The sequence below is a fragment of the Bolinopsis microptera genome, chromosome 10 (assembly GCF_026151205.1).
Source record: "Bolinopsis microptera isolate Bmic1 chromosome 10, MBARI_Bmic_1.0, whole genome shotgun sequence".
Classification (NCBI taxonomy): Eukaryota; Metazoa; Ctenophora; class Tentaculata; order Lobata; family Bolinopsidae; genus Bolinopsis; species Bolinopsis microptera.
In genome coordinates this window covers 1,317,815-1,389,903 of record NC_087081.1, presented here as the reverse complement: position 1 = coordinate 1,389,903, position 72,089 = coordinate 1,317,815, and the positions used below count along the sequence as shown (strand labels likewise).

The 72,089-nt window shown below is 38.6% G+C and overlaps 2 protein-coding genes and 1 long non-coding RNA gene across 3 annotated transcripts; 1 reads left to right on the top strand and 2 right to left on the bottom strand.

Annotated features, from left to right (window-relative positions):
- Positions 1-21,569: 21,569 nt before the first annotated feature.
- On the bottom strand, positions 21,570-26,830 carry LOC134821721 (uncharacterized). The gene is made up of 3 exons (XR_010161038.1): positions 26,762-26,830; positions 23,870-24,135; positions 21,570-21,655 (listed from the first exon to the last, which is right to left on the bottom strand). It is a non-coding gene; the product is annotated as an uncharacterized LOC134821721 (long non-coding RNA).
- A 5,177-nt stretch (positions 26,831-32,007) lies between these two features.
- On the bottom strand, positions 32,008-32,724 carry LOC134822202 (uncharacterized). The gene has a single exon (XM_063833113.1). It carries the CDS (start codon positions 32,722-32,724, stop codon positions 32,008-32,010), a length of 717 nt encoding a protein of 238 aa, XP_063689183.1.
- Positions 32,725-46,575: 13,851 nt separating this feature from the next.
- Positions 46,576-47,644, top strand: LOC134822201 (uncharacterized). The gene is made up of 2 exons (XM_063833112.1): positions 46,576-46,651; positions 46,875-47,644. Exons 1-2 carry the CDS (start codon positions 46,576-46,578, stop codon positions 47,642-47,644), a joined length of 846 nt encoding a protein of 281 aa, XP_063689182.1.
- The last annotated feature ends 24,445 nt before the right edge of the window (positions 47,645-72,089 follow it).

Here is a 72,089-nt window from a genome sequence, read left to right as displayed (position 1 = left end):
CAATCCAATTATAGGCATTTTCACATTGATGAACTTATTTATTAAATGGCTAATACTCAACTACACCAGGACCATAAATTCGACGTAGGCGATCTTGTTTACAAAGAATGGGGGAGACAGTGGGAGCCGGCTCGAGTACTGAAGATTTATAGAGGAGGATCAGGAGGGATCAAGATTCAGTTTGTGGAATGTAAGAGAATGCTAGATGTCCACAAACAAACCCTAAAGCTCCCAGAAGCTTTTCACAACTTAAAGAATACCGAAACTGGTGAGAATGAGAAGGGAGTAGCAGAAGCTGAGAGAGTTCTAGAGGAACAGAAGAGAGTGGCAGAAGCTGAGAGAGTTCTAGAGGAACAGAAGAGAGTAGCAGAAGCTGAGAGAGTTCTAGAGGAACAGAAGAGAGTAGCAGAAGCTGAGAGAGCTCTAGAGGAACAGAACAGAGTAGCAGAAGCTGATAGAGTTCTAGAGGAACAGAAAAGAGTAGCAGAAGCTGAGAGAGTTCTAGAGGAACAGAAGAGAGTAGCAGAAGCTGAGAGAATTCTAGAGGAACAGAAGAGAGTAGCAGAAGCTGAGAGAGTTCTAGAGGAACAGAAGAGAGTAGCAGAGGTTGAGACAATTCTAGAGGAGCAGAAGAGATTTGCAGAAGCTGAGCGAGTTCTAGAGGAACAGAAGAGAGTAGCAGAGGCTGAGACAATTCTAGAGGAACAGAAGAGAGTAGCAGAGGCTGAGACAATTCTAGAGGAGCAGAACAACGCAGCTGAGGAAATGCATAGACTACAAGAGGAAAGGAATCTTACGTTGGAACAGCAGATTGCTGATGGCAGCCAATCATGTCAGTATTCAATAGTAAACATACATCGGAAACCAGTTACAAGATCTAGGATTGTAAACATTAAGAAAGAGTACATTGAAGTAGAGGCCGCTCTGGAAGACGTGGAACAACCGGGTGAAAAAGTGGATCCTTCAAGATCGACTAAATCCCCAAAATCAAAGAAGATGGCTGAAGTTAAGAGAGAAATTCTAGAAAAAGATGTGAAGGAGTTAACAGGATCCAGACAATCAGCTCGAAGCAACACGAAGACCAAAAATAAAGCGAAGAAACAGAAAAATGTCCGTATTAATGTTCGAGAAGAACAAACTTCTTTGCATAATAACTTGAGAACGCTGGACGAAGCTCTAGAGCTGGCAACCACAGTGTCTTCGAATGAGATAGATGTTGTCATCCTTCCTCCGGACGGTGTTGAGAGTGATACGGAAATGATCGATGACAATGATGGTGACAATCTCCCCTTGTCTGCGGTAAAAGATACTGCTGGAACCTATGAGCTACATTTTGTAGGAGAAGAGTCAGATAATGAATTGGACACAGAACAATTGACGAACCCTGCCCCTATTACACGAAGTTCAACTGATGCTATTAATAATAAGTATCCAGACATAGTCGCTTTTCGATCAGAAGTTCAAAATATTGTCGAAGACACATCAACAGATACATTTGAGAAGATCAATAAACTTTTAGGACTCTGCCCGAAGATTAATAACTCGTGTAAGTGGGTTGCTGACTCTGCTCAAGCTCCAAATCTTTCACCTCGCCAATCATATAGTGAGAAGGTTATTGCTAATAGATCAAAACTGATCCAAGATTTCGGTGGTTTGCTACCTCATGAAATTTTCGAGATACTTGTAGATGACCCCGAAAACAGTTTGTTAACCCAAATTATCACAGAGTCGGAGCGTTATGCTCATAGCCGATTTGGCGATTTAACCTTCAAGACAAACAAAGATGAAATTAAAACGTTTATCGGGGTTTTGCTTTTGTCGGGCTATCACAAGTTACCTCAAGCACACCTCTATTGGGATTCAAATGTTGATACTAATGTGAGTGTGGTTACTGATGCCATATCAAGGAACCGATATAATTTGCTGAAGAAGTACATTCATTGCGTGGACAATCGAGATGTGGACACCACAGATAAGTATTGGAAGGTAAGACCTCTCTACGATATCATGAATCAAAGTCTGGCTAAGTTCAAGAACCTTGATAATACGTATAGTATTGACGAGCAGATGGTCCCTTACACCGGGATGCATAGCGCTAAACAACGCATGAAGGATAAGAGTATCCGATTTGGCTATAAAAACTTTTGGCTGGTTGGCTCATCGGGATTCCCGTACCACTGCCTCCCTTACTGTGGTAAGAAAGGAATTGGCGGAGATCCCGGAAAGAACCTCACCAGTCGGGTTACCTTACAACTGGCCATGGAGATTCTTGAACCCAAAGAAAGTAACGTCTTTTATGACAATTGGTTTGCCAGCTATAAGCTGTTGGCCATATTCTCTGCCATGGAGCTTGGAGCATCTTGTACTATTCAAAGTCAGAGAACAAATAGCTGCCCCACCAAGACTGATTCTGCACTTAAGAAAGAAGGGCGTGGGAGCTTTTCAAAGGGAATTGACGAGTTTAAACTACAGGGGTGACCATTGTCAAATGGCATGACAATAGCGTCGTGAATGTTGGTTCCAACATCTTTACTGTTAATCCTATCACAGATGTGGAACGGTACAGTCAAGCAGAAAAGAAGAAGATTCAAATCAAACGGCCATCTCTTGTCAAGGAGTATAACAAGGGAATGGGTAACGTTGATGTGTTTGATGGCCATGTTGCTAGCTACAGAATCTCTCTAAGGGGAAAAAAGTGGTGGTGGCCACACCTAATAAATACGCTTGATTGCCTGAAAGCTGCATCATATTCTTTGTATGAGATATGTCATTCGAATGAAAAGACGAAACTGACATATCTGAACTTCATTCGACGAATAACAATAGCCTACCTGAAGAAGAGATTGCAGCCCCCATCATCGCTATGCCAAAGAGTTGCAGTGTGGAAGGGTGACAACAGAGTTACCCCAGAGGTCCGCCTGGAGAGTAGAACTAACACTCACTGGCCAGTAAAAACAAAGCAGAGACGATGTGCTTTGAATGGCTGCAAAGATCGCAGCAACTATAAGTGCGAAGTGTGTGACGTTGCACTTTGTGTGCTTTGTTTTAAGCCTTATCATCAGTTAGAGTAAAAAGCACAAAACCTGACAATTTTAGTAAAATTGATAGTTAACTGGTAAATGGAATTGTGATAGTAGTTTATAAGTATAGCTGTTCCCACCATCATGATTTATTCAGTGTACCACTTAAATTTTGTATGGTATTGTTTAAATTTTATTCAGCCATTCTGACAAAGGCTTTTAGTTTTATTATCTGACCCTGAGTTTCTATTTAATTAACTAATGTACCTCCAAAAGTACACTATTCATTAAACCCGTACTTTTAAAAGTACATTATTTATTAAACCCGTACTTTCAAAAGTACATCATTCAAATATGATGTACTTTTAAAAGTACGATACAATTTTCCAAAAAAGTAAGCTCCAACAATGACCTTTTAAAAGTACGGGTCGAAAAAGCTATTAAAAATATAAATTTTTTCAAAATTATTATTGCATCGTCGAAGTTGGTGTCTTAGTGCTTCGGAAACAAAATTTCGTCAAAAAATTCGAACGTTTAGAGTTGTTGGTATTATATGGGTTAAGCGCGCGCAATTTATTTTAATTCTGTAAAACGTGGTCCGAGCTGAGACGAATCTTAATGTTTTCGATACGCAAACGATTTGAACATTGAACAAGGAGGAATGTTATATATTGATATATGATTTTATATTGTTAACTAATCATACTAATAGCCTTTAGGTTTTAGGAAGTGATCGTTTCAATTGTTCATTACTGATAAGAACCCCGGTACACAACAACATGACATATCATCACGACGATTATTGGTCACTCGAAATCGACCGGTTAAGAATGCAATGTAGGTGTGATGGTTGTGTCTGCGTATTTGTTAGGTACCTGTTACTAATTAATCAACAGGATCATAATGTTGATTGTATCGATAAAACATGGATTTTAAGGCATAAGGAAGGATATCACGACAGGCCCTAGTTTGATTGTAAAATAAAATATCAGATACAAAAGCCATCTCATTTTAGTACTAATAAAAACCAAGTGACCTAGCCTATCATATTCAACCTTTATAAATTCAAGGTAGCATGTCGTATGATATTATTTGTATAGTACTAGTAATATTAGTCTCTTGAGAGGAGGTCGCTAGGAGCAAAAGGATATTATAAAGGAGCAAAAGGATATTATCAACAAGACTCAGGGAGGTGCATATTAATCAGGCGACCTGGCTATACCACAGCCACAGAGACGTGCACCACCGTCCACCACTCTGCTATATCAAAGGGGAAGTCTCTAAGAAAGTTGGTTGACTTGTACCATAATCTCATGACTTTATGAAGGCACCACCACTCTGCTATATCAAAGGGGAAGTCTCTAAGAAAGTTGGTTGACTTGTACCATAATCTCATGCACCACCACTCTGCTATATCAAAGGGGAAGTCTCTAAGAAAGTTGGTTGACTTGTACCATAATCTCATGACTTTATGAAGGCACCACCACTCTGCTATATCAAAGGGGAAGTCTCTAAGAAAGTTGGTTGACTTGTACCATAATCTCATGACTTTATGAAGGCACCACCACTCTGCTATATCAAAGGGGAAGTCTCTAAGAAAGTTGGTTGACTTGTACCATAATCTCATGACAAAGGGGAAGTCTCTAAGAAAGTTGGTTGACTTGTACCATAATCTCATGACAAAGGGGAAGTCTCTAAGAAAGTTGGTTGACTTGTACCATAATCTCATGACAAAGGGGAAGTCTCTAAGAAAGTTGGTTGACTTGTACCATAATCTCATGACAAAGGGGAAGTCTCTAAGAAAGTTGGTTGACTTGTACCATAATCTCATGACAAAGGGGAAGTCTCTAAGAACGTTGGTTGACTTGTACCATAATCTCATGACAAAGGGAAGTCTCTAAGAAAGTTGGTTGACTTGTACCATAATCTCATGACAAAGGGGAAGTCTCTAAGAAAGTTGGTTGACTTGTACCGTAATCTCATGACAAAGGGGAAGTCTCTAAGAAAGTTGGTTGACTTGTACCATAATCTCATGACAAAGGGGAAGTCTCTAAGAAAGTTGGTTGACTTGTACCATAATCTCATGACAAAGGGGAAGTCTCTAAGAACGTTGGTTGACTTGTACCATAATCTCATGACAAAGGGGAAGTCTCTAAGAAAGTTGGTTGACTTGTACCATAATCTCATGACAAAGGGGAAGCCTCTAAGAAAGTTGGTTGACTTGTACCATAATCTCATGACAAAGGGGAAGTCTCTAAGAACGTTGGTTGACTTGTACCATAATCTCATGAAAAAGGGGAAGTCTCTAAGAAAGTTGGTTGACTTGTACCATAATCTCATGACAAAGGGGAAGTCTCTAAGAAAGTTGGTTGACTTGTACCATAATCTCATGACAAAGGGGAAGTCTCTAAGAAAGTTGGTTGACTTGTACCATAATCTCATGACAAAGGGGAAGTCTCTAAGAAAGTTGGTTGACTTGTACCATAATCTCATGACAAAGGGGAAGTCTCTAAGAAAGTTGGTTGACTTGTACCATAATCTCATGACAAAGGGGAAGTCTCTAAGAACGTTGGTTGACTTGTACCATAATCTCATGACAAAGGGGAAGTCTCTAAGAAAGTTGGTTGACTTGTACCATAATCTCATGACAAAGGGGAAGTCTCTAAGAAAGTTGGTTGACTTGTACCATAATCTCATGACAAAGGGGAAGTCTCTAAGAAAGTTGGTTGACTTGTACCATAATCTCATGACAAAGGGGAAGTCTATAAGAAAGTTGGTTGACTTGTACCATAATCTCATGACAAAGGGGAAGTCTCTAAGAACGTTGGTTGACTTGTACCATAATCTCATGACAAAGGGGAAGTCTCTAAGAAAGTTGGTTGACTTGTACCATAATCTCATGACAAAGGGGAAGTCTCTAAGAACGTTGGTTGACTTGTACCATAATCTCATGACAAAGGGGAAGTCTCTAAGAAAGTTGGTTGACTTGTACCATAATCTCATGACAAAGGGGAAGTCTCTAAGAAAGTTGGTTGACTTGTACCATAATCTCATGACAAAGGGGAAGTCTCTAAGAAAGTTGGTTGACTTGTACCATAATCTCATGACAAAGGGGAAGTCTCTAAGAACGTTGGTTGACTTGTACCATAATCTCATGACAAAGGGGAAGTCTCTAAGAAAGTTGGTTGACTTGTACCATAATCTCATGACAAAGGGGAAGTCTCTAAGAAAGTTGGTTGACTTGTACCATAATCTCATGACAAAGGGGAAGTCTCTAAGAACGTTGGTTGACTTGTACCATAATCTCATGACAAAGGGGAAGTCTCTAAGAACGTTGGTTGACTTGTACCATAATCTCATGACAAAGGGGAAGTCTCTAAGAAAGTTGGTTGACTTGTACCATAATCTCATGACAAAGGGGAAGTCTCTAAGAAAGTTGGTTGACTTGTACCATAATCTCATGACAAAGGGGAAGTCTCTAAGAACGTTGGTTGACTTGTACCATAATCTCATGACAAAGGGGAAGTCTCTAAGAAAGTTGGTTGACTTGTACCATAATCTCATGACAAAGGGGAAGCCTCTAAGAAAGTTGGTTGACTTGTACCATAATCTCATGACAAAGGGGAAGTCTCTAAGAACGTTGGTTGACTTGTACCATAATCTCATGAAAAAGGGGAAGTCTCTAAGAAAGTTGGTTGACTTGTACCATAATCTCATGACAAAGGGGAAGTCTCTAAGAAAGTTGGTTGACTTGTACCATAATCTCATGACAAAGGGGAAGTCTCTAAGAAAGTTGGTTGACTTGTACCATAATCTCATGACAAAGGGGAAGTCTCTAAGAAAGTTGGTTGACTTGTACCATAATCTCATGACAAAGGGGAAGTCTCTAAGAAAGTTGGTTGACTTGTACCATAATCTCATGACAAAGGGGAAGTCTCTAAGAACGTTGGTTGACTTGTACCATAATCTCATGACAAAGGGGAAGTCTCTAAGAAAGTTGGTTGACTTGTACCATAATCTCATGACAAAGGGGAAGTCTCTAAGAAAGTTGGTTGACTTGTACCATAATCTCATGACAAAGGGGAAGTCTCTAAGAAAGTTGGTTGACTTGTACCATAATCTCATGACAAAGGGGAAGTCTATAAGAAAGTTGGTTGACTTGTACCATAATCTCATGACAAAGGGGAAGTCTCTAAGAACGTTGGTTGACTTGTACCATAATCTCATGACAAAGGGGAAGTCTCTAAGAAAGTTGGTTGACTTGTACCATAATCTCATGACAAAGGGGAAGTCTCTAAGAACGTTGGTTGACTTGTACCATAATCTCATGACAAAGGGGAAGTCTCTAAGAAAGTTGGTTGACTTGTACCATAATCTCATGACAAAGGGGAAGTCTCTAAGAAAGTTGGTTGACTTGTACCATAATCTCATGACAAAGGGGAAGTCTCTAAGAAAGTTGGTTGACTTGTACCATAATCTCATGACAAAGGGGAAGTCTCTAAGAACGTTGGTTGACTTGTACCATAATCTCATGACAAAGGGGAAGTCTCTAAGAAAGTTGGTTGACTTGTACCATAATCTCATGACAAAGGGGAAGTCTCTAAGAAAGTTGGTTGACTTGTACCATAATCTCATGACAAAGGGGAAGTCTCTAAGAACGTTGGTTGACTTGTACCATAATCTCATGACAAAGGGGAAGTCTCTAAGAACGTTGGTTGACTTGTACCATAATCTCATGACAAAGGGGAAGTCTCTAAGAAAGTTGGTTGACTTGTACCATAATCTCATGACAAAGGGGAAGTCTCTAAGAAAGTTGGTTGACTTGTACCATAATCTCATGACAAAGGGGAAGTCTCTAAGAAAGTTGGTTGACTTGTACCATAATCTCATGACAAAGGGGAAGTCTCTAAGAAAGTTGGTTGACTTGTACCATAATCTCATGACAAAGGGGAAGTCTCTAAGAAAGTTGGTTGACTTGTACCATAATCTCATGACAAAGGGGAAGTCTCTAAGAAAGTTGGTTGACTTGTACCATAATCTCATGACAAAGGGGAAGTCTCTAAGAAAGTTGGTTGACTTGTACCATAATCTCATGACAAAGGGGAAGTCTCTAAGAAAGTTGGTTGACTTGTACCATAATCTCATGACAAAGGGGAAGTCTCTAAGAAAGTTGGTTGACTTGTACCATAATCTCATGACAAAGGGGAAGTCTCTAAGAACGTTGGTTGACTTGTACCATAATCTCATGACAAAGGGGAAGTCTCTAAGAAAGTTGGTTGACTTGTACCATAATCTCATGACAAAGGGGAAGTCTCTAAGAAAGTTGGTTGACTTGTACCATAATCTCATGACAAAGGGGAAGTCTCTAAGAAAGTTGGTTGACTTGTACCATAATCTCATGACAAAGGGGAAGTCTCTAAGAAAGTTGGTTGACTTGTACCATAATCTCATGACAAAGGGGAAGTCTCTAAGAAAGTTGGTTGACTTGTACCATAATCTCATGACAAAGGGGAAGTCTCTAAGAAAGTTGGTTGACTTGTACCATAATCTCATGACAAAGGGGAAGTCTCTAAGAAAGTTGGTTGACTTGTACCATAATCTCATGACAAAGGGGAAGTCTCTAAGAACGTTGGTTGACTTGTACCATAATCTCATGACAAAGGGGAAGTCTCTAAGAAAGTTGATTGACTTGTACCATAATCTCATGACAAAGGGGAAGTCTCTAAGAAAGTTGGTTGACTTGTACCATAATCTCATGACAAAGGGGAAGTCTCTAAGAAAGTTGGTTGACTTGTACCATAATCTCATGACAAAGGGGAAGTCTATAAGAAAGTTGGTTGACTTGTACCATAATCTCATGACAAAGGGGAAGTCTCTAAGAACGTTGGTTGACTTGTACCATAATCTCATGACAAAGGGGAAGTCTCTAAGAAAGTTGGTTGACTTGTACCATAATCTCATGACAAAGGGGAAGTCTCTAAGAAAGTTGGTTGACTTGTACCATAATCTCATGACAAAGGGGAAGTCTCTAAGAAAGTTGGTTGACTTGTACCATAATCTCATGACAAAGGGGAAGTCTCTAAGAAAGTTGGTTGACTTGTACCATAATCTCATGACAAAGGGGAAGTCTCTAAGAACGTTGGTTGACTTGTACCATAATCTCATGACAAAGGGGAAGTCTCTAAGAAAGTTGGTTGACTTGTACCATAATCTCATGACAAAGGGGAAGTCTCTAAGAAAGTTGGTTGACTTGTACCATAATCTCATGACAAAGGGGAAGTCTCTAAGAACGTTGGTTGACTTGTACCATAATCTCATGACAAAGGGGAAGTCTCTAAGAAAGTTGGTTGACTTGTACCATAATCTCATGACAAAGGGGAAGTCTCCTAAGAAAGTTGGTTGACTTGTACCATAATCTCATGACAAAGGGGAAGTCTCTAAGAAAGTTGGTTTGACTTTGTACCATAATCTCATGACAAAGGGGAAGTCTCTAAGAAAGTTGGTTGACTTGTACCATAATCTCATGACAAAGGGGAAGTCTCTAAGAAAAGTTGGTTGACTAGCTACCATAATCTCATGACAAAGGGGAAGTATCTAAGAAAGTTGGTTGACTGTACCATAATCTCTGACAAAAGGGGAAGTCTCTAAGAAAGTTGGTTGACTTGTACCAATATCTCATGACAAAGGGGAAGTCTCTAAGAAAGTTGGTTGAATTGTACCATAATCTCATGACAAAGGGGAAGTCTCTAAGAAAGTTGGTTGACTTGTACCATAATCTCATGACAAAGGGGAGGTCTCTAAGAAAGTTGGTTGACTTGTACCATAATCTCATGACAAAGGGGAAGTCTCTAAGAACGTTGGTTGACTTGTACCATAATCTCATGACAAAGGGGAAGTCTCTAAGAAAGTTGGTTGACTTGTACCATAATCTCATGACAAAGGGGAAGTCTCTAAGAAAGTTGGTTGACTTGTACCATAATCTCATGACAAAGGGGAAGTCTCTAAGAAAGTTGGTTGACTTGTACCATAATCTCATGACAAAGGGGAAGTCTCTAAGAAAGTTGGTTGACTTGTACCATAATCTCATGACAAAGGGGAAGTCTCTAAGAAAGTTGGTTGACTTGTACCATAATCTCATGACAAAGGGGAAGTCTCTAAGAAAGTTGGTTGACTTGTACCATAATCTCATGACAAAGGGGAAGTCTCTGAGAAAGTTGGTTGACTTGTACCATAATCTCATGACAATGGGGAAGTCTCTAAGAAAGTTGGTTGACTTGTACCATAATCTCATGACAAAGGGGAAGTCTCTAAGAAAGTTGGTTGACTTGTACCAGTTCAGTATTACACTTCAGTTCAGTATTACACTTTCAGTTCAGTATTACACTTCAGTTCAGTATTACACTAATTGCATACGTTGCTCTTTTCTTACTCTCTTATCTTAGTGCTTATCTCTGTTGATTGTAACGTGCAGCTACAGTGGTTTGTGTATCACCGTGTTACACGACCATGACCATCCCGCCCAGCGATTATGGTGAAAAGGAGATCAACATGTTAAGGGGTGACTCAGTTGAACTTCTCAGCAAGGCTATGTACGAGATGGAGATCACAGCAATGAAGCAACTATCCCCTTCGTGCGTGAAGAAGATGACCAAGAACACTGCGTGTGACTTGTTGCACGATGCATTAAGATATTTAGAGGAGTTCACTGGTGTCGTATCCACGGACTACAAGATGGCCTCAAACTCAGTTAAACATCTTATGTTCGAGACACAGGAGACCATCATTAAGCTGCAGTCAGAACTACTAGCCTGCAAAAATGAACAGTTGGAATCGTTGCAGACGTCAGTTAAATCGTCAGTCGGAGAGTCTGTCAAGGCTGAATTCAAATCCTTCAGCTCGGTATTACAGGCGAATTGTCCAGAATCTCAGAAGCCTGTCAGTTCTGAAATGATCAAGAAAGCTGTGAAAACTGTGGTACAGGAGGAAGACCGAAACAAAAATCTGATGATTTTTGGTTTATCGGAGCAGGACAATGAGGAGCTCAGCACCGTGGTCAGTGAAGTGTTCTCAGCAATCGGAGAGAAACCCAGAATCGAAGCTAGTAGAGTCGGAAAGCTCAAACCTGGCAAGGCTGTGAGACCAGTTAAAGTGACTGCGGCAAGTGCAACAATTGTTAATCAGATTCTCGCTAAATCGAGAAACCTGCGAGCAACGGAAAAGTTTAAAACTGTTTTTATCATTATTATTATTATTATTATTATTATAAGCTACACTTTATCAGAAACGGTGCTATAAAGAGTACTGATAAGACTAATAAGACTGCAGAATGAGCTTGTGTGTTTTTAATAATTGATTATTATTAGTGTATTCAAGTTTTTGTTGTGTGGAGGATGTTTTAACTCACTCTTGTGTGCCCAGTCTTGCACTGTCAGTATTTCTCGACACTTTGAGCACACAAAACTGTCAGTTTTCGCGACAATTGTCAGATTTCGTTTTCAGTTCTGTCAATTTCAAGCGCTACTAGCTCTACTACTAGTAGTCTACTTCAGCTCACATTAAAGGGAGTTTTCGTCGTGCGTGTAGCGCCCTTCAAGTTTAACTTGGACGGATAGGATTTATAAAACTTCTGATTATAATATTTATACTATATAGTATTTTGTATCTATGTATTTTAGTAAATGGTCATTAGAACCACCGGCACCGTCCGGGCCCAAACAAACCATAATCTCATGACAAAGGGGAAGTCTATAAGAAAGTTGGCTGACTTGTACCATAATCTCATGACAAAGGGGAAGTCTCTAAGAAAGACTTGTACCATAATCTCATGACAAAGGGGAAGTCTCTAAGAAAGACTTGTACCATAATCTCATGACTTTATGAATGCCATGAGTACTGGAACAGCTTAGGTAAAAGTTATGTTGATTGTTTGGTTTAGGACGAAGGATTTTTAAGCAAAACTCCAATATACTCGGTATACCGGGTGTGATTATTTGCATAAATCTAGTGTTTATATCTAGTGTATATCTAGTGTATATCTAGTGTATATCTAGTGTATATCGAGTGTATATCTAGTGGAAAACAAAGCGCCCATTTATCAGGCTACCCTAATTTTACCGTAATTTTGTTCCCCCGACAACCCCGGTAAATCTGGGCTTCGTCCAAAATCTAAATCACCGTAACGAAATCCCAAAATTGTTGCAAAACTGAGGTACGAGGTCGTCAGCCGGTGGTCGAATTAAAAAAGTCATTTATATAATATATTTCAGTTGGAGCAGAAACGAAACAGCAAGTGGTCATGTATATTAAAGCTGTAAATCAGAGATTATTTCAGATCGGAGACATTCGAAGGAATTACCACCAGTGGCAGTACCGCCGAGCGGGCCACTAACTAATGTTATATTGATTACCACCGCCATCCTCAACAGCTGTTACTACAGTGCTAGTTAAGCCAAGTTCCATCAGATTATAAATCCTTGTAACTTCCACAGCTGTTCAGGTGTCCGCTCATTATCCTGAACCTTAACTCGGCCACGGTGCTCAAATATCACATACTTGCCACTTGGCCACCTCACAATGCAGTACAGAATGCCGGTGCAAATTGTGAATTATATTTAGTTATACGACCACAAGTCCCGTAGTGAAATTATCGCCTTTTAGAAATAGCCATATTAGCAGTGGCGCTAACTATAAGGTCGTGACTATAGCGTTTGGGATAGTGGAAATAAATACCGGACAAATATTTAAACTTTTTTGCGCCAAAATGTTATTCAAATGCTTCACGATATATCCTTGTGTTTAAAATGCGATAGCAAAAAAACTGAAGAACTAGACACAAATTTATACGTTTGACGGGCTTAACATGATTAAAAGTAATTTCTAGATTGCAACAACTTCACATCAAAGACTGTAATATCATAAAATATATTATACCGAGTTTCAAGAAGAAGATTGAGGGTTCCACTCCAAGTCCAAGTTCCATACTCGAAACATTGGGACCAGTCATACTCTATAATGCAGCATATTTTTCACAACTCCTTTATTGTCTAGCTGCTCGATTGTCGATGGTAATCTTATATAAACTTAGGTTAGATCTTGATAACTTTACACTTACTTTAATTTTCATTGTTTAAGTTGCTCAGATCTTCCAACAATAAAGTGTAATTTTGCTTCTATAATAGTATAATGTCCAATTATGCGACATGGATTCCTCTTAGTGTGGTAAGCTGGTACGATAGTCTGGTTGGCCGACCCTATTTTACACTACAATGATTCTCAGTAAAATATGAACTTGGAAGCAAACACCCCGATGGATCCCTTTGGGAACACTCAAGAAAACACTCTCAGGAACATTTATATGATTTCTTTCGTCAAACTAAAAGGAGGAATAGAACCAAAAGAGTACTATCTAGATTATATTTACTAGCAGGAACCCGTCAGGAACCCGTCTAACCCTAAAGTGGTGTCAAGACTCAAGAGACTAAAATAAATTTTAACTATTTAATTCGCGTTTTTGACACTGCACTTGGGGGTTCAAATTTTGGGCACCAAAATTTTTATTCCTTGGCCAAATTTTTATTTTTTCATGCTGATTTGAAGGCCATTAAAGCATTTGAAACAGTCAAAAAAAGTTCCGGTTTGTTCGGAAAGTCGTGTTTAAGTTAATGCCGTGGTGTCAATAAAATGGTACGGATATATAAATAAATATATAACGGTACAAAATAAACGATGTTATCGTCAAACTAAAAGTTTCATGGATGTGTGAACAGCAATCTTCAGACCTGTTATTTAATGCTCCTAGCAACAGCTTATAGTAGAGCCTTTTGCTAAAAGAGAAAAAACACAGTTGTTGTTAAATAAATATATATATAATATATTATATATGTCGTCTCGCTTTATATATAGTAACATTTAAAAAAAGATGGAAGACACACCCAACAAAATGACGACCCCCAAATAATATAGCAGCATGACCACCGACATCCCAGATTAATTAAAAGAATAGAAATCTAACTATTTCAAGTGTTACTCATATTTACTGGAATAGTCAAGTATACTATATCTCGCTTACGCTACGATGATGAAATAAGATTAAATGAAATACAAACAGTATATCACTACCCCGCCCAATATGTTGACAATTCTCGTCATTAAAAGTGTAGAGCAGCTCTGATCATTTATATGACCTCAGCTCTCGGCTATAAACCCTTTCATTGGTCGAATGATCAGATAATAAAAAGGCGGTATAGTGCACAGCTCTCGCCCCAACAAATTAACCAATAGTTTATCAATATTTAACCAATAATGTTAAACTATGTATTATAGTAACATATTACATAACGAAATAAATATATTTAACAAGATATCTTAACAATATATTTTATATACTAATACTATTACTACTACTTCTATGACAAAAACTACAAAATATTTCATATCAATGATATCTTGATATAAAGGAAATGTATTATAACTTTATAATGATTCTGCATGCTAACCCTCTAGTTCCATGGCTTATTAATACAGCGAAAAAAATATGAAATTTTATTTGTGAAATAAAATTAATACGGGTGACCTGTTCCATGACCGTATTTATTTGCACGCAGTAATCGATACGCGTATTACTATTGGTGGTGTCGGGCAAGATCAGGACTGCGGCCACACGAGTTTTAAAAGGATACACAAACTTAGTGTAACAACCAATGTCCTGCAATTATATTTTCTAGTTGAGCTCTCAGCTCTGCACTAGTTGCGTCCTTGGCAGCTCCATCATGGCTCCCCTCCCAGCCCCTGCCCCTGGTCGGAGTGATCAGTTCTCTGCATTGGGGGAAATAATAGTGCAGAGGTTGAGACTTGATAGCAATGAAGGAAGACAACGCTCTTGGTGCAATGGTGCAAATTTCGGCCATCGTATTTGCCCCTAGGGCCACCAGCAGCTATCATAGCATGTAGCTACTAACTTATTATGTAAATTAACTTATTTTATCATTTCTATTTATCTATTTTAATCATAAACTTTTGTTTGTTTCACTTGTTGGACTGGAGAAAAGTGCCGGAACCAGGGTTAAGCCGGGACCGGGATTAAGACCCGGACTTTTTTTCCCGACCTCCGGTCGGCATCCAACTTTTGAGTGCGCAATGTTGCAGCTTCTCTGAATCTCCATGCTGCCTCCACATGGCAAAATATTAAGCCTAAATATTTAAAGCCGTCAAAAACCAAGGCAGTGAAATAAATATCTGATAAAGAATAGTTCTTAAAATCGGAACCCGAACATGACTCAACTGCAGCTCCTCAAAAAAATTGTTAATAATTGTGCAGCGTAATCATGTTATAAATATCTCCGGGATTTCGACGCGGGATCATATTATCACTCAGCCCGGCCCGCTGTTAGATAAACATCTCAAGGTGATATCATCCCGCCCTGGAAATTTGTATAAACCCGGCCCGCTTTTTAGTCGTAACTGATGTTTATCATTCAATTCTCAGACTTACAATAATCGATGATACTGCTGATTAGAACTCGATAATAGTAGAACAGTTAGACGCGCGATCACGTGGGCGCGTCACGTGCGTACCACGTGCCACCAATAGCATACGCCGAGTCTATACCACGTGACACGAAAGCGCACCACGTGATATGAAACATCGTAACCGTCCACTTCTTTTACACGCAAATTCCTGGGAACGTTGCCAAAGCAGCTAATTCTTAGAATTTCTCCAACGCGTGGCGTAAGAAGTTGGCGACTAGCCAGCTACCCTTGTCCGTGCCCTAAAAATAGTATTGTTTTGCTTGCTCTCCTTCCAGCTCTTGTTCCTGCTAACGTTCAAGCTATTGCTCCACTATGACAGATCGGTTTGACATTCAGATTGATGAACTGCTTTCCAATCTCTCTTCTAAAGTATAAATCCCTTGTCGAAATCGCCGGAGATAATTATAATCCATAAACACTTCACGCTCAGGGCTAAATAAATGTAATCCCTCAGCTGGCGCTTCGGGATTACATATTAACACGAAACTCGTGCGCTGCGCGCACTCGTATGTGTTTATCAGATCATCCCGCTAGCGCGGGATGATCTGTTATATAAACCCTTTGCGTGGCGGGTTTATGTTATTGTAATTATCAGTGTAATTATGTTAATGTTATGAGTAAATGCATTCAACAACGGAATATATAGTTGATCCCAGAAACTTGCGGGACAACAAAATGCAATTATAATATCGATTAGTATTATTGATACAGTGAGAAAAATTTAATCGTAAACATGTTCACGATTTTTTAAAGCTGTATTAATTCAGTGAATCGAAAGAGAGAGCCAAAAAATCAGGTATATTTTTTTAGTCGAAGATTCGGTGCCCGGTATTTTCAATGCCAGAAGGAAAAAGTTGACAGATCGCCGATCAGTGATCCAATATCCCAAGAAATCTCGCGCATTAGATTCAGTCTGGAATAATGCACAATTCTTTTGTACCCAACAACATGTAAGCAGACTCTCACTCAACCATTGGTTCACATTGACGTGCAAGTTGATAATACTATGGCACGTACAACATTACAACAACTGACGTGCAAGATGATAATTCACTTACTAGGACACGTGCTTATGTGCACGTGCTAATGTGCACGTGCTAATGTGCACGTGCTAATGTGCAACAACTTATCGCGTCGGTATGAACACTCCTAGATGAAACTAGGACTACAATATACGGTATATTATACCTTGCTTATTAATATTATTTGTGTTCTGACATATATTATGTTTATAGTGAATGTCTTAATTATTAAATTATTGTTAATTATAATTTGATAACTTACTTTTCTTTAAAGTTCGCATTCGGCCAGACCTTCACTCCTTCACTGTGTGTGCCACACACTGTGTAAGATACGTAATATTAGACTGCTTAAAATACATTTGAACTTTAAAATGAGTGGAATTGAGATCTCTGATAATGATAATAGAGGGCTGTTAAATTACGCTAGATACTTTAAATATACTTCTCTTAGCATATTTTTGACTGTAGAATCGATTAAAAGTATAGTCTGGTAACGATTGGATCCTGGCACTATCCAGTACCAGGATTTGGGACGCCATTATACGTGCTTTTCTAAATTTCATAATCATTTCGCAATACATTGCTCAAGATTATGTTTTGTTGCCTTTTTTGTTACCAGGGACTGGGGAGTTTGATATAAAAAATAAGCAATTATCAGCGCTTTTCCGGACTTATTTATTTGGTTTTGCAATGCACTGCTCTTGAGCTCACGAAAATATTGCGGACAAAGAAGGCAGCGATAAGACGTAACAAATATAAAGGCAGCAATACGTGAGCTTGAGCTGTGTAATTGTATTGCTAAATGGTTTATGAACGTTATATTATAAGGGTTCCGTTCATCAGGCTCTTCACACTTTGTTTCTGTCTGGTTCTAATATAACGTTACAATAATGACTTTGATATGATGACTTATAAAGCTATAAGCTAAAGCAGCGGGTCCCAATTGCTGGCACCCATCCAAACCGGCCGAAGGTTGGTATAGAAATGTGGACACTACTTGTGGTAACTTACCGAAATACCACCGAAATAAAATCAAAGGTGGATGTCATTAAAAAGGGGCAATGAAAGAGCTGGACGCAGTTTCTAGAACTACCCGGGTCTAGGAACAAATAATTATCTAGTTACAACAATTCTATTTAACCCTAAAACTTTGGTTAAAAATTAAAAACTCAATTTTCCTCCTCTCTATTTAAATCTTAGGGGGCCACTTTCCTCACAATCTCTAATTTAAAAATCCTTATGTTAAAGTCATTCTTATTTTTTTATAAACAGCGCATAGAAAGAGCCGACTGCTCAATTTTAAGCCTCTCATCAATAATCAATTTATCCCTATGGCCATTCATCCGTATGTGCATGGGTGTAATTATTGTCTGGCCAAAGTATGAGTCCTCTTTCAGAATACTGTTCCCCGCTACACAAACCTGACATTGAGCTAAATAAAAATACCCCTATATTAATTACAATTAAGCCAAAAATCAAAATTAACTATCTGCCCATTAACAATGATAACATCTGTAGGATCAAATAACAAAGGACATGTCAAACACCCTTTGGCCTCACATCTATGCGTTTTTGGTCCTAACGAGTCCTCTCTTGATGAATTGAAGAGCTTTCACTAAGGTCACGGTTCCTGATGACAGTGTTGCTGGATGCTTCCTCAAGGCGAAGGTGACTCTGGTATCACCACAAAGTTGTGCAATGTCATCCTTTAGAGCCTACCAACTTTTTTAGCTGATCCACTTCCTTGGAAAATTTCACCGAGTAGATTAACTTCCCTGCAGATGTCTAAAGTAAATCTCTCCACGCTTAGTATTGTCTGGTACTGTCAGATACGCGAGGGCACCCTGTATTTCATAATTTTCAAACAAATTTAAACAATATTCCATTGAGCTTGGTTCCTACGATCTACGCTACGATATTTTAGTTCTTCCTAAGTTCGCTTCAGCATAAACAACTGAATGGGACTGTACCTACACGTTGAGCTGCTTCAACTGAATGGGACTCATGTACCTACACGTTGAGCAGCTTCTACTTAATTCCACAACTGACAACTGCACTGAAGGGGTCAAGGAGAAATTTTGAAATTTCTCAGTTTCAAAAGTTCATGGATACAAAATTAAATCTTTACTTCCAAGCACTTTCTTTTTTGGAAAATATGTCAAAATTTCTCGGCGTCCCAGTCTTCGTATTTTGTATTTGCTCACAATACTTTCTATCAATAAACTTTCAAATCATTTGTTATATAGTTGTGTTGAAAGTATTAAAAAATATACCGGAATATGTTTAGTAGTTTAATTAAATCAGCTCATAACTCCAGCAGTGTAACATTCCAAAGCTTGCTGATCCTCTTCAAGAGATTACGAAATCTATGGCGGCCGAGATGGCTCACCTAAATTTTCACTGAAAATTTTTAATTTAAAAATTAATTATACAATTAATCACAAAATAAAAACGATTTTGAATTTGATTTCTAAAATTATTTTAAAATTTAAATAAAAAACGATTTTCATATTGAAATTAAAAACAATTCTCATTTTGAAAACGGTTTTGATTTCGATTTTGATTTTGATTTTGATTTCAATTTTGATTTTCATTTTGAAAACGATATTGATTTTGACTTTGAAAACGATATCGATTTTGATTTTAAAAACGATATTGGTTTTGATTTTAAAAACAATATTGATTTTGATTTTGAAAACGATATTGATTTTGATTTTGAAAACGGTATCTATTTTGATTTTGAAAACGTTTTTGATTTTGAAAACGGTTTTGATTTTGAAAACGATTTGCACGTACGTTTATATAGGTGAGCCATCTCGGCCACGCGCAAAAAAAAACCATTTTCAAATTTGAAAATGAAAATGATTTTGTTTTGCGCGTGGCCGAGATGGCTCACCTATATGTACGTACGTGCTGCGCCACGTTATTGATTTTAAAACGTATGCGCGTTCCATATTGACCGCTTTTACATATTCTGCATCAGAAATTGCCAAATAACACGAGGGAATATGGCTATAAATAGATTTTGCACTATAGATTTTGGAAAGTGCTTATTAACCCGATAAACTCAGTGAATGTCCTTGCTGAACGGTCTGTTAAACAAGGAATTGAAACTGAGGGGTCCCGTGCAGTCCAACCTATAGTGCAAATTACATTTATAAATGTCAAATTCCTTATATGTTGCAGTCACGAGTCATCTCCGCTCTTAATTTACCGTGCCTCCCGATTTATCATACGCAGTGTTCTTTCACCGCATGCCACGTTTTACTTTTTTTGTTAAATACACTTTAAAACTCACATTAGACCATGCATGCATCTCCCTTTCCCCGACAAGCACGGTAAATCGGGAGATAACTATAACACTAGTTACCACCAGCCATACTCTATAGTATGATCCCAGTAGATTTCATGAGCGTTATCGTTCATTCACTACCCGAGTACATCGGCGCAACGCTATTTATACGGATTGTAATTGGTAACTGTTTTAGAGCCTAAATTTTATTTAATTTGACCAATTTGACTTATTAATATAGCAGCACCTTTAAACTTAGATTAAAATTAACAACACCTTCATTATTAGGTTAAAATAAATCATAAATAGTATTTAAAATAATATCAAAACATACACACTTCTCCGTGCATTTTGGGTGCGCTGCAGACTATGATGACCCATCTTCAAGGGTTTTGTCAAAAAGTACATAATTGGTACAATCGCGGCTCTAGGCAACTCTGTTGAAAGGATAAGTGAAACGATACAAATTTGGATTAAAACTAGATCAAAACCGACGTTTCGGCAGGCATTGGCCTTTAACAGAGGTATAATGAGACCTGAAGTGAGGTCCCAGTGTTAAATAAAATAGGGTAATTAGATACAACACAAACATATCTGCTAAAACGTGCAGAGCTAAACGGTTAGGCTTGACAGGGCCAGATTGGCAGCAGGTCATGAGGCTGGGACACTGGGACCTCACTTCAGGTCTCATTATATCTCTGTTAAAGGCCAATACCTGCCGAAATGTCGGTTTTGATCTAGTTTTAATCCAAATTTGTATCGTTTCACTTATCCTTTCAACAGAGCTGCCTAGAGCCGCGATGCTCCCAAATTGTACCAATTATGAATCTCGGCCCTCCATGCCATCTGTCAAAAAGCACAACAATTAAACATTACACATATATTTCAAAATCAAACCCTGCCAAAGGAATTTAGTTTGCATTAACAGTGGATTGATTTTTTAGGAGTATCAATTTTAAATTAATTAATAGCAGATTTAAATGAGTTTTGGTCAAGATAAACAAACCACAATTTTGATCGGTGATTTGAACGGAGAGTACCATAATGACTTAAATTAAAACGAATAATTAAAATAGTTAAATAGTTACACAGCCGCTTGCTCTTTATTGTGGTGCTACATTTGAGTAGCTCGGTGTCAAAATTGAGTAAAAATCATTACAAAACTGGCTTCTCAAAATGTTTTTTAAAAACACTGTCTGCGAAGTGCTACTACTGTCTTCGACTTCTGACGTCGCTTCGCACCAGGGTATAATGGCGTCTTAAATCTGCTATCTTAAGATCCTGAAAATATTAACCATACGTAATTATATTGAAACTATATTTTTTATAATTGACCTGGCCCACAGACGCAACAATCAGCAATTATTAACTCGAAAATATATGTCAAGTTATTAATAGAAATCGGCTAAATGTGGATTAAACGATTATCGCATGGTTACCTCTTTGTAATGCTGAATCAATGATGCCTCAACAACCTCGGATTGAAACGTAAGATACGAGCTGGCGTCTTCAAGTTCCGAATGTGCGGTCGCCAAGTCAATATCCTCCTGGCTTAAATGGATGCCACACTCCTGCGAAAAAAGATAATATTAAAACCATATTTCCGTTAAAGTCCCCTCTATGATATATATATTATGTGCACTATAACTGTAATGTTACTTCTCAAACTAAGCTGAATCTCAAACCAGGAACCCACCTCTGCTTCTATCCCAGGAGCGTAATCTTCAGGGCACTCATACATATGTTCAGGTATTGCTCCGGTCGGTAGCAGTACGTTAGATTGAGACTTAATCCTGAAACGGAATGTGTATCAACATTCAACAACCAACATTCAATATACAGTACATTGTAAACTATTATGGAGGAAACAAGGAAACTTTAACCAGTTTCTTTAAGGTGAGAGTTTGACTACGTTTGCGGCAATTATGATCTTTCGGTTTGGTTTACTCTACATGGGGCTGGATCTGGCAGTATTGGATATCTACCATAAATGAGATTGTTGACGTTGTAATGCTAGTATAACTATTACATAGTCACAAAATCGCAAGGGTTGTAAATCTGCTCCTTTTGGGCGCAAACAAGCATCTGTGTAATGTGTATAACGACTTTAAAGTCGAGCAAGTGATGTTTACGGGATTATTATAGTCGAGGGCAGAGCCCGAGACACAGATGTAAGTATCAACAGATGTAAGTATCAAAAACAAATAGAGAATTGTCTGACTGACATGGTTATGACATGGTCATGACATGGTTATGACATGGTCATGACATGGTTATGACATGGTTATGACATGGTTGTGACATGGTTGTGACATGTTTATGACATGGTTATGACATGGTTGTGACATGGTTATGCCGTCGGGATTATGATCTATGACCGAAACTAGTCCAAAGGGTTTGAGTTAAGATCTCTCTTCCCTCACATTCATTCCTCCAAATATGTATTATATATATTATATATATATATAGAGAGAGAGTGAGTGAGAGAGAGAGAGAGAGAGAGAGAGAGAGAGAGAGAGAGAGAGAGAGAGAGAGAGAGAAAGAGATAGAGAGAGAGAGAGAGAGAGAGAGAGAGAGAGAGAGAGAGAGAGAGAGAGAGAGAGAGAGAGAGAGAGAGAGAGAGAGAGAGAGAGAGAGAGAGAGACAGAGAGAGAGACAGAGAGACAGAGAGAGAGAGAGAGAGAGAGAGAGAGAGAGAGAGAGAGAGAGAGAGAGAGAGAGGAGAGAGAGAGAGAGAGAGAGAGAGAGAGAGAGAGAGAGAGAGAGAGAGAGAGAGAGAGAGAGAGAGAGAGAGAGAGAGAGAGAGAGAGAGAGAGAGAGAGAGAGAGAGAGAGAGAGAGAGAGAGAGAGAGAGAGAGAGAGAGAGAGAGAGAGAGAGAGAGAGAGAGAGAGAGAGAGAGAGAGAGAGAGAGAGAGAGAGCCAGAGAGAGAGAGAGACAGAGAGCCAGAGACAGAGACAGAGACAGAGACAGAGACAGAGACAGAGACAGAGACAGAGACAGAGACAGAGACAGAGACAGAGACAGAGACAGAGACAGAGACAGAGACAGAGACAGAGACAGAGACAGAGACAGAGACAGAGACAGAGACAGAGACAGAGACAGAGAAAATTAATGTTAGCAAATATATACGCATGTACCTAGTTGGGTGGGTCTCATGAGCAAAGAGCAAAGAGCAGGCCCTTTTCCTCCTCTCCGTGCAAGCCCAGAGGGAATCCCTCTGATTCCTTCGGGGTCCCATCGACGCGAGCCTGTGCTGATGGTTCATGGAGTGCGGGACACTCCACCTCAGTAGTAGCTCCCTCTACCAGCCCCAAATATGCGGGATCAAGGCTAATATACTCGGGACAAGAGCATACACTTATACTGCTATACACAATACATGTATATTATACACACATACTGTAGAAAACACTGGGATAAGTCCCCAGCGGGAGCGCTGCGCCCACATTTTTACTTGAACACTCGTTTTCTGACTATTTTTCCAGGTCCAAAATTTTCAAAATCGAATAAAAACTTTTCTGAGGCCTATCTTAAAATTCTGATCGACCAGAATTTCCTAAATGATCCCTTGAACATATCCTGAAAGTTTCAGGCTGAGTGCTCAAAAAATGTCAGAGGAGATAGATTTTTAGACTCGATTTTCAGGGCACGCAATCAAAAATCGCTCGCGCAATACAATTACACACACGAGCTGACCTTTGACCGGCAATAATTTCGGCTAGGAACGATATTTTTCCACAGGAACAAAAGCTTCGATAGATATCACTCCCATCTATCAGAAACAACTAAAAAGTCGAATTTGAGAAGAATTTCACGAAGACCCCCCCCCTGTCCCCTTAACAGTATCTTTAACCCAGGTCCACCCTCTCGGAGGGCCGATTTTTTTCCAACTAGCCAACTAACTGCCAGGGTCCATATGGCAAATAAGTTCGGAATTAATTCAAGAAAATGTTTATGTATTATATTGTATAAATATACAATAATATACATTATACATGTGCCTACCTGCTTGTGTTGTGATAACGTACGAATTTGTTCAAGTCTTTCTCGATAACAGGAACAAACACACCAGCCAGAATTTCCCTATCGTCTTGACACGTTGGATCGTACAGCCCATCGTCTGATAGTCGATTTAGAATCAATTTGTAGGGGTCGCCCACTTTCTCACGCACGTCTCTCCACAACCTCTCTATTTTGTTGTCAGTAGAAGGACCAAGAAGGACACTTTCTACGTCTTCTTGGGAAATGCCATGTCGCTCCATGAGAAACATCTGAAAAAATATTGTACCATTCCTGTCTCATATCTACTGTATCAGGCCAAAATTGCACTGCCCTAAAGTGCACCGTCGGGAAAGGTTCAGGTGACAAACCGCACACATTCTTGTTACTTTTTAAAATTTAAAACGTTTTACAAATCAATCTACACAGAATACACAATCGGGCCATACTATATATCATCATATTTTAAGAAGGTTTCTATGTGATACATATTATATTTCTTATTCAAGTATATTCTATAAGTTAGTAGATCATTACTGAGTTGGTTATAATATTAGTATTTATGTAACTAAATACGAGGACATTTGAGCTAGGGAAGAGATCGAGAATAACTATCTCGGAAGTATGTAATACATACTATGTATTCTTGAGAAATCGATGTAAAGGCAGAGTGAAAACATTATCTTAGAATAAGGCACAATCCAGGGAGTGGCCACACTCCAAGCAACTTTGACATCACCTCCATCTAGACTTTACAGCAACACGATCAATAGCACGCAATAATACATAAAATAAGCTATTTGAAAAAATCGTCAATTAGGTTTCAGTGCGGTTCAAAAATTTACAATAAATTTCTCTGCACAATTACAGAGAAACGTGGGCGTTACAATTTTGAATTGTAGATCACATGATGAAAAAATCAGCATACTATTGAAAGCTCTTATTGGGCGAATCTCATACAGTATAAATCTAGCATATTAGAGTTCTAGAATTTGTAGACTCAAATTGTTCACTTTTCGAAAGTCAGTATGGTTTCAGCCGTGCTGCGATAAATGATATAGGTACCACAAAACTCGTTAATGGAACTTCAGTTTTAACTATTATTGAATTTATTGTATTATTGAACTGCCAAATTACACGTATATCTATATATCTGACAGTTATCTTATTAATTGGAGTTTTACATGGTCTAAACACATTTTAAAAACTCGGAACTTCTACCAATGAACATAATTAAAATACACGTTTGTTCTACCGATAAAAGCTCTATAATATTTTTATTTACCGTAAACATATTTACTGGTTTTATATTTGACTTTTCTTTCGTTTAAGAAAATTGTGAGTGTGACCAATACCTACCAATAAAGAAATATTTATTATATAATATATATATGCCAAATATCAACAGTATGATAAAGTTTATACTCTACGCTGATGATGCGAATATCATAATAAAAGGCAAAAATGCACACGATGTTATACAAAAATGCAACCAATTCTCCCACGAGTTTGTACGCTGGGTTGACTGTAATGGACTTGCACTTAATCTAAAAAAGACCTGCTATATGCTTTTCGGTGTTAGAAATACTGATAATACTCCAAATATTCATATTGCAGACACACAATTAGAACGTAAAAGGGAAGCACGGTTCCTTGGCGTTATAATGAATGATAAACTAACATGGTCTAAGCATATAGCAGCTGTTAGATAAAAAATGATGCGGTATGTAGGAATTATGTATAAAATAAAACGTCACCTATCGATTCAAATAAGGCTACAGATATATCAAAGTTTTGTTCAATTGCATTTAAACTTCTGTTCAATTGTATGGGGGTTTGCAGCAAAAAATCACATTGAATCACTCTTCTCACGACAAAAACAGGGTATCAGGGCAGTAATGCCAGGTCACATTAATTACTTTTACAAAGACGGTCGACTGCCAGAACACACAAAACAATTTTTCAATAACAATGGTATACTCACGGTGCACAGTGTTATTGTAAAAAACACACTAATTCTCATGCACCGAATCAAACATTTCCGTAGCTCAGTCCCTCAACAAATCTGTATGACTATCCCAGAAAATGCACTCAGATCACGTGACTGCAGCTTCCTGGTTAGCCGAGTACAACACCACACATTTCAGATCTGCGATGTTCTTCAAAGGACCTCTACTCTCAATTTATGCTGTAAATGCAAATGTAAGCACCCTACCCACACTTTTTTCCATTAACCTTTTTAAAGCGGCTACAAAACGCATGCTCTTGAACCTGCAGAGTTAAAATGACGATGACACGTGGCCCAGTTTCTTATTACATAATATTCCAGGTCTAAGAAGGTCACAACGTGTCTGAAAGTTACTGGACACAACGGTCATATTAGTTTAGTGAATTAGTTAATTAGTTTATTAGTAAATCAGTTATTAGTCATATGGTTATTACTAAGTACTATTATATATTAAATGATATTACAAAAATAAACTATGATATATACATGATATATAAATTTGCACACAAAAAAAAACCAGAACAAACTGAGCACAGACTAGCGGCAACTAATATTAATGGATAAGCCACACATCCTAAATTCCAGGTCCATATTTACACTGCCACATTCCCCACTATCACTACTTTCCTATCAGCACAAACCGTAATTGATTTTAACAATCACAACACTGCATATCCAAACTAATGGCATGGCATAGCAATATCTACGATATCCTAAATCAGTCCCTAACAAACTTAGCGCGAGTCTGAAAGGCTATTGGAAGCACAGAGTGCTCCATATTTTGTTTTATCAATAAACCTTTCTTTTTTATTTTCTTTTTTTTAATTTATTAAATGCGTGCAAATTTCGGTTTCAGATTTGATCTATTTATGATATATATTTAATCTCACATGAATAGCAGCTAAGTATCCAGTCTCTGTGCCTTTATCAAGTCTTATGCGGCGAGGCAGCATTCTGCTTCCATCCAAATAGTCCAAGTACACTTTCCCAATAACTTTGGGGTCTTTATTGGTTTGTCCGATCCACATAAAGAGCACTTTCCGGCTAAACGTGTCAAGGGCCCTGAGTTAAATATTATCATAATATGAATACAATACAAGAATACAGTATAAACTATAGACGGATGCTATTAAATACCTAAAGGGGCACTAAATAGTAAATATTTACTGACTACTAAGTACTAAGCTTGTTCAAATCCAAATCGTCATTTCAGTATTTAGTCGCATTACTCAATACACGATAATATGTTTTTGCAAACAAATTGCAAAAATTTCAAGCAACCTGATTGTGCCACTACATACATTTGTGCAAAATCAATGTTACAAACTGAAATTTTCAGTTTTGTTACTCACCCATATATATGGAGGTCGTACGTTGAGCACTGGTAGCCTGCCAGCTTATCATGCCCATCCATTGAGACCAAATAGTTTGGCCCATTAGACACGAATGGTCTCTTCTGGCGCTTTTCTTTGAACGCTGGTGTTCTTTCTTGGGCACCAGCAGGATCTACTTCTCGTAGCGTCTCCATGACCCGATCTCGTGTAGCGAGGATCCCTTTGTTGCCTCTGATTTATAACTTATTATATGGACAAGTTTTAATTTTAATTTTTGAAATATGTTGAATCCATGTGTTAAAGTACATGTAGGTTTGTGAATTGTATCCAATGGACACAATATGTCCATTGGATATGTATAATGCAATGGACATGTGGATCCATTGTATCCATCTCAGTGGACACAATGGACACACTCACAAGACATCAAGTTGTGGAATATATGTCCATTGTTGGGGAATCGTATATTGTGCACAATGGACACAATAGACACAATTGACGTCCAATGGGCACAGTGGACACAATGGACACAATGGACACAATTGTGTCCATTGTGTCCACTGTCCATTGTGTACAATGGACATTGGATATCCAATAGTAGACACCATGGACACTGAACGCACAATGGACACAGTGTACACAGTGGACACAATGGACGTCCAATGGGCACATTGAACACAATTCAATGCACATTGGATGTACATCATTGACATTAGATGTACACAATGGACATTGGATATCCATTGGTCACAATGGGAATACAGTCAGGCCCCTGTAATACGCGCCTCTGTAATAATATGCGGATCTCTTATATATGTTATCTAGCTGGCTAGTCCCTGTACTTTAGCCACCTAAATTGGGCGTCCATTGTGTCCAGTGTGTCCATTGTTTCTATTGTGCACAATGGACGATTCCAAAACAATGGACATATTCCACAATTTGATGTTTTGTGAGTGTGCCCATTGTGTCCACTGAGATGGACACAATGGACGTCCATTGTGTCAATTGGACATGTCCATAAGTCATTGAATGTAGTCATTTTGGTCAGAGAATATTTGTTTTTGTCATTTGTAATAAGTGTCACAGAGTAGTCCAATTATAATTGGACTGTTCCATGACACTTCTAGGTCTAGGTGTCTTTCCGTGCAGCTGATAGCGTTATGCTTTATTTTTTCATTTTGTTGGTTTTTGTTATGTTCCGTTTGATTTACCTTACAATAAGATTTTGATTAGGTACAATCTAACACTATGTCATTGTAGTAATGATCTTATATTTGGAAACCTTGTAAACCTCGTAAACCTTGTAATCGGTAACCGCGTGCTTGCGTAGGGTATTGGACTCCCTTATTTGTGGGCTTCGACCCTTAGCTTCCCGTTTTAGTAGAGAGTATATAAAATAGATAAATTCCTTTATTCACTGTATTATACCTCAGCTCATGTGTGACATGACGATAGCCCCATGCTCCACCCGAACTCGCAGCAATCTCCTGCACTGCGTTGTAAAGCTCCTGTCTGGGCACTTCTTCTGTAAGTCTTATCTCAAATTTCGACAGCATCCTGAAACATTTCATGGGGTTGCTTAGCACTGGCACTTTGGGAAAAAAGTTAAAAGCTCTTGCTTCACAAAAATGAAAAGCTTTTGTTCAATATAATAAGTGAAGCTGTAAACAATTTAAAAACTATCTAATAAATTGCTAGGTACTAAATTACATTTATTGAGGGTCAAGTGATGATTTAATATAAATATTATATTCATGTAGCCTTAGGTACTTTATTTAATCTCTAATTTACTAATTGCCTATGGGTAATCTATACTATGATATAATCATCATTTATCAAATTTTATCCTAAGAATACTAAATTATATCCTGTATTTAAGCAATACTAAACGATAAGTTTGAAGTATTTTATGTTTTCAATAATTCAATAAAAATATGTATGATTGCTGCTATAAAGATTTAATTGTTGTTTCATTAATTGTTGTTTCATTAGTGCCAATGGAAAACAGTGACACTAGATCTATAGGCCCGATAGTGTCACCTTCATCTAAAAATAATCATAAAGCAATAAGATAAGTCATCATTCCGTTCGTTCATTTTTCTTGAGTTACAGCCTGATTAACGTTGCTAGCGCTGATACAATTCACTGAGATGATTCTGAATGGGGCGGCCCGCAAGGACTAGCCTGATCATTTAATCTTTCAAGGGAACCTTAACCAGTTTTCTTGATTGGAGAGTTTGATTGCGTCTGTGGAAATCATGATCTTTCGGTGAGCCGTTATTGGTATTGAGTAAAATGTGTTATTATTTTCTACAGTTTAAATTATTACATTTAATAACCAACATACCTTTTAACAGTCCCTACCGAAGAAGGGTAATCTGGGAATGATTTTCTGATTAACCCACTTATCTCCTTGACACTAAAACCTTCAGCCCTTTTCGTTTCGAGCCATTGTTCAAGCTCACTGTCGTCTTGCCAGCTTGTCATCTACACAGCTATCTAAAGCAAATATCAATAAAATATGACAAACGATTAATATCTTTTGGCTAGACAATTGCAGTATACCCAACCTAGTTGACAAAGCGGTGCTCAGATGATGTTTGACTCGGCTCTATTGATGTACATCATTGACATTAGATGTACACAATGGACATTGGATATCCATTGGTCACAATGGGAATACAGTCAGGCCCCTGTAATACGCGCCTCTGTAATAATATGCGGATCTCTTATATATGTTATCTAGCTGGCTAGTCCCTGTACTTTAGCCACCTAAATTGGGCGTCCATTGTGTCCAGTGTGTCCATTGTTTCTATTGTGCACAATGGACGATTCCAAAACAATGAACATATTCCACAATTTGATGTTTTGTGAGTGTGCCCATTGTGTCCACTGAGATGGACATGTCCATTGTGTCAATTGGACATGTCTATAAGTCATTGAATGTAGTCATTTTGGTCAGAGAATATTTGTTTTTTCTCTCTATTTGATTATCAAGAGGATAATCAAATAGAGAGAAAAGGAGTTTTGAAATGCAACAATAACATAAAGTCGGCTCTATTTGTAATAAAATGTCACAAAAGGAGCAGACCTTAAAGGAAAACGTATATGATAAAAACGATGTGAAAAAGTATGAATGGGTACTCCACATCAATGAGAATACATAAAAACAACAAGTAATAAAATTAAACGTCAGAAAAGTAACCAAACAGAGTGCAAAGGGGTTACGAAATGCAACAATAACGCAAAAAACTATTATGTATTCTTTTGAAAATATGACAGTATTTGTGTAAGCGCTCGATTTTCATAATACAATGTGAATTTTCTAAACTTTGCGCGGCGCACCTAAAATTTTGGTTCCACTTAAAATTAATTTTTTGCTCATAATTGTATTTAATATATTTAAACTAAATGTAATTACAAGATACATGGTTTAAAAATTTCAAAATACAGCAGCTAAGTACGAAAAATAAAATGCGCGCAAAAAGCCTAAAATTTGACCACTTTTTTTGATTTTTACCCAAGGAAAAATGAAACGATTTCTTTTATTTTAGTATCATTTTGTGCGGTTATGTTCGAGCTATCGTTATGCAAATTTTGGTGATATTTCAACGAAATTAACTTGCTCAAAAGTTCAAAAAATATGGTTTTTTGGCCTTTTTTGGCCCAAAAATCAGTTTTTTGCGATTTTACCCGGGGAAACTCAGTCCAATCATCCCAAAACAACTTTTAATCGATTCTACGGTCAAAAATACGTCTAGTGAGGTGTATCTGGGGTCCCTAGCGTACAGATCAGAAAATGCCCGTAAGGCCTTCTACTATATAGAATAGATTAGATAGGACTATGAAAGTTTTTGTAGAAGAACAATGGTCTGAGGTGAAACACGTGCTATCTGGTGTCCCTCAGGATTCTGTTTTAGGCTCTCTCTTATTTTTGCTGTATATAAATGATTTACCTGATATAGTTAAGAATAAAATAAAATTATTTGCTGATGATCTTAAGCTGATTGGTAATGCGGCTAAACATAAAAGTGTTGCTGATGATATTGCAGAATTGGAAGTTTGGGAGAGTATTTGGCTTTTAAAGTTCAATCCTGCCAAATGTAAAGTAGTTCATGTTAGTCTTAATAATAATCCTAAATTAAATTTTGTTAATGGTGTAAAACTTGAAGCATCTGCTCAGGAAAAAGACTGGGGGGTTATTTTTTTCTATATCCTGTCATCACTCCTGGAGTAATGAATATTATATGTTTATTGCAATGTAAAGATACAGTTAAACTGCGAAGGCACAACACCAAACCAACCCTACTCTATCTCCCAAAAACAACCTTCTCCTGGTCAGCCATGTCCCTCATCCTGCACTTGACCCCCGCAGAGGTCACAAGCCCATCGGAGCACAAATGAGCGAGAAACGGGGAAGCCTTAGCTACCGGGCCAAGGACTGCATCACTAGCAGCGAAATACGGATATACCCTCCCTTTTACATGCGTTCAACCGGCACCCGAACCACACGCTGTTTCTTAGACATAACTTCCCACTTACATCAGTGTCTTCTCGCATCAACTGGCATCGGCAAGTGGCGACACTGTGTAGACTCAACCCTGAGCTTGATCAGAATCTTCAGTCACAAACCTGACACCGTTTCGGGGCTTTCATTGCGATACGGTTTTCTGTCAGGTGCCCCAGCAGTCTCTCTTGGACCACCATCTGATCTGACAATCACCCGAGGATACCTGCTAGAGCTCGCGATTTGCGACGAGTTAGCTTATGGCACCTCTGGCTGTTAGGTGAAGTCATAAAGCTCAAACAGCTCTCATCTCCCACTCTCTTTTCCTAGATAGCAGATAAATCCATCTTGAACAATGGGCTGCATCCTTCCCACAATCTCTGACCAACTTCTTGAGGGCTCTCCCAGTCAGACCAATCTTCCTTGATGCACACTCCAAACTTGCTGCGACCACACCTCTAGCACCAACCTCAACAGCAAAGCTGAAACATGACCACCCATTAGCTTGTATTTCCGCTTGTAGACTGTTATACCGATCAAGCTTCAGCTCATGGGATGCAGCTATTCTCTCTTCCGACGGTACTGTAAGCTCCCACCAGATTACTCTCTTGGAAGCTTTCGAGAAAAGAACCAAATCTGGTCTTAATCTGGTCGTTGCTATATCCGACGGGAATTTCAGCTGCTTATCCAGGTCTGCTAATACTATCCAATCAGTGGCCCCACTCAGAATCCCAAACTCACTGACTTTCGACCTCTTCACCTCCTTAAACCTCCCTCCTGCTGGAACAAACTCAATGGCTTTCCGAGTGACACAAGAGCTCTTCCTCTTGTTGACTCTCCGCTCACAATGGAATTTCACTTGGTCTGCTATTTGTTTAAGCACCTTATCGTGGCGCCATCGGTATCTCCCTTGACTTAGTGATACAGGACAACCAGCCAGAATATGCGGCACAGTTCCCAACTTGTCACCACACAGCTTGCACATCCCATCCTCATCCTCGCTCCACTTCATAAATATAATAATCAATAAATTAGAATAGAAACTTGTCTTCTTTTCAGCTCACTCTGAAACCTCTTCCTCTACATTCTCAGCCTCATCATCAACTTCATCATCTTCATCATCAACATCATCACCCCTGTCTTCATCGTTGGTGGTGTGTGCAAGATTTAGGTCCAGTTCGTCAACAGGTATTGCTTTCTCATAATACCGTCCTCTGTGTCCTCTCACTGCAATCAATACTGTCTTAAGTAGCTCAAACCGCAAACGACGTCTGAGATTTGCCATAATGAGGCTTTTGTCCTGGCTGGTCTTGGCTGCCAGAAGTGTTGCTACTCGTCTAAGGAACATGGTAGCCTGTGGGCCCATACCTCCGGTGGTCGAGAATACAAGGCCATTGCAGGTTCCTTTTTCAATCTGTACACAGCGGTCTCAATATTTCCTTTCTTTCTCTCTCTCATGCTTGCTGTACATCTTTGCTGGGGTGTTGTGATTAGCGTTGGATTTGGCTCCAGGGTGTAAAACCCTTGGGGGTTATTACCCATAACTCCTTGCTTTGGAATGAGCAGATAAAAGCATGCATTTCTAAAGCAAATCGTATGATATGTTGGATTATAAGAAATTTAGTAATAAGGGAAAAAGGAGTTATGATAACCATCTATAAAGCTTTAATAAGACCTCATTTAGAGTATTGTGACCAATTGTGGAATCCAGTTGCGGCTCATGGAAGTTTGGGGATTGTTTTGGAGCTGGAGAGCGTCCAGAGGCGGTTTACCCGTCTTATTAATGAGGTGGGTACTCTTCCTTACAACCGTATACTGGAAATTCTCAATTTGACAACCCTGGCAGAGCGGTGAATACGTGGGGACCTTATTGAAGCTTTTAAGGTTATTAATGGTTTAACCGAGTACGGCTCAGATTTGTTCAAAGTGAGCAGATCTGGTCTTAATCTTGTATCATCCAACAGATGTTGTAAGAGTATGGCAAAGATTAGGAATCTCCAAAGTTCATTTCTTCCAGAGCGAGTTATTCCTTACTGGAACAAACTTCCTCCAGATGTTAAGAACTCGGTGACTGTTTTAAGTTTTAAGATTAAATTAGAAGGGTTTAAAAAGATATGATTGCTAAGGATATTTCTAATGATTCACATTTTTGGAATGTTTCAAATGAAGTATTAGGGAGAATTGAAGGACCTAGCTATGTTAGTAATAAAGAGAAGCATAACGATTATCTTTATTTCCAACCTTTTGTGGCAAAAAAGCGATTTATAAATCTTTATTCCACTGGGAAGTATGAATAGGGTTATCTTTTGGGGATCCTTTTTGAACTTATTTGAAATTTTTTAATAAAGTTGTAGTTAATAATTTATTAATTTTGGTGGTAAGATATTTATATTTTTCCATATAGTGATTTGATACTTTGTAGACATGTGTGATGATGTTATGTCATAATTTTTACTTTACTTCACTTTACTTTTATATGGTTCTAATAATTCATTCAGACATGAAGTTTTGCTTTTCAAATTTAGTCGTTCAAGCTGCCTGAGTTCAGGAAGTTTGCCAAAGGGGCCCAGATATTCTTGTCACCTTTACCCTGGGATGAGAGAATAACTTTTTTTACTCTTGATTTGAATACACCATTCAAGTGATTGGCTCCTTTTTGAGGGAATATTCACTCATAATTTTGGTAAAGAGTTACTAATCAATCGATATCCAGTGCTTCTATTTCATCTGGAGCACTTCTTCGTTTTCCATGATGTCCACGTAGAGCAATGATTGTGGTTCATAAGAGATCAAAGCAGATCCTCTTCCTTAGAAAGTGATGGTATCTGAATATCTCATTCCAGATTTTGTAGACATTTTTTCTGCAAGTCTTTTTGTAAGAACTTGGGCTTCCGTCCCCATACCACCAGTTGTAGATAAAACCACTGGTGCAAACGTACCTCTCTTGATCTCCAACACTCGGGCGTTAAACGCAGTCTTCTTTCGTTTCTCATGGCTCTTGTACATGTTGGCTATAGTGTTCAAAGCTTGATTAGAGGGTGTAGGGGCATGGAAGACCCTAATATCAAAAAATGCTCTCTTACGGGCTCAAAACACTTCTAGCACTAACATCTAAGCGTGCTTCTTCTGCTGTGTTTGCACCTGGTGGTAACTTGACTGGCAACAACGGTGGTTCCACACATACATCTCTGCATCCCGCATTCTGCATCAGTTCAGCTATGACATCTCTGAGGGGATTGTGTCTCAGGTTTACATAACCACCTTTCTTGCATACTAGCAGATGAGATGATTGATAGTATTAGTTTCTCCACAGACACACTTTCTTGAAGTATCCTTGATTTTTAGATTATATCTTAGGCCAAAGCATCATTAAATTCCTTTTTGTTGAATGAGTATCCATAAGACTGCAGTGGGAGTGATGTTAATCAGCAACTTGCCCCCTTTTCTGTTGCAAGATCAAGCTGAAGCTTCTGTATCTGGTTAAGCTCTGGTAGAACTTCCTCACGTTTCTGCTTGTAGAACTGCTGTCTTCTTCTCGAAATTTCAGCTTTTACTTCAACAGCCTTCTGATGATTCTCTGTATGTTCTGATACTTGATTTAAGATTGCATCAGTAAGATTCTCTGTGGCAAAGAGTGAGTATTCATACTTAAGATCAGCTGTCTGGCTCAGATCGTATATACTCAGGCCCACATCTCTGCAGGGTCCCCTTGTGTAACACCCTCTTCACTTAAGATCTCCTCATCTGTCCTTGCTATTACCAGTCTTGCAGGTTCTCGATATATGTTTATGATGTATGAAGCTAGCTCAGGGCAGGTGTACTGAATATTATGAAGGGCACCCGTTAAGAGATCATGAATCTTGTAGAGGCTCCTTCACTCTTCAGGTCACTTCAAGTTCATGTAAACTTTATATTTATTTATTTATGATATAAGTGAAGCTGTAAACCATTTGAAATTGAAATTGCAATATCAGATGTATCAAGTTTTGACGATGTGGCAGAGCCAGAAAATATATTAATATAAATGTACAGTTTTTTTCTTAAACTTAGAACTTCGCTTTACTAACCGAGTCAAGAATCTTCAAGTTGTTAAAAATGGGCTTTGTATGCTCTTTTACCACCACAACCACCACCACCACCACCAAGATTAGCCGTGAGCACTATTTTAACAATACATATTCCTTCCAGATGTCAAACAAATTTTCAGACCACATGAAACGGTTCTCCTCCAAACGGTCCAAGAAATCTTCCTTGAAACTGATAAGCTTCCAGGAGGTAAATAAATGTATAAAATTCAAGTTTTATACAGCACATTATATCATAAATAAAAATAATTTAAGGTGCTTCTGACGTGCTGCAAAGAATGACACAAGTCAGATGGGTAGTGGGTACTGTTAATAGCACACCCTACTAAGGCATATAATAATATGAATGAATAAAGGAATTAATGACGAGGATTTTATCATTCTTATAATGCCGAGGCCGAAGGCCAAGTTGTTAATTTTTATTATGACTGAGGCTGTATAGTAGGCCAAAGTTGTAATAGAAGATTGACGCTCTAACCGAGTCTGTAATCCGTATCCAATGTAGAGGAATCACCGATGATGTTGAATAGTATTTCATAATTATATTATATATATTAAAAACTGTTACTGAAGGGCCATAATAACTCCTAGTTGACTACAAATAAAACTTCAGGCGAGGCCCAAGACGGCAGCAAAATATGAGAAGATTGGACTCATCAAGGAGGTTGAGTACGACAGTATCGCAATAGAGGTGGAGCGGCTGAGAGAATGTGCTTACAAAGTGTATGGAAAATCTAACACGGACTTTAAATGTACGCTGCTGCGTTCTATTAATGGGCCCATTATCGAAAATTACCGGCATCTGCCAACAGTAACAGGGGCGGGGAAGATGAACCTCTTGGTTCATTTCGAAGAAGGCCCCGCCTCTGTACCTCAGGTGGTAATCACAATCGACTCAGAGGAGCCATCAGGATCCGGCTCTGGTGCCTGGGATCCCGGTCATTCGACTTCAGAAGTGACACCAGTTGGTGTATCATCAGGTGTTACTCGAACAGTTTTCGTGCCGAGGCCGAAGCGAAAGCGGCCAGAGATTAACCAGTTGTTAGAGTCCGGAAAAAGGAGGCCAGTGCCTAGAACCCTACCGACCATGCAGGTAACTCTCAGTGAGTACTCTGTGGTGGACTGTTCCTGGGAGTCCTTCCCGCCTCAGACGGGAAGGATTGTGCGAGAAGAGGTGCTGTTGGGTGCTGGAGGCTGCAGGAATGCCTACAAAGGAGTCCTGTACCTGCAGAACCAGCAGCCTCAGAGTGTTGTGGTTAAAGAGTTCTCGCAGACAGGCATCGAGAATCTGCAACAAAATCTCGATGGTGAACAACTAGATATCGGGGCGGAAATGAAAATCGTTATCCAGACCAACGAAACCGCTCTGGAATATGCCGAGATGTACAATGATAGGGTTGGAAAACAACTTATCAAGTACAACAAAGTGCATCTCGGTACATTCGAGAGCGGGGTGACAGTCTTTGTTGAACCCTTCATTGAAGGAGAGACCTGGAAGGCTGTGCTCAACACGGGGATGTTAGAAACCGGGACAGGACTTCCAGAGCAGGACCTCTTGGATCTCTGCCTGTCCTTCTGTCATTTTACACTCGAACAGAGTGATGGGCAAATGATAGTTTTGGATGTTCAAGGTGTCAAAAACACCTTTATTGATCCGGTTGTCTGCACCGGTGCTGTTGCAGACCCAGACTTTGCCCTTTTTGACGCCGGAAACATGTTTGAGCAAGCAATCATGAACTTTAAATCTTGGCACCTCTGTAACGACCGGTGCAGGGGTCTTGGACTGTCAAGTTTTCCAAGTTAAATACATATTATTAGGTAGTGCGCCATCGACAGTGAGCCGCGTGTGCCGACTGTAGGATGTTTTTAGCACTTATTTCGGCCAGCTTCAAATTCGTGACACAAATGAATTTTCAGGTACCTTCCCTTTATTTAATTTAACAAAACTTGGTGACATTATTGATAGGCTTAGAAGGAATCTATCCTAAAAAAGTGAAGCATATCCAGTTATCAGACATTATGTTACAGCTCAAAGCAACGTTTTTTGCCTCATTTTTATCACCATATCAACTCCAATATCCACCAAGTTTTTCGGACAGTTGTGAAAGCCCTATTGGAAATTTTCAGAATGATACTATTTAAGGAACCGAAGATATCTCCAAATAACACTTCAAAAATCATCGAATTTTGTCAAATTACGCGAGTTTTAGACTTATTTTATTCCCATAGCCGTGAATCACCAATTTTGGCACCTTGACGAAACTTACTGATAATTCTAAAAAGATATGACAAATTTGATATTGTGAAAATGCTCACACTCTCTAGAAAACAATAGTACAAAAATCTTGAAAATCCGAGCAACTTTATTTTTATCGTGCACCTCCTAATAATATGTAAATCAAAACGTTACAATTTGTATGACTACTGATTTTATTGTTGTTTTGTTTTCTTTTTAATACTATTTTACAAGGTGTCCGGTAAAGAATAGTATTTCACGCGATACTAAAAAAGTTTTGATCTAGCTACAATAATAATTTCAAGTTCCTACGTCAAATACAGTAACAAAAACGTCTCTCAAATTTTCAAATGTACCATTCTTTTCAGGACACCTTGTATTATTAAATTCTTGATGTGATAGCATTTGTAAACTGAACGCAATTGCAGTATATAAAACGTAACTACTATATTGCATTATGTAATGTAATTATAACCATGTGAGAGAACAGGAGATGGAGCCTTAAAATATTGAATTATTGATTTACACCTACTGAAAACAATATTTCTTAACTTATAAGTATAAATTTCTTGCATAAATCTATTTTATCCTCGTCTATAGCTGTGGTTCTGCCGAGGAAATAGCGGTTGACTCGACATGGACTGTTTTGTGGATCACAGCTGAGATGATTATCTCCTATTCTCGCACGTTTTTAATTTCAATTGAATTGTAATCAATATGTAAACTGTAAACTGAACAGATAACTACGTAGTTTTCAAGAAACTGCGCAGTGTGCAAACATTCATCTAGTTGAAGTGACAATTTTGCAAAATCAAGTTTATCAACTACCTACTCAACTATGTATTTATCTGTTTAACTTTAAGCCCCAAACGGTATATCGGCCTCCACGTGGCTTGGGGTGGGTGGTTTTTTAATGAATGAACTATAGGGTCCCAAAAAGCAGTCTAACCTAATCGTGATATCGTGATATGGTTTATCTAATGAACTCCTAAATTAGATCCAGTGTTAGCTGAATCTATAAATCCAGTGTTAGCTGAATCTATCAATTTTTTGGGACGCTATATTTCTATATTTAAATACTAGCGAACGATGCCATATAATACAGTCAAACCTCAATTCACCGTGGTTTTGAGTAAATGAATAAAAGTGCCAAATTGGGGATTCTGTTAAATTGGGGCCTGGTTAATGGAGGTTTGATTGTATATTATACTATAATACCAACGTTATAGAACTGTACTGAACCGAATCGGTTTATGACCTTATTAATTATTTTACAATTTCTCAAATGGTGTAGTGTAGTGTAGTGTAGTGTAGTGTAGTGTAGTGTAGTGTAGTGTAGTGTAGTGTAGTGTAGTGTAGTGTAGTGTAGTGTAGTGTAGTGTAGTGTAGTGTAGTGTAGTGTATTGTATTGTAGTGTAGTGTAGTGTAGTGTAGTGTAGTGTAGTGTAGTGTAGTGTAGTGAAGTGTTGTGTGATACAATGTTGGACAACAAGATAGCGTGTAATATCGAAGCTTATATATGTTCCTAGATGCCAAGCCGATATGGTTCTATGAGCCGCGAAGCGAAGCTGAGTTATTTATGTAAACTGTAAAGTAAAGAAATCACACGCTACCTAGGGTACCTAGTATAACCTTATTTTACCATGACAAGACTATTTATTATAAGTTAATCGTATTTTCGTAATACAGGGTATTTGCAAATGTGATATTTGCTATTTTATTTAGCAAAATTTAGTTACAACCTTGGCTTTGCCACTTCGCTTGATTCAATATTGTGTAGTTGATGAAAGTCGACTGATACATATCAATTTGACATATAATTTTTTTCTGTGTTTTATTGATCTGACTTATTTTTTTATGTTTAAAGTAAGCCTAAGTTTGGCGACAAAAATAATGTATTGTCAATATACAATGTAATACACTGTCCAACCTTTATTGTATATTATGTACACGCTGTCCCAAAAAGTATGTTTTACACCCTATAACTTCGGTCTGAAATAGGCAGCAACTTGATTTTTGGATGTTCAATGGAAAATCGAATAATTGCTGTGCCATAATAAGTTATGGGTAAGTTCCTACCCTCTTTAGATTGTAGAACCGGAATAAGTTACCGAATTTCAAAAAATGGTGTCAACACATATTGTTCCTTCCATTGTACATTGGGTATGTACATAGATTAAATAGTTTACTTAAATACATGCAAGAATAAAGTTGCTACCGAATTCCAGACCACGGTTGTAGAATTTACAGTGTTCGAAAATGGAACATAGGTACTCTTTGGGATATTCTATACATTAAATCCTTGATATACCGTGCTTGACAGGGGAAACGATAAATGTACTATTTACTTAAGTTTGCCTATGAACACGGCACACTGCACTGCATGATGAGATCATGAAAGTGGTATATCGAGGTACATATATTGTATGGCATATTCAATTGTTATATAATATATTGCTATATCCATGAATCAATTCAACCATATTGACAATTGCTAACAGTTGCAAAAGATAACCAATTACTTATAACTTAGCATGAGCGGAGAATGACTATAACCGGAAGAATACCACGTGGTGGGATGAACGACCACAACAATAACGAATAACACAGCTTATATGATCAGTCCAATATAATAACAGCAAATTTGGCCGATTTTTGAGTATTTGAGCCGTAGAATAGATGGCAGATTTTTGTTTATTAACATTGCATTATCTTCTTTGCCGTGTTAATAAAGGTTTGGTTATAATCTTTTAACTTCAGGTGGAAAATAAAAGTTGCATTAAATGTAAATTAGTTGTATAAAAGTATAAATTGAACAATCGCTGTTAATAAGTGGCATGGTTAGTGTTTGAGATTCAGCTTAGTTCGAGGAATGAAATTACAGTAATAGTGCACATAATATATATCATAGAGAGGACTTTAACGGTTATATTATGGCTTTAATATTATCTTTTTTCACAGGAGTGTGGCATCCATTTAAGCCAGGAGGAAAAAGACTTGGTGACCGCACATTCGGAGCTTGAAAATACCAGCATTGGTCTTACGTTTCAATCCGAGATTGTTGAGGCATCATTGATCCAGCATTACAAAGAGGTAACCGTGCGATAACCGTGTAATCCACATTTATCGGATTTCTCTTAATTTCTTGACATATATTTTCGAGTTGTTAATTGTTGATTGTTGCATCTGTGGGCCAGGTCAATTATAAAAAATATAGTTTCAATATAATTACGTATGGTTAATGTTTTCAGGATCTTGAGATAGCAGATTTAAGACGCCATTATACCCTGGTGCGAACCGACGTCAGAAGTCGAAGACAGTAGTAGCACTTTGCAAACAGTGTTTTTTAAAAAGATTTCGAGAAGCCAGTTTTGTAATAATCAGCAAGCGGCTGAGGAACTATTTGACTATTTTAAGTATTCATTTTAATTTAAGTAATTTAAATGGTACTCTACGTTCAAATCACCGATCTAAATTGTGATTTGGTTATCTTTAACCTTTGAGTGTGTTATTAAATCTACTATTAATTAATTTAAAATTGGTACTCCTAAAAAATCAATCCACTTTTAATATACAACGCAAACTAAATTTCTTTTAGCAGGGTTGGATTTTGAAATATATGTGTAATGTTCATGGAGGGCCAAGCGTGAGTTAGATACATAATTGGTACAATTATGGAGCATCGCGGCTCTAGGCAGCTCTGTTAAAACTAGATCAAAACCGACATTACGGCACGTATTGGCCTTACACAGAGGTATAATGAGACCTGAAGTGAGGTCAATACGTGCCGTAATGTCGGTTTTGATCTAAATTTAATCCAAATTCGTATCGTTTCACTTATCCTTTCAAAGTTTCAACAGAGTTTCCTAGAGCCGTGTTGCTCCCAAATCGTACCAATTATGTTATTTTTGACATATAGTCTGCAGCGCACCCAAAATGCACGGAGAAGTGTGTTTGTTTTGATATTCTGTTAAATACTATTTATGATTTATTTTGTCCTAATAATGAAGGTGCTGTTCATTCTAATCTAAGTTTAAAGGTGCTGTTATATCAAAAGTAAAATTGGTCAAATTAAATTGGTCTCATCTCAAGTATGGTGCAGAAATTCTTGCTGTGGAATTTAAGACATCCACTGGAATTAAGTTTGTTGTATGCACATGTTATCGTGTTGGTACACTGGGCTCCGCAAATCATGAAAAAATTGTTGAGTCTTTGAAAACTCTTCTCAGAAGAAGAGGACTGAGTAAAGTCTTCATACTAGGAGATTTTAACCTGACCGGAGTTTCCTGGTCTACCCTGGCCAGCTCCTGTCCTATTGAGCAATCTTTTGTTGAATCTTTTGTTGATCTAGGCCTTCAACAATGTGTGTTAACACCTACCCACTGCAAAGGCAAAACACTTGACCTATTGCTCACAAACTCTGTGTCAAATATTAATGACCTAATGGTAGGTGAGAGAGATAGTGCTTGCAAGTCTGACCACTTCCCCATCAATTTTAAGATCAACGTTAAAGTTGGTAGGAAGAAGCCAGTCAGGCGTATGTGCTATAACTTTAAGACTGTGAACTGGGAGAGGCTAAACCATGAACTCCGACACACGAATTGGGATGCATTGCTCAATGGCACAGAACCTGAAATTGGATGGAAAAAATTTAAGGACAAACTTTTTAATGTCACAGATAAATTTGTTAAAAAATGCTCTGTCAAGACTGATGGCCAAGATCCATGGTTTGACTCGGAGTGTTATGATGCATGGCGTAAGAAAGTGAGATTACATAAAGAAAGGCATAAAAGTGATAGAGCTGAAATTGCATTCTCCCTTGCTAGGAAGAATTTCAAAAATGTGGTTGCTCAAAAAATGAGGGAAACATTAAATGAATCTGATGATAGTGCTTTAATAACAAAAAAATTTTGGTCCTATGTCAAATCGAAGACAGCTAGTCAGCGGATCCCTGAGTTTGTAAGCCACAAAGGCACTGTCCGCAACTGCCCTGAAGACCAGGCCAACCTATTTAATGACTTTTTCTTCGAGCAGTTCTCTGAGGCATCAACTTATGACATAGATATAGATTACTCTAATGATTGGCGCTTTGATATTGAATTTGACCACAGAAGGGTTCGCAAAATCCTTTCCAATATTAATGCTAATAAAGCTTATGGACCTGATGGTATCCATGGGAAACTTTTGAAAAACTGTGCGGTTGGGCTCGCATACCCTATATCAATACTTTTTCATTCATGCTACAACATTGGGACACTACCAAGGGAGTGGAAACTGGGGCACATTGTACCAATATTCAAGAAAGGGGATAAACATGAGGTTTCAAATTATAGGCCAATTTCTCTTACATGCTTAATCACAAAAGTTCTTGAACGCATAATAAGAGATGAGTTATTGGCACTTACTAATGGCATGATCAATGACAAACAGCATGGTTTCCGAGCTGAGAGATCTTGTGCAACTAATCTTGTAGGACTGTGCGACAGCCTAGCGCTCTCACTGAATGAAAATATGAGAACAGATGTAGTCTACTTTGATTTTGCCAAAGCATTTGACTCGGTTAACCATGATCTTATATTATTTAAGCTAAAGAGCAAATTTGGTATTGATGGGAGGCTACTGAAATTCATCACTGATTATCTAAGAGACAGGCAACAACAGGTCTTGATAAGTGGCAAGTTTTCTTCTATGAGAAACGCCCAGTCTGGTGTACCTCAAGGGTCAATTTTGGGACCATTGCTGTTCATTATGTTCATTGATGATATATCAGTGGGGATTTCACCAGGCACACAACTGTCACTGTATGCCGATGATACTAAAATTTGGCGTAAGATTGTTTCGGAGTCTGATATCCTGCGACTGCAGAAGGACATTGATTATCTCCATGACTGGTCACTTTCTAATAAAATGAGATTTCATCCCGACAAATGTAAGGTCCTCACCGTCGCAGGAAGGATATCCGAAACAGTTTCCCTCCTTAGTGTCCTACCACTCTTTAACTTTGTATACTCCATGGGAAGAATCACACTTGACTATGTTGATCATGAAAAGGATCTGGGTGTAATTGTGACATCAAATCTCGATTGGAAAGATCAGTGCTCCAAAGTCCTTTCTAAGGCAAACCAAAAATTAGGCATGGCGAGAAGAAATTGTTATTTTGTCCAAGACGTAAATCGTCGTAGAGTACTGTATCTCACTTTAGTGAGGAGCCTATTTGAGCATTGCTCGGTTATATGGAGACCAGTCACAAAATCCCAGATAAGCAAGCTGGAGGGCCTCCAAAAGCGTGCTATTAAGTGGATTCTTCACGAGGAGTATATGAGTTATCCACCATCCACATACATTCAAAAATGCAGACAGCTGAAGATTATGCCGATTGAAGACCGCTTTGACTTCTTGGATCTCATCTTCTTCTTTAAAATTGTGAAGCAACATATACCTGTCACTTTACCCTCATATTTGCAACCATTTCAAGGCCACTCAAGGCTCAGAAATAGTCACATGGACTCTCTATGTTTTGTAAGCTCTATCTCACCTCGAGCAAGCTCCAACGCTTTTGCCAAGAATTTCTTCTATAGGACCCACACTAAGTGGAATCACATTCCTCTAGATATCCGTGAGATAGAGAGTATCACTGATTTTAAAAGTAAACTTTCCACTTACATGTGGGGGAAAATTATCCCGGTGGATTCGGACTCTGAACTTGACTATTCAATAGAAACAAATCCGTAAAATAGTTTATTCAAGATTATCTATTCTTGCTGTCTGCATTCACATATTTCTCAATTTCATCTCACAGCACAATATTTTATGAATTGATTGAATGGGTGTGTGATTTTGTTTAAAGTAACTTATTACAATTTTATAAGGGCCCATGCTTGTGCAGGAGCTGCATTTGCACTCAATATCTGTGTTTTGGTGACCCTCAGGTCCTTTGGTTACATACATTTTGTCCGAGACAATTTCAACTTTGACAATCCATGCTTAGAGGACAATATTATATTTAACTAATTCATTGTGTAAACTTGTATGTAATTGACTGATTTGAAAGATTTCAATAAAAAAAAAAAATAGAATATATTTAAAAAAATATATATATATTGCGCTGATGTACCGTTTATTCGGGTAGTGAATGAACGATAACGCTCATGAAATTTATTGGGATCATAGAGTATGGCTGATGGTAACTAGTGTTATAGTTATCTCCCGATTAGCCGTGCTTGTCGGGGAAAGGGAGATGCATGCATGGTCTAATGTGAATTTCATGCGGTAAAAAACCACTGCGTATGATAAATCGGGAGGCACGGTAAATAGGTAGCAGAGATGACTCGTGACCGCAACATTAAACATATAAGGAATTTGCCATTTATAAATGTAATTTGCACTATTATAGTGCACTGCACGGGACCCCTCAGTTTCAGTTCCTTGTTTCACAGACCGTTCAGCAAGGACATTCACTGAGTTTATCGGGTTAATAAGCACTTTCCAAAATCTATAGTGCAAAATCTATTTATAGCCATATTCCCTCGTGTTATCTGGCAATTTCTGATGCAGAATATGTAAAAGCGGTCAATATGGAACGCGCATACGTTTTAAAATCAATAACGTGGCGCAGCACGTACGTACATATAGGTGAGCCATCTCGGCCACGCGCAAAACAAAATCATTTTCATTTTCAAATTTGAAAATGGTTTTTTTTGCGCGTGGCCGAGATGGCTCACCTATATAAACGTACGTGCAAATCGTTTGCAAAATAAAAATCGTTTTCAAAATCAAAACCGTTTTCAAAATCAAAAACGTTTTCAAAATCAAAATCAAAAACGTTTTCAAAATCAAAATAGATACCGTTTTCAAAATCAAAATCAATATCGTTTTCAAAATCAAAATCAATATTGTTTTTAAAATCAAAACCAATATCGTTTTTAAAATCAAAATCGATATCGTTTTCAAAGTCAAAATCAATATCGTTTTCAAAATGAAAATCAAAATTGAAATCAAAATCAAAATCAAAATCGAAATCAAAACCGTTTTCAAAATGAGAATTGTTTTTAATTTCAATATGAAAATCGTTTTTTATTTAAATTTTAAAATAATTTTAGAAATCAAATTCAAAATCGTTTTTATTTTGTGATTAATTGTATAATTAATTTTTAAATTAAAAATTTTCAGTGAAAATTTAGGTGAGCCATCTCGGCCGCCATAGAAATCCTCCCCATTTGTGAACGGTCACTTTTGCTTTTGTGATCAGTGAATTTCAGAGTGTTTAGGGAGGAATATAATAGAATGTACCTACTCCAGACTCTCAGAGCATTCCTGATTTGGCCTTAACGTTTTACTTAATGAAATTGTGTGTTTGTAGTTGTTAATTTTGCTTCCTATTTTCTGAACATCTGAAATATGTTGTTACACTATCCAAATTGTACCTCCTACTCGTTTTGGTTAAAGTTCAGTGTTTTGGGTTTCGTTGGTATTATTATTAATGCAATAATTATCTTTTTCCTCGATTGTTATTTAATGGTAACAGCATTAATAGTTAATGCTCATGGCAAGAGTCATCAAAAATATCTCCTTCCTGTCCCTCATTGTCATCCTACTAGCTTGTTTAGACGTTATCGAGGGTGAGAATTGTATTTTCATTTAGCTCTGTTTACTTAGCTAGCATCTTTAATTAAACACCGCCGCCACGAATTCAGTCATGCCGTGAAAAAGGTCGGCCTTATTTCTGATGCACAAACTTATCCAAACAATGAAGTGCCTAAGGTCGGGAAAAATTATGATTCAGTGCTATATTTTTCATCATTTCCTGAAAAATTTGTGATGGTTAATAATTAATTATTTCAGGATATCTTACAACGACTACGGAATCATCATCAAGCAGTTATACAACACCCTACTCAACCACAACTACAAGCAGTCCTTCCCCTGAATCAAGTCAAACAACATCTACATCAGCATCATCGTGCAGTTATACCACACCCTACTCAACCACAACTACAAGCAGTCCTTCCCCTGAATCAAGTCAAACAACATCTACATCAACACCATCAAGCAGTTATACCACACCCTACTCAACCACAACTACAAGCAGTCCTTCCCCTGAATCAAGTCAAACAACATCTACATCAACACCATCAAGCAGTTATACCACACCCTACTCAACCACAACTACCAGCAGTACTTCCCCTGAATCAAGTCAAACAACATCTACATCAACACCATCAAGCAGTTATACCACACCCTACTCAACCACAACTACAAGCAGTCCTTCCCCTGAATCAAGTCAAACAACATCTACATCAACATCATCAAGCAGTTATACCACACCCTACTCAACCAAAACTACAAGCAGTCCTTCCCCTGAATCAAGTCAAACAACATCTACATCAACACCATCAAGCAGTTATACCACACCCTACTCAACCACAACTACAAGCAGTCCTTCCCCTGAATCAAGTCAAACAACATCTACATCAGCACCATCAAGCAGTTATACCACACCCTACTCAACCACAACTACAAGCAGTCCTTCCCCTGAATCAAGTCAAACAATAAGTCCAGGTTTTCTTACAGTTTATATCTTGAATTTCCTGAAAGAATGCATGATGAATTGAGTGAATGTTGAATCTGCTACCTATCTGATAATTCTATCGAAGAAGAATATTTGCGTGTTAAAAACTTAATCTAGATATCCGTAATTTTATATTATCTATTTGCCACCTAAACAGCCACTACTTTAGGCTGATAACAATCTGAACATGTTACCTAAACAAACAACACTCAGCCACTACTTTAGGCTGATAACAATCTAAACATGTTACCTAAACAGACAACACTCAGCCACTACTCTAGGCTGATAACAATCTGAACATGTTACCTAAACAAACAACACTCAGCCACTACTCTAGGCTGATAACAATCTGAACATGTTACCTAAACAAACAACACTCAGCCACTACTTTAGGCTGATAATAGTGTGAACATTTCATCTAAACAGACAACACTCAGCCACTACTCTAGACTGATAACAATCTGAACATGTTACCTAAACAAACAACACTCAGCCACTACTCTAGGCTGATAAAAATCTGAACATGTTACCTAAACAAACAACACTCAGCCACTACTCTAGGCTGATAAAAATCTGAACATGTTACCTAAACAGACAACACTCAGCCACTACTCTAGGCTGATAACAATCTGAACATGTCACCTAAACAGACAACACTCAGCCACTACTCTAGGCTGATAACAATCTGAACATGTCACCTAAACAGACAACACTCAGCCACTACTCTAGGCTGATAACAATCTGAACATGTTACCTAAACAAACAACACTCAGCCACTACTCTAGGCTGATAACAATCTTAAACAGACAACAATTCAGCCACTACTCTAGGCTGATAACAATCTGAACATGTTACCTAAACAAACAACACTCAGCCACTACTCTAGGCTGATAACAATCTGAACATGTTACCTAAACAAACAACACTCAGCCACTACTCTAGGCTGATAACAATCTGAACATGTTACCTAAACAAACAACACTCAGCCACTACTCTAGGCTGATAACAATCTGAACATGTTACCTAAACAAACAACACTCAGCCACTACTTTAGGCTGATAACAATCTTAAACAGACAACATTTAGCCACTACTTTAGGCTGATAACAATCTGAACATGTTACCTAAACAGACAACACTCAGCCACTACTTTAGGCTGATAACAATCTAAACATGTTACCTAAACAGACAACACTCAGCCACTACTCTAGGCTGATAACAATCTGAACATGTTACCTAAACAAACAACACTCAGCCACTACTCTAGGCTGATAACAATCTGAACATGTTACCTAAACAAACAACACTCAGCCACTACTTTAGGCTGATAACTAGTGTGAACATTTCATCTAAACAGACAACACTCAGCCACTACTCTAGACTGATAACAATCTGAACATGTTACCTAAACAAACAACACTCAGCCACTACTCTAGGCTGATAAAAATCTGAACATGTTACCTAAACAAACAACACTCAGCCACTACTCTAGGCTGATAAAAATCTGAACATGTTACCTAAACAGACAACACTCAGCCACTACTCTAGGCTGATAACAATCTGAACATGTCACCTAAACAAACAACACTCAGCCACTACTCTAGGCTGATAACAATCTGAACATGTCACCTAAACAGACAACACTCAGCCACTACTCTAGGCTGATAACAATCTGAACATGTCACCTAAACAAACAACACTCAGCCACTACTTTAGGCTGATAACAATCTGAACATGTTACCTAAACAAACAACACTCAACCACTACTCTAGGCTGATAACAATCTGAACATGTTACCTAAACAGACAACACTCAGCCACTACTCTAGGCTGATAACAATCTGAACATGTCACCTAAACAAACAACACTCAGCCACTACTTTAGGCTGATAACAATCTGAACATGTTACCTAAACAAACAACACTCAGCCACTACTCTAGGCTGATAACAATCTGAACATGTTACCTAAACAAACAACACTCAGCCACTACTCTAGGCTGATAACAATCTGAACATGTCACCTAAACAAACAACACTCAGCCACTACTCTAGGCTGATAACAATCTGAACATGTCACCTAAACAAACAACACTCAGCCACTACTTTAGGGCTGATAACAATCTAAACATGTCACCTAAACAGACAACACTCAGCCACTACTCTAGGCTGATAACAATCTGAACATGTTACCTAAACAAACAACACTCAGCCACTACTCTAGGCTGATAACAATCTGAACATGTTACCTAAACAAACAACACTCAGCCACTACTCTAGGCTGATAACAATCTGAACATGTTACCTAAACAAACAACACTCAGCCACTACTCTAGGCTGATAACAATCTGAACATGTTACCTAAACAGACAACACTCAGCCACTACTCTAGGCTGATAACAATCTGAACATGTGACCTAAACAAACAACACTCAGCCACTACTTTAGGCTGATAACAATCTGAACATGTTACCTAAACAGACAACACTCAGTCACTACTCTAGGCTGATAACAATCTGAACATGTTACCTAAACAGACAACACTCAGTCACTACTCTAGGCTGATAAAAATCTGAACATGTTACCTAAACAGACAACACTCAGTCACTACTCTAGGCTGATAAAAATCTGAACATGTTACCTAAACAGACAACACTCAGTCACTACTCTAGGCTGATAACAATCTGAACATGTTACCTAAACAAACAACACTCAGCCACTACTCTAGGCTGATAACAATCTGAACATGTTACCTAAACAAACAACACTCAGCCACTACTCTAGGCTGATAACAATCTGAACATGTCACCTAAACAAACAACACTCAGCCACTACTTTAGGCTGATAACAATCTGAACATGTTACCTAAACAGACAACACTCAGCCACTACTTTAGGCTGATAACAATCTGAACATGTCACCTAAACAAACAACACTCAGCCACTACTCTAGGCTGATAACAATCTGAACATGTTACCTAAACAAACAACACTCAGCCACTACTCTTGGCTGATAACAATCTGAACATGTCACCTAAACAAACAACACTCAGCCACTACTCTAGGCTGATAACAATCTGAACATGTTACCTAAACAAACAACACTCAGCCACTACTCTAGGCTGATAACAATCTGAACATGTCACCTAAACAAACAACACTCAGCCACTACTTTAGGCTGATAACAATCTGAACATGTAACCTAAACAGACAACACTCAGCCGCTACTTTAGGCTGATAACAATCTGAACATGTAACCTAAACAGACAACACTCAGCCACTACTCTAGGCTGATAACAATCTGCACATGTTACCTAAACAAACAACACTCAGCCACTACTCTAGGCTGATAACAATCTGAACATGTTACCTAAACAGACAACACTCAGCCACTACTTTAGGCTGATAACAATCTGAACATGTTACCTAAACAGACAACACTCAGCCACTACTCTAGGCTGATAACAATCTGAACATGTCACCTAAACAGACAACACTCAGCTACTACTCTAGTCTGATAACAATCTGAACATGTCACCTAAACAAACAACAATCAGCCACTACTCTAGGCTGATAACAGGGTTAAGTTGCAATATTTCATTATGACGACTGCTCGCTGATGAACGGGCACACTCCGAAGATAATTGACAATTTTTATAAACATTGTAACCACAAAAATATTTCAATTCCTATTCCTTATTAGCTTATTAAAAAGAATTTGTATCAAAAATTGGAATTTTGTTCAGTTTATTGAAATTATCAGAGGAGTGTAAACGACGACCCAGTATCCCAACGACTGGGATGGCAGTACCATAAATACCATTTCCCTTAATTGCTTTTATTAAATACCTTTCTTATTTCTCTCTCTGAACAGAAGAGAGTCGATCAAATAAATTTTCTAAGAAAAGCAAATCTCTCCAAGCTTATTATTGTTCGGTACTGTCAGATACGTGAGGGCACCCTCTATTTTATATTTTTCAAACAAATTTAAATAATATTCCATTTCACAGGAAAATATAGCTTGGTTCCTCAGATCTTCTTACCTACGTTTGATTATCTGGATAATCAACTGAACGTTGAAAAGCTTCTACTTAATTCCACTGAAGAGCTGTAAGCAGTGGACACTTGCTTCCCGGTTCGAAGTTTATTTGCATTTAATTAAGGGTTTGGACAATGGAAACGAGCGGGATAATAAAGGGTAAACAAAATTAAACTATGAAACAACCCAATGAATAATTCGACAACCTCTACTTCAAATCCTAATTAACCAGACTCGTATCGCCCATAAACGCCCAGCGATCTAGCGCTGCAACCTAAAACACGGATAGAACGGTCAACTCGCCTTGACCGTGCCTAATCTAGGTGCCCTGAAACAACCACTGTTGGTTCTTCCTCTTGCTCTGATCTAGACGCCCTGAATCAACCATTGTCGATTCTAAACCTCTAACGACACGTTCCATCCGTGCTCACCAGGCCCCAACCATAACTGGTCCTGGTCCCTTACACTAGTCCGGTATCAACCATGACCTTCTATCGAATAGGGTGAGAATGCAAACAAGGGGTATAATAAAGGTGCCCAAGGTACTTAACTGAACAATGAATAATCGAATATTTGCTCAACCAACGCTTAGTCACTTAGACTCATATTGCCTCAAATACTATGCAACAAATTCCTAATTACTCCGATTCATACTGCCTCAAATATTACGCAACACACTTCCTGCCGTTAATCCTGCCCTTAATCTAGCTTTACCTATCTGAGTCAACCATTGCTGACTATTCCTCCCGGGCTCTTACTCTTAGTCTAGCCTTATCTGTCTAAGTCAACCAGTGCTGACTATTCCTCCCGGGCTCTTACTCTTAGTCTAGCCTTATCTGTCTAAGTCAACCAGTGCTGACTATTCCTCCCGGGCTCTTACTCTTAGTCTAGCCTTATCTGTCTAAGTCAACCAGTGCTGACTATTCCTCCCGGGCTCTTACTCTTAGTCTAGCCTTATCTGTCTAAGTCAACCAGTGCTGACTATTCCTCCCGGGCTCTTATTCTTAATTTAGCTTTACCTATCCGAGTCAACCAGTGCTGACTATTCCTCCCGGGCTCTTACTCTTAGTCTAGCCTTATCTATCTGAGTCAACCATTGCTGACTATTCCTCCCGGGCTCTTATTCTTAGTCTAGCTTTATCTGTCTAAGTCAACCAGTGCTGACTATTTCTCCCGAGCTCTTACTCTTAGTCTCGCTTTACCTATCTGAGTCAACCATTGCTGACTCTCGCTCTGCCAGAGCCCAGTGTTGTCAAGACATCCCCTGGTGTCGGACCAACCATTGTTGACCCCGGCCACAACCAAGCCTGATAATAGTAACTACGTAATGCTCCACTATTCTACGGCCGCCAATATTATACTTACCACTATAACCATCTACCTAACTAAACGACCTAACCTTAACAGGTTCTAGCTACAGAACCTGCCCGGTATCAAAATGACCCCCCTCTCGATCGGGTAAACTGGCACTCCCTATCTCAAAAGGCTAATCGTATTTTCCTCTCGCCCCTGATAGTCTAAACAATCTACCATTTCCCGGGAATCTCAAACTATCCTGTCGATAGCCGCAACATTGTAACACTAGTATTCTGTAAACACTCCATAACTCAACCTCGTACTGACCAAACATATGTTAAACTGACCTCTCTGCACTTAAACTGCAATAACTGTCGACTACTAATATATGCCCAAAATACTACCGTCACATACTGGACCCCACGACCGCCTTATTATAATCATTACACTATCTACATATTACACAATATTACCCTAAATTATCTCAATTAATCACTGCTTACACAACTTTACAAAATATGTTCTTTCTTAGAACCTTACTATACTGGTACAATAATTTAATGGAAAATCTCTTACTATAGACCATATCTCTTGCCCGGTCACGGCTTACACAATCTGTCAAATTTGTGTTCAGAAAATTTCATATTTGAAAATGGGACAGACTTTTGAAAATACAACTTTTCCTTTTGTTAAGCTTTCTGCTGTGGGCTTCCTCCGACCGAAATCAAACTTCCAGCACCTCAATCGTGTCATATGCCACCTATAGTTGACTTACTAATTGGTTGCAGGTGAGAAATTCAGTCAAAACTGTAAAATTTCGGTCCTGGAAATTTCATCTTCCAAAACTGAAAATGGGACAGAGATTGGGACAATATGATTTTACAATTTTATTTGGGATTTTGACTTTCAGTACCCCAATTTGGTTTCATACCATCATCAATTGACTGACTAATTGGTTTCTGGGCAAAAATTTCATCTAATCTGTCAAATTTGTGTTCAGAAAATTTCATATTTGAAAATGGGACAGACTTTTGAAAATAAAACTTTTCGTTTTGTTAAGCTTTCTGCTGTGGGCTTCCTCCGACCGAAATCAAACTTCCAGCACCTCAATCTTGTCATATGCCACCTATAGTTGACTTACTAATTGGTTGCAGGTGAGAAATTCTGTCAAAACTGTAAAATTTCGGTCCTGGAAATTTCATCTTCAAAAACTGAAAATGGGACAGAGATTGGGACAATATGATTTTACAATTTTATTCGGGATTTTGACTTCCAGTACCCCAATTTGGTTTCATACCATCATCAATTGACTGACTAATTGGTTTCTGGGCAAAAATTTCATCTAATCTGTCAAATTTGTGTTCAGAAAATTTCATATTTGAAAATGGGTCCTGGATATTTCATCTTCAAAAACTGAAAATGGGACAGAGATTGGGACAATATGATATTTGAAAATGGGACAGACTTTTGAAAATACAACTTTTCCTTTTGTTAAGCTTTCTGCTGTGGGTGTTATACACTCGTTTTAGCAGTTTTAGTACTAGACATTAAACTGTATTTTACCGTAGTATTTTAGGGCATTTATTAGTGTACGACATTTAGTACAGCAGGGTAGTGCAGAGAGTTCAGTTTAACAACTCTGTTTTGGCTATAGGAGGATAGTTAAAGATATTGTTAAGAGCAGAGAGTTTTAGGGAAACAGAAAGTTTATTTTAACATCTCTGTTTTGATTGTCAGAGGGTGCATTTTAACACCTCTGTTTTGGTTACAAGGAGGATAGTTTGGGATTTGTTTAGGAATTGCTAAACGAGTGGGAGATTGTTTATACTATCTAAGGATATTTAAGAGTGGGCCTGTTGGATGGCAGGACACTTTTTGGTTTGGATACAGCAGACGTTTACAGTTAATGTTTACTAGGCTATTCGAATTATTGACATGGTATTTGAGGAACTCTGAGATATTGTAATTACAATTCTTAACGGTTTATTCAAATTGAAGTATTTTCCCTTGTCACCTTGCAGAACAAAATATAAAGGAAAAGAGCCTTTTATCAACTGGAGCCTGATTAATCAATTGGTTAATGCCCTCGAAGTGAATTGAGCATAGATGACTAGTTGCAGTGACAAGGAAGAAAAGGCTGCAGCAGCGGCTGAAGCAAAAGAGGAGTTGGAGAAAATCAAAGCTGAACGAGAGAAAATCAAAGCTGAACGAGAGACAGGTGGGACAGGAGAAGAAGGTAACCAGCATCACGAAGATGAAACCTTATAAAGGGGGAGAGCCACTCACAAAGATTCCTGGAGCGGCTGTGGGATTTCCCAACGGTTGTTCTGGGAAAAGTGAAGGCAACGTGAGTGAAGTGAGCGTGGTCACTGATAGTGATTCAGATGATTCAGATGATTCAGATGATTCAGATGATTCAGATGATTATCACATCATCACGAGGAGTCGGAAGAAGAAGAGGGATCAAGGAATTCCTTGTCCCTCATCTAAGATCAGTAAAAGTGGAGGAGAAGCGTCAGCACCAGTGAGTCTCTCAAGTTCTGGAAATGATGTACCACAAACTGAAGTTGGGAGCGGAGATCCGGCTATTGTGGTGGAAGAGGAGGAACGAGGATTGGATGACACGATAGTAAACTCATCGCTCAACGATGTACCGCGTCAGGAAGAAGATCCACAATTAAATCTAAGTGCAGACACCACCGAATCTTTTCACGATGCACTAGATTCAAGTCAATCTCAAAACATTGACTCTAGTCCGGAAGTAGCGGCTGCATCTGCTGGACCAAGCAGAGAGGGAAATATGCACTTCGGAGAAATAGATAGTAGAGGACTTACTCTTGCTGAGATAGGTCGTGAGGAAGACGGCAGAAATCCGAGGAGAAAGTACGAACTCAGACCGAGAAGGAATAAACCGAAGTACGTTTAGTACAGGTGAGATTCCTGGAATAACTTTATTTAAGTAAGATAGCCTGAAAGGTTATTTACGTGATATATATATATATATATATATATTAATTATTGTGCACAATGGTATTTTGTGGTAATCTTGTTTTGCTCTTATGAGTTAACTACAATTAAAAACAATGGTATTTTGTTTAAATATTCACAACAATATCACGGTATCCGGAATTTGAACAGTATATCGTAAAGATAGACCTTGTTGTTGCCCTTTCCGTTTTAACAGTCATATTGTATTACTAGGATCCTGAGTGTTGATTCCTACCGTATTCTGGAGATTAGCTACCTCTTTTTTACATTCAGTTTGAATCATAACAACACTTTACTTACAGTAGTACTAATCTTTACATCATTAGAACATGGTTATTTTCAACTTGGTGATGACAATGATTTTGGGCAGCTTTGGTGCCAGTTTTAATAGCAAGAGAGACACATTTTTTTTCTCTCAATTTTATGTGGGTTTTAAAAAACACTTTGTAGGTAGATTTGATATATATTAGAATTTGTAAAGTTATCCATTGCAATTGCAACGGGAAAACTTCCACAAAATTTTGTGGGGAGGATATGTTATACACTCGTTTTAGCAGTTTTAGTACTAGACATTAAACTGTATTTTACCGTAGTATTTTAGGGCATTTATTAGTGTACGACATTTAGTACAGCAGGGTAGTGCAGAGAGTTCAGTTTAACAACTCTGTTTTGGCTATAGGAGGATAGTTAAAGATATTGTTAAGAGCAGAGAGTTTTAGGGAAACAGAAAGTTTATTTTAACATCTCTGTTTTGATTATCAGAGGGTGCATTTTAACACCTCTGTTTTGGTTACAAGGAGGATAGTTTGGGATTTGTTTAGGAATTGCTAAACGAGTGGGAGATTGTTTATACTATCTAAGGATATTTAAGAGTGGGCCTGTTGGATGGCAGGACACTTTTTGGTTTGGATACAGCAGACGTTTACAGTTAATGTTTACTAGGCTATTCGAATTATTGACATGGTATTTGAGGAACTCTGAGATATTTTAATTACAATTCTTAACGGTTTATTCAAATTGAAGTATTTTCCCTTGTCACCTTGCAGAACAAAATATAAAGGAAAAGAGCCTTTTATCATGGGCTTCCTCCGACCGAAATCAAACTTCCAGCACCTCAATCGTGTCATATGCCACCTATAGTTGACTTACTAATTGGTTGCAGGTGATAAATTCAGTCAAAACTGTAAAATGGGACAGAATTTGGAAAATATGAATTTTCGTTTTGTTATTAAGGAGCAGTCTAGTGCTGTTTCGAAAGAATTTTTTGAGCCTGTACAGACCAAGGCACCCTAGTTTGCAAGGAACCCTCTTTTCTGTACATTATGAGTCGCATGTTCCCAATACTTCACCAGGGTCAGGTGACTTAACCGCTAGATTTAGTATTATGATTTTTCAATTTTCTTCGGGATTTTGACTTCCAGTACCTCAATTTGGTTTCATACCATCATCAATTAACTGACTTATATTGATCCCTGGGCAAAAATTCAATCCAATCTGTCAAATTCGTGTTCCAGAAATTGTCATATTTGAAAATTGGACAGAATTTGGAAGATATGAATTTCCAGCACCTCAATAGTGTCATATGCCACCTATAGTTGACTTACTAATTGGTTGCAGGTGAGAAATTCTGTCAAAACTGTAAAATTTCGGTCCTGGAAATTTCATCTTCAAAAACTGAAAATGGGACAGAGATTGGGACAATATGATTTTACAATTTTATTCGGGATTTTGACTTCCAGTACCCCAATTTGGTTTCATACCATCATCAATTGACTGACTAATTGGTTTTTGGCCAAAAATTTCATACAATCTGTCAAATTTGTGTTCAGAAAATTTCATATTTGAAAATGGGATAGACTTTTGAAAATACAACTTTTCCTTTTGTTAAGCTTTCTGCTGTGGGCTTCCTCCGACCGAAATCAAACTTCCAGCACCTCAATCGTGTCATATGCCACCTATAGTTGACTTACTAATTGGTTGCAGGTGAGAAATTCAGTCAAAACTGTAAAATTTCGGTCCTGGAAATTTCATCTTCCAAAACTGAAAATGGGACAGAGATTGGGACAATATGATTTTACAATTTTATTCGGGATTTTGACTTCCAGTACCCCAATTTGGTTTCATACCATCATCAATTGACTGACTAATTGGTTTCTGGGCAAAAATTTCATCTAATCTGTCAAATTTGTGTTCAGAAAATTTCATATTTGAAAATGGGACAGACTTTTGAAAATACAACTTTTCGTTTTGTTAAGCTTTCTGCTATGGGCTTCCTCCGACCGAAATCAAACTTCCAGCACCTCAATCGTGTCATATGCCACCTATAGTTGACTTACTAATTGGTTGCAGGTGATAAATTCAGTCAAAACTGTAAAATGGGACAGAATTTGGAAAATATGAATTTTCGTTTTGTTATTAAGGAGCAGTCTAGTGCTGTTTCGAAAGAATTTTTTGAGCCTGTACAGACCAAGGCACCCTAGTTTGCAAGGAACCCTCTTTTCTGTACATTATGAGTCGCATGTTCCCAATACTTCACCAGGGTCAGGTGACTTAACCGCTAGATTTAGTATTATGATTTTTCAATTTTCTTCGGGATTTTGACTTCCAGTACCTCAATTTGGTTTCATACCATCATCAATTAACTGACTTATATTGATCCCTGGGCAAAAATTCAATCCAATCTGTCAAATTCGTGTTCAGAAATTGTCATATTTGAAAATTGGACAGAATTTGGAAGATATGAATTTCCAGCACCTCAATCGTGTCATATGCAATGTATGGTTAACTTACTAATTGGTTGCAGGTGAGAAATTCAGTAAAAACTGTAAAATTTCGGTCCTGGAAATTTCCAGTCCTAGGGTAAATAATAAACTTTAATCTGAAGGATTGAATAAGCCTTATTAAGAAAGTGAGAGAAGTGCTTTGTACGAAATTGCAGGAAAATATGTACCAGGGATCCTGAATACTTGAATACCGTCCTTAGTCAACTATAGATTTGACCTAATTGTTTGGGTTCTCAGTTTCAGTGTGAAGGAGTTCCTAGTAGTCTGCTTCTGGAGAATATTCTGCTTCTGGAGAATAAGAGACAAATGTTTGCTCTTATATTCAAAAACGACGAGAATTTATTAGTTAACACATGCATTGAACTTCAGACCAAGTTAGAACTAGCTGCAAGCTTTATTCCAGCTTCTTTGATAGTCTAGTTCATATTTTATAAAATATTGTATCATAATTAGACTTAGATCAAGTATCAGATTTTAGTTTTAAAATGAGTTGGTACTTGGTCCGAAGAGCGAAACTTTACTGCTTGACAGAACGAAAGTTAAAGAACACAAGGAAAGTCAAGGCTGATTAATGATTATCAAACCATGGCATGGAATGATCAAACGATTTGAAATGAATCGGATCTCATGGTGTGACACTATAATAAAAGTATGAAGCCTCAGCTGCTATGATCGTAAAGAACGGACTTGTGTCCCGGCAACTGAGGAACGCACACTGTTAGTACTGACCATTTGAGCTGCTTTTTATAGCTGAGTCCCTCAGATATATATAAAGATAGATATAATAACAAGAAATGATACTTTTAATTTCAAAGCTATTGTACCGGTTAATTGAACATTTCAATTACACTTCTTTGGAAGTCTATTATTGTTCTTAACCTTGAAACTGTTGATATTTCAGGAATTTATCAGACTGCATTGTTTGACGTTTTGAGCACATACATATTTGTGTAACTGTAAGACTGTTGTCCCCTAATATCTCAAAATTGCAAGTAGGAACAATAGTGGTGCCAGTCAGGCACGTAGCCAGGATTTTTGGTTGCTTACGGTTGATTACCCTCTAGAATAATAACTGTTTGACAGTATTTTAATTCAAATTCCACAGTCCACACTGATAGTGATAAAATTTAGAAATTGATCGAATATCCGGAGCTATACTTATATACTAGTAAGTAGTTTAGAAGGTGCTTGGTTAGAACTTAGAAGGTGCTTGGCCAGATATCATAACAATGATCAGAGTAGCATGAAACGTAGAGAAAAGTGTTTTCTAGGGAAAAACGTTAAGGGGGAGTCAGGCCATGATTACGTAAAATTGCTGTCGGGGGGGGGGGGGGGGGGGGTCGGGTCCTGAATACGGTTGATTACAGAGGGGGGAGGGGGGTCAAAATTGCTAAAATATTGATTACGTAATATGTGAAGGACCCCATACTGTTCTCCGAACATTCTAATGTAGCACGTGTAATACTGTAATGCGTATGTTGTATTTGACCAAAACCCATAATCATGGGTAGAGTGGACTCCCCCCCCCCCCCCCCCCCCCCCCCCCCCCCCCCCCCCCAGTTCCATGGCCAATTAATACAGTAAAAAAAATATGAAATTTTTATTTATGAAATAAAATTAATACGGGTGACCTGTTCCATGCCCGTATTAATTTGCACGCAGTAATCGATACGCGTATTACTATTGGTGGTGTGGAGCAAGATCAGGACTGCGGCCACACGAGTTTTAAAATTAGGATACACAAACTTAGTGTAACAACCAATGTAGTGTCTGGAAGCATAATGTTGTCCTGCAATTCTATTTACCTGAGAAGGTATCGTACATACGAGGACTGAGATAGATGAGGACTGAGGAGAAGGAGGAGGAAGACTGAGGAGGAGGAGGACTGAGGAGGAGGAGGAGAAGGAGGACTGAGGACTGAGGACTGAGGACTGAGGACTGAGAAGGTATCGTACATATACGGACTGAGGAGGAAGAGAGGAGGAGGACTGAAGAGGAGGAATGAGAAGGAGGAGGACTGAGGACTGAGAAGAGGATACCGAGAAGAGGAGAAGGAGGAGGAGGACTGGGAAAGAAGAGGAGAAGAAGGAGGAGGAGGACTAGGAAGGAAGAGGAGAATGAAGAGGAAGAGGAGGACTGAGGGGGAGGGCTGAGGAGGTGGAGGAGGAGGAGGATGCGGAGGATTAAGGACTGAGGAGGAGGACTGAAGAGGATGAGGACTGAGAAGATGAGAAGGAGGAGTAGGAGGAGGAGGAGGAGGAGGAGGAGGAGGAGGAGGAGGAGGAGGACTGGGAAGGAGAAGGAGGAGGAGGATGGCTGAGGAGGAGAAGGAGGAGGAGGGCTGAGGAGGAAGAGGAGGATGAAGAGGAGGATTGTGGACTGAAGAGGATGAGGACTGAGAAGAGGATACTGAGAAGAGGAGAAGGAGGAGGAGGACTGGGAAAGAAGAGGAGGAGGAGGAGGAGGACTGGGAAGGAAGAGGAGAATGAAGAGGAGGAGGAGGAGGACTGAGGGGGACTGAGAAGGAGAAGGAGGAGGAGGAGGAGGTGGAGGAGGAGGAGGATGAGGAGGATTGAGGACTGAGGAGGATATTGAAAAGGATGAGGACTGAGGAGAGGAGAAGGAGGAGGAGGAGGACTTGGAAGGAGAAGGAGGAGGAGGAGAAGGAGAAGGAGGCTGAGGAGGGCTGAGGAGGAAGAGGAGGAGGAGGAGGAGGAGGAAAAGGAGGAAGCATCTAAATTTTATTTCCATAACATTTTTGTCCGTTTTTGTCCGACCTAGGAGGAGGAGGAGGGGGAGGAGGAGGAGGAGAAGGAGAAGGAGAAGGCTCCTTCTCCTTCTCCTTCTCCTTCTCCTTCTCCTTCTCCTTCTCCTTCTCCTTCTCCTTCTCCTTCTCCTTCTCCTTCTCCTTCTCCTTCTCCTTCTCCTTCTCCTTCTCCTTCTCCTTCTCCTTCTCCTTCTCCTTCTCCTTCTCCTTCTCCTTCTCCTTCTCCTTCTCCTTCTCCTTCTCCTTCTCCTTCTCCTTCTCCTTCTCCTTCTCCTTCTCCTTCTCCTTCTCCTTCTCCTTCTCCTTCTCCTTCTCCTTCTCCTTCTCCTTCTCCTTCTCCTTCTCCTTCTCCTTCTCCTTCTCCTTCTCCTTCTCCTTCTCCTTCTCCTTCTCCTTCTCCTTCTCCTTCTCCTTCTCCTTCTCCTTCTCCTTCTCCTTCTCCTTCTCCTTCTCCTTCTCCTTCTCCTTCTCCTTCTCCTTCTCCTTCTCCTTCTCCTTCTCCTTCTCCTTCTCCTTCTCCTTCTCCTTCTCCTTCTCCTTCTCCTTCTCCTTCTCCTTCTCCTTCTCCTTCTCCTTCTCCTTCTCCTTCTCCTTCTCCTTCTCCTTCTCCTTCTCCTTCTCCTTCTCCTTCTCCTTCTCCTTCTCCTTCTCCTTCTCCTTCTCCTTCTCCTTCTCCTTCTCCTTCTCCTTCTCCTTCTCCTTCTCCTTCTCCTTCTCCTTCTCCTTCTCCTTCTCCTTCTCCTTCTCCTTCTCCTTCTCCTTCTCCTTCTCCTTCTCCTTCTCCTTCTCCTTCTCCTTCTCCTTCTCCTTCTCCTTCTCCTTCTCCTTCTCAGCCCTCCTTCTCCTTCTCAGCCCTCCTTCTCCTTCTCCTTCTCCTTCTCCTCCTCCTTCTCCTTCTCCTTCTCCTTCTCAGCCCTCCTTCTCCTTCTCAGCCCTCCTTCTCCTTCTCAGCCCTCCTTCTCCTTCTCCTTCTCAGCCCTCCTTCTCCTTCTCCTTCTCAGCCCTCCTTCTCCTTCTCCTTCTCCTTCTCAGCCCTCCTTCTCCTTCTCCTTCTCAGCCCTCCTTCTCCTTCTCCTTCTCAGCCCTCCTTCTCCTTCTCAGCCCTCCTTCTCCTTCTCCTTCTCCTTCTCCTCCTCCTTCTCCTTCTCCTTCTCCTTCTCAGCCCTCCTTCTCCTTCTCAGCCCTCCTTCTCCTTCTCAGCCCTCCTTCTCCTTCTCAGCCCTCCTTCTCCTTCTCAGCCCTCCTTCTCCTTCTCAGCCCTCCTTCTCCTTCTCAGCCCTCCTTCTCCTTCTCAGCCCTCCTTCTCCTTCTCAGCCCTCCTTCTCCTTCTCCTTCTCAGCCCTCCTCCTCCTCCTTCTCCTTCTCAGTCCCCGTCAGTCCTCCTCCTCCTCCTAGAGCAGCAGGAGGAGCAGCAGGAGGAGGAGGAGGTGGAGGAGGAGGAGGAGGAGGAGGAGGAGGAGGGGGAGGAGGAGGAGGAAGCATCTTTATGTTATTCCCAAATTCCATAACATTTTTTGTCCGTTTTTGTCCGTTTTTGTCTGTTTTTGTCCGTTTTTGTCCGTTTTTGTCCGCCCTAATTTTTGTCCGTATAGAAAATATAGGGAACCGAACGGACAAAAACGGACACAAAACATGAGCCTCACCCCTTATCAGTGTAATTAGTGCAGTGTAATTAGGTTATGAGTAAATGCATTCCACAACGGAATATAGTTGATCCCAGAAACTTGCGGGACAACAAAATGCAATTATAATATCGATTACGACCGCAGCCACTGTATTAATACAGTGAGACAAATTTAATCGTAAACATGTTTACGATTTTTTTTAAGCTGTATTAATTCAGTGAATCGAAAAGAGAGAGCCAAAAAATCGGGTATATTTTATTTGAGCGTATTAATACAGTGAAAAATTGGCCATGGAACTAAAGGGTTAGTATGATATTTGGTCCTAGCTCAAGCTGGCAGCTAAGTTTTTTGTTGAGTAGCTCCATCTTATTAAAATTAATTAAATTCTCAGTTCCAGAGAATGATCCCTTAGCTTAGCACCAGCTCAGCTTGCAACTATTTTATTGGCCCTTTAGCTAGCCACTACCAGAAGCAATATTAAATTCTACTGCATTATCATGAATTTTTCTTCTTAAAGTTAAGATTAGGGAGCACGATAAAAATAAACTTGCTCGGATTTTCAAAAGCTCAGCTTGCAACTATTTGATTGGCCCTTTAGCTGCCATACCAGATCAATATTAAATTCTACTGCATTATCATGAATTTTTCTTCTTAAAGTTAAGAATAAATAGCGCTTGCCGGGTCAATCCATTAGTGGTCGTTCACATATTACTTAATCACTTTTTGGACAATTTTTCACCCCCCCCCCCCCCCCCCCTAGCTCCCCCTCCGTAACTAGTTTTATGCATAGTTATTGTGTCAAAATTTCACTAACGTAATCGTTTGGAAACCCGCCCTCCCCCCTCGGCTGATTACGTAGTATGCTAATAGCATAATTCCATTGCTCAAATTTTCAGTTCCTTAAAATGATATTTGGTCCTAGCTGGCAACTAAGTTTTTTGTTGAGTAGCTTCATCTTATTAGAATTAATTAAATTCTCAGTTCCAGAGAATGATCCCTTGGCACCAGCTCAGCTTGCAACTATTTTATTGGCCCTTTAGCTACCACTACCAGAAGCAATAGTAAATTCTACTGCATTATCATCAATTTTTCTTCTTAAAGTTAACTAGATGAGGGAGCAATTCTTTCGAAGTAACTGATGGAAGGATATAAAATGAAATTGAAAGTAACTTAAAACATAAAAACTTGACCAGATTTTACACAATATTTTATTGCATATTGTATACTGCACGAGATAATTTTCGCTTCGTTATCTCCTGGTCCTATTTCAATGATGCTGAATTTAAAATTGACTTTAATCATGTAATGTTCGTAAGCTTCTTTCAGCTATTGATTTAGATAAAGCCCAGTGCCAATATGGTGTGCCAATATGGTATACACCGACACGGTAATATTCCTTTTTCTGTTGGTTTATAGCTTAAGGCTTGTGAATTTTTAAACATGAATTTTTCTCGGATCCTACAATTATAGCGGCCAAATTCTGCAAAAGTGGAAACTACCCAATGGGCTTTATTAACCCATATTGATATGGTATACACGGAAACATTTTTTAAACAAATTTCGTTGGTTTGTAGCTTTAAATCCTCTAACAGGCACTTTTCATGGATCCTACCTGTCAACAAGATGCAGTTAGACCTAACCAGTTTGGTAAGGTTTAGGCCTAAATAAGGCGTTAGGCCTAACTGCATCTTGGTAACAGTTACTGTAAGGCCTAACCAGTTTGGTAAGGTTTAGGCCTAAATAAGGCGTTAGGCCTAACTGCATCTTGGTAACAGTTACTGTTATTCCTAACGCCTAATTTAGGCCTAACTCTGCGTTAGGTCTAACCAGTTAGACCTAACCAGTTTGGTAAGGTTTAGGCCTAAATAAGACGTTAGGCCTAACTGCATCTTGGTAACAGTTACTGTTATTCCTAACGCCTAATTTAGGCCTAACTCTGCGTTAGGTCTAACCAGTTAGACCTAACCAGTTTGGTAAGGTTTAGGCCTAAATAAGACGTTAGGCCTAACTGCATCTTGGTAACAGTTACTGTTAGGCCTAACGCCTAATTTAGGCCTAACTCTGCGTTAGGTCTAACCAGGTCTAACAGCAGCCGAATTCTGCAAGAGTGGAAACTTTCCAATGTTGTCCCATTTTTAAGAAAAATAAAAAGAGTGAGGTTGAAAACTAAGACCAATATCTTTTACTTGTTAAGTCATGAACAATTTGGGCGGATTATTAAAAGTAACTTTCTTTCTTTGACAAACGTCCTTCTTGATCCTAGGCAGCATGGCTTTCCATAGAGCACAAGTCATGAACAACCAATGTGGTTGATTTTTGTGATAGCTTGGCATTGTCTCTGAATGAAAACATTACAAATCAAGTTGTGTATTTTTATTTTGCTAAGGCCTTCGATTCTATAAATCACGATATCCTCCTTCATGTTGAGCTTAAGATCTTATAAATGATATTATATATTCATATATTATATAATTATAATAATTAATTGAATTTTAGCATGAATTGAATATATAGCATGTATATATAGCCACCTCTAAAGATCTTTTCGGAGTTATGACCACTTCAAACAACTACTCGGACATCAAATTCGGGATGCAAAACAATGCAGAAAGATACTTTTGGGCGTCTTACCATTTATTTGGCGTCCTGTCATCCCTTATTGGAGATACTCTGATCTTAATTGCATCATTCCAGAAGGACGCCTTCAAAATTAACAAAATCTTAGTCGCAATAATCCAGCACATTGCAGTCTCTGATTTAATATATACTATCTCTACCCTTGCTCCTGCTGCTATCTCCTTGCTAGCCAACTCGTGGGTCTTAGGAAAAGCACTTTGCTATGTTGAGGTATATGTCGGCTACTTCACTTTCCCAGCTGGCATGGCCCTCATCGCAGTTCTCACTACAAGCAAGTTTCTGATACTCAAATATCCTCTCCGAGCTGCAAGTTGGCCAACAAAACGAGCTCATCAAGTTTGCAGCTTCATTTGGGCTTTTGCCCTTATCTATCCAATACTCCTCCTCGCTGTAGACAACGATGATGTTCACTTTGACTACCGAGTCTACAACTGCAACTTCGGTTACAACTCTGATGCAGATGACTGGAAGACAATAACACCGATATTGGGATTTATATTCGGTATAGTTCCAAACATAATCATCGTCGCCACAACAGTTCCTACACTGAAGTACCTAGCTGATGCAGGGAAATCTGCAAGACGAGTTGGTGGAAGTGTTCCATGGCAGGGAGCTCTCACTGTGGTCCTCACTGCTGTCATCTACTGCATCTCCACTTTACCTTGCGTTGTTAACGAAATCGCCATCAACTGCATGAAAGATCCCTCCGAGTTATTTCTTGTCCAATTCTATAAATGTTTCGTTTTCTTGACGATGATAAATGTTGTGGCCAACTTTTACATATACGTTCTGACGATCAGAAGTTTCCGACAATTCCTCCTTTCCAAAATTCGTTCGGTTGTTTCGCTACTAGTCTCGTTAAAGACCTCGAACATAATATCCACAGCAGGTTAGTCTTAGCACAGCAGGTTAGCACAGCAGGTTAGTCGTGCGCGGTACCCAACTACCATATCTTACTATATATAAAGCGAGACGATTATATATATATGTGCCATTTTGCTGACACCACGGCATCAACTTTAACGCTACTTTCCACAAAAACCGTAAAAGATATACAACTGAAACTTTTTTGACTGGGCCAAATGCTTTAATGGCCTCCAAATCAGCATGAAAAAATAAAAAATTTGCCAATTTTTTATTTGGACCCCCAAGTGGTGTCAAAAACGCGAATTAAATAAATAATATTTATTTTAGTCTGTTGAGTCTTGACACCATTTTAGGGTTATACGGGTTCCTGCTAATACTAGTAGTAATAATCTATGTAATAAGCGCCATGAGTTGGCACAGAATTTTTTGTCTTTGATAAATTTGGTACCAAAAGTTGCCTTTAACTGTGAATAATGAAAATTCAACGTGTAGCATGATGGTTAATTTATTGCTTTAAATGCCTATAACTCCTAAAATATTGAATATTTTGAAATAATTCTTACAGCCACAGGATCGTAATGAGCTTAATCAGACGCAACTTTTGGTACCAAATTTAAATCTTAAAATATTAGTACTAAAAGTTTCGTCTCGATAAACTGATTACGATACCATAATAATTATGTGATAATAATTGAAAATGTGAAAGTTATAGGCCAAAAACTAAAAATTTGCGCGAAAAAAGCACGCGCGGCGGCGAACAAGCGCCGTGTAGCATTTTTAGCGAAAATTGCTACACGGTGGATTTATTTTATTCACATTTTTAGACAAATTTTGGTACCAAATTTATCGAAATCAGAAAAAAAAGTTCTGTGCGCGCGCGCTTGGCGCTTATTACACTCACTAATAGGCTTACAGTTACTTAACTAACTAACAATTATTCAATCTAGGTAAACTATAGGTAAAAATATAATATTAATCATAAGCTAAAATGTACTAATCTTTGTATTCTAAATGGGGAAAAGAAGAAACATTGTCAGTCAGTCGCGAAAATTGTCAGTCAGGCTATATGGCAGGTTTGTAGATGTTGTGACAATGCTAGTAGTGGTCCCAGGTTTGCGACTGGAATTGCGGTGTTAAATCGATTTAACGGTATACCAACGATCCACCTCCCACTTGTTGTTTGGTACTTAGCATTAATAGTGTTAGCTGTAGCCATTTATAGCACGAATCTTAAAACTAAAGGGGATGACAAGGAAAAGAGGAAGGAAAAAGAATAACGGAACAAACAATTAATTAAAGTATTTACAGGAGCATTTATAGTTACTGCAATTACAAGCTTCAATAATAAATCACTGACTAAAACATCTAATTAAAATGACACTTGGTACGCTCGCCCATTTTCACTGGTCAGTCTGAACTTCGGTTTAGCACGTTGTACACTTATTCATCTAAGTTTCAGAATTTTTTCAGTTTAGCAGAGTTTGTACCCGTGTTTCAATAAAATCAAAAGATATCAGGGGAGTTCTTTAATAATGTTATTACTCAACTAATTATTTATCACTATTTTATCAATTTTCAAGCAATGGACCCAGTACTCACAGTGAGGAATCCTGATCAAATATATTTCCACTAGGTGACAACCAAGAAAGAAAAACAACTGACAAGAAAAATTCACCGCCATTCCAGATGATCTCACTACAGAACTCCCGGCACATTGAAGGTTTTTAAATTACCGTTTTTTATTGATTTAAGTTTGGTTATATATTTACAATACAATGCAGATAGTATTTTCTAAAAATCTAATATGATACTGATAAAACGCTTGTTGAATGAGTCATGGATAGATAATATTAATAATAAAATGAAATGTTATATTAATAACTTATTCTCTGTAGATAAAGACAGTGGAGAATTAAATAGGTAATAATTATTTTAGTCTCTTGAGTCTTGACACCATACGGGTTTCTGCTAGTTCAAATAAAGCCCAGGGCTAATATGGTGTACACGGTAACATTCTTAAAAATTTGTCCGTTGGTTTATATTAACTTAATGCTTATCCTCTAACATGAAAAACTTGCCAATGTTGTCCCAATGCTTAAGAAAGATAAAAAGAGTGAGGTTGAAAACAATATCTCTTACTTGTTAAGTCATGAACATTTTTGAACGGATCATTAAAAGTAATTTTCCTTCTTCGACAAACGTCATGTAGGCAGCATGATTATCTATAGAGCACAAGTCATGAACAACCAATTTGGTTGATTTTTCTGATAGCCTGACATTGTCTCTGAATGAAAACATTACAATTACAAATCATGTTGTATATTTCGATTTTGCTAAAGCCTTCGATTCTATAATCTATATATCACGATATCCTTTTTCATAGCTTAAGACCTTATAAATGATATATATTCATATATTATTAAATGATTATAATAATTAATTGAATTTTCAAATTATAGCAGATAGACATTCACATATATGCATGCTTGGTGTAGCACTCGCTGGGATAGTATAGGAATTCTAATTTCTATAAGTTGGGAATGAGGTAACAAATACAAAATGTTTATTGTTGCGACACCAATAATTGGCAGTCGGCGGAATACAGCCCCTGGACAGTGGACATAAAATTATTATTTATTCCAATTGGAGCCATTTTAGAAAAAACAAAAATTACCTACATTAACATACATTATTATTAAAAGGCTTTACGGGCAAAACGTCGTATTTTTTGCTACAGGTTTAAGTTGGCAACCTTACCAATTATTGAACACTATAAGTATAATAGTTTGATGTATAAACTCAAATGATATTTGGTCCTAGCTGGCAGCTAAGTTTTTTGTTGAGTAGCTCCATCTTATTAGAATTAATTAACTTCTCAGTTCCAGAGAATGATATCTTACACCTTAGCACCAGCTCAGCTTGCAACTATTTTATTGGCCCTTTAGCTACCAGAAGCAATATTTAATTCTACTGCATTATCATGAAATTTTCTTCTTAAAGTTAAGAATAAATAGCGCTTGCCGGGTCAGTCCATTAGTGGTCGTTCACATATTACGTAATCACTTTTTGGACAATTTTTAAATAAAGCCCAGGTCCCATATTGATATGGTATACACGCAAACATTTTTTAAACAAATTTCGTTGGTTTATAGCTTTAAATTCTCTAACTTTAAATTCTCTAACTTTAAATCCTGTAACAGGCACTTTTCATGGATCCTACCTGTCAACAAGATGCAGTTAGACCTAACCAGTTTGGTAAGGTTTAGGCCTAAATTAGGCGTTAGGCCTAACTGCATCTTGGTAACAGTTACTGTTATTCCTAACGCCTAATTTAAGCCTAACTCTGCGTTAGGTCTAACCAGTTAGACTGCATCTTGGTGATAGTACAATATAATAATATAATAGCAGCCGAATTCTGCAAGAGTGGAAACTTTCCAATGTTGTCCCATTTTTAAGAAAGATAAAAAGAGTGAGGTTGAAAACTAAGACCAATATCTCTTACTTGTTAAGTCATGAACATTTTGGGCGGATTATTAAAAGTGACTTTCTTTCTTTGACAAACGTCCTTCTTGATCCTAAGCAGCATGGCTTTCCATAGAGCACAAGTCATGAACAACCAATGTGGTTGATTTTTGTGATAGCTTGGCATTGTCTCTGAATGAAAACATTACAAATCATGTTGTGTATTTTTATTTTGCTAAGGCCTTCGATTCTATAAATCACGATATCCTCCTTCATGTTGAGCTTAAGATCTTATAAATGATATTATATATTCATATATCATATAATTATAATAATTAATTGAATTTTAGCATGAATTGAATATATAGCATATATATATAGCAACCTCTAAAGATCTTTTCGGAGTTATGACCACTTCAAACAACTACTCGGACATCAAATTCGGGATGCAAAACAATGCAGAAAGATACTTTTGGGCGTCTTACCATTTATTTGGCGTCCTGTCATCCCTTATTGGAGATACTCTGATCTTAATTGCATCATTCCAGAAGGACGCCTTCAAAATTAACAAAATCTTAGTCGCAATAATCCAGCACATTGCAGTCTCTGATTTAATATATACTATCTCTACCCTTGCTCCTGCTGCTATCTCCTTGCTAGCCAACTCGTGGGTCTTAGGAAAAGCACTTTGCTATGTTGAGGTATATGTCGGCTACTTCACTTTCCCAGCTGGCATGGCCCTCATCGCAGTTCTCACTACAAGCAAGTTTCTGATACTCAAATATCCTCTCCGAGCTGCAAGTTGGCCAACAAAACGAGCTCATCAAGTTTGCAGCTTCATTTGGGCTTTTGCCCTTATCTATCCAATACTCCTCCTCGCTGTAGACAACGATGATGTTCACTTTGACTACCGAGTCTACAACTGCAACTTCGGTTACAACTCTGATGCCTGGAAGACAATAACACCGATATTGGGATTTATATTCGGTATAGTTCCAAACATAATCATCGTCGCCACAACAGTTTCTACACTGAAGTACCTAGCTGATGCAGGGAAATCTGCAAGACGAGTTGGTGGAAGTGTTCCATGGCAAGGAACTCTCACTGTGGTCCTCACTGCTGTCATCTACTGCATCTCCACTTTACCTTACGTTGTCATCAACTGCATGAAAGATCCCTCCGAGTTATTTCTTGTCCAAATCTATAAATGTTTCTTTTTCTTCTTGATGATAAATGTTGTGGCAAACTTTTACATATACGTTCTGACGATCAGAAGTTTCCGACAATTCCTCCTTTCCAAAATCCCTTCGGTTGTTTCGCTACTAGTTTCGTTACAGACCTCGAACATAATATCCACAGCAGGTTAGTCTTAGCACAGCAGGTTAGCACAGCAGGTTAGCACAGCAGGTTAGCACAGCAGGTTAGCACAGCAGGTTAGCACAGCAGGTTAGCACAGCAGGTTAGCACAGCAGGTTAGCACAGCAGGTTAGCACAGCAGGTTAGCACAGCAGGTTAGCACAGCAGGTTAGCACAGCAGGTTAGCACAGCAGGTTAGCACAGCAGGTTAGCACAGCAGGTTAGCACAACAGGTTAGCACAGCAGGTTAGCACAGCAGGTTAGCACAGCAGGTTATCACAGCAGGTTAGCACAGCAGGTTAGCACAGCAGGTTAGCACAGCAGGTTAGCACAGCAGGTTAGCACAGCAGGTTAGCACAGCAGGTTAGCACAGCAGGTTAGTCGTGCGCGGCACCCGACTACCATAGGCTTACAGTTACTTAACTAACTAACAATTATTCAACAAACTATCACTATTAGTTATTACTACTACAGACCTCGAACATAACATCCACAACAGGTAAGTTACAGTTATTTAACTAACTGGTAACTCGGTAATCTGCCGATCAATGCGATCCGAACCGTGAATTAACAAGCTCTGATCCCGAAACCCTCGGGTATAAAGGTTGTTATCACATAGGTTCCTCATTCCAGTTTTCGTTCTACTACCACAACATATCTACTACTACTCATC

Coding starts and splice junctions, on each gene's coding strand:
- LOC134822202 (XM_063833113.1), bottom strand. CDS start 32,724: ATGAAGTGGAGCGAGGATGAGGATGGGATGTGCAAGCTGTGTGGTGAC.
- LOC134822201 (XM_063833112.1), top strand. CDS start 46,576: ATGGCAAGAGTCATCAAAAATATCTCCTTCCTGTCCCTCATTGTCATC. Junction 46,652..46,874: donor TTGTTTAGACGTTATCGAGG/GTGAGAATTGTA, acceptor TAATTATTTCAG/GATATCTTACAACGACTACG.